The sequence below is a fragment of the Globicephala melas genome, chromosome 8 (assembly GCF_963455315.2).
Source record: "Globicephala melas chromosome 8, mGloMel1.2, whole genome shotgun sequence".
Lineage (NCBI taxonomy): Eukaryota > Metazoa > Chordata > Mammalia > Artiodactyla > Delphinidae > Globicephala > Globicephala melas.
In genome coordinates, this window is record NC_083321.1 from 78,133,974 (window position 1) to 78,206,062 (window position 72,089).

Sequence of the window (72,089 nt, forward strand, 5' to 3'; positions counted from 1 at the left end):
CAACTGCTTGGTGGAGGGCCTTAGAAAACTCCATAGGGTTTTTGAAGTCAAGTTCATTTAAATATCAAAGGATGAGTGATATCACCTGACCTATGGGTTATACTTATAAACCTTTAACATTGCTCTAATAGTCAACACAGGTTCCTTGGAAAACTGTTTTTAGATATTCCACTGGGTTGAAAATAGGATTATTCTTACAGTTGTATCAAATTTTTTCTTGAAAATCAAGGAGACAGTAACTGCCCATAAGCAAATCTGAGTGCAATTTCAGATGCTCTCCAAATATCACAGGTATTTATGCCACAGACTGAGAATAGATGTCAGGAAACAAAACAAGACTGATCAACATTTGAAAATCTACTTCATGTTAAGTACTAACTTGCACTACTTTTTCTAATAAGCAATGTTGAAGTAGAATTAATGTACAATAAAATTCACTAATTTTAGGTGTACAGTCTTAAAAAATATATATTCAGTAGTGTCACCACCACCATAATCATGATATTGAACATTTCCATCACACATGTTCCTTTGTAGTCAGTCCCTTCCTCCACTTCAGGCCCCTGGCAACCAGCCATCTGTTTTCTATCATTATAGTTTTGCCTTTATAATTTTTCATATAAATGAAATCATATGATATGTGGTCTTTTGTGTCTGTCTTCTTTCATTTAACATAATGCTTTTGAGATGCATGCATATTGTTGCATGTATTATTCATTTGTTACTTTTTATTGCTGAGTAGTTGTCCATGGGATGTACCACAGTTTCTCCATTCACTAATTCATAGACATTTGGGTTGTTTCCAGGTTTTATATATCATAAATAAAGCTATCATGAACATTTATGTGCAACCAGTTATGTGACTATGTTTTCATTTTTCTTGGATAAACGTTTAGGAGTGAGGTCATTGGGTCACATGACATGTATATGTTTAATTTCATAAGAAACAGCCAGACTATTTTCCCAAATGCCTGCATCATTTTTCATTCTCACCAATGCTCTAAGAGAGTTCCAGTTACTCTACTACATCTTGTCAACATTTGGTATTTTCAGTCTTTTAAATTTTAAACGTTCTGGTGGGTATGTAGTAGTATCCCATTGTGGTTTTAATTAGAATTTTCCTAATGGTTAAGATGTTGAATATCGTTTCATGTGTTTGTTTGCCACTCATATAGCAAATATTTTAGCCATTTAAAAAACTGAGCTGTTTGTCTTCTTATTTTCAAGTTAGAAGCATTCTTTATATATTCAGGATAGAAGTACTTTATCACATTTATATTTTTTGAAAATATTTACTCCCAAAGTGTGGCTTTTCCTTCTTTTTTGAAAAGCAAGGTTTTTTTGTGTGTGTGTGTGGTACGCGGGCCTCTCACCGTTGTGGCTTCTCCCGTTGCGGAGCACAGGCTCCAGTCGTGCAGGCTCAGCGGCCATGGCTCACGGGTGGAGCCGCTCCACGGCATGTGAGATATTCCCGGACTGGGGCACGAACCCGTGTCCCCTGCATCGGCAGGCGGACTCTCAACCACTGCACCACCAGGAAAGCCCTGAAAAGCAAGGCTTTTAAATGTTGATGAAGTTTAATTCATCAATTTTTTCTTTTATGGTTCACACTTTTTATGTCCTATCTAAAAATCTTTGCTTGATCCAAGATCACATTTAAAAAAATATTTTCTTCTAGAAGTTTTATAGTTTTAATTCTTCTATTTAGAGGTCTATGACTCATTTTTAGTTAGTTTTTGTGAACAGTGTGAGTTAAGAATTGAAATTTCCTTTTTTTTAACATGTTTGTATATTTGATTATTCCAGCAGTATTTTTTTTGAAAGATGCACCTACTATCTCCTACATGCTATGTATTAAGCTGCACTTCTTAAAATTTACTTTCTGCTTCAAAGATGAAATCACTCTTTTCTATATCCCTTTCTTTTTCTGTTTTTCATGTGACTCACTTTATTATGGTATTCACTTTTTTTTTTTTTAACATCTTTATTGGAGTATAACTGCTTTACAATGGTGTGTTAGTTTCTGCTTTATAACAAATTGAATCAGCTATACATATACATATATCCCCATATCTCTTCCCTCTCGTGTCTCCCTCCCTCCCACCCTCCCTATCCCACCCTTCTAGGTGGTCACAAAGCACCAAGCTGATCTCCCTGTGCTATGAGGCTGCTTCCCACTAGCTATCAGTTTTTGTTTTGTTTTTTTTAGCTATCAGTTTTACATTTGGTAGTGTATATATGTCCATGCCATGCTCTCACATCATCCCAGCTTACGCTTCCCCTTCCCTGCGTCCTCAAGTCCATTCTCTAAATCTGTGTCTTTATTGCTGTCTTGTGCCTAAGTTCTTCAGAACCATTTTTTTTTCTTTAGATTCCATATATATGTGTTAGCATATGGTATTTGTTTTTCTCTTTCTGACTTACTTCACTCTGTATGACAGACTCTAGGTCCATCCACCTCACAACAACTAGTTCAATTTCATTTCTTTTTATGGCTGAGTAATATTCCATTGTATACATGTGCCACATCTTCTTTATCCATTCATCTGTCGATGGACACTTAGGTTGCTTCCATGTCCTAGCTATTGTAAATAGTACTGCAATGAACATTATGCTACATGTCTTTTTTGAATTATGGTCTTCTCAGGGTATATGCCCAGTAATGGGATTGCTGGGTTGAATGGTAGTTCTATTTTTAGTTTTTTAAGGAACCTCCATACTGTTCTCCATAGTGGCTGTATCAATTTAAATTCCCAGAAACAGTGTAAGAGGGTTCCTTTTTCTTCACACCCTCTTCAGACTTTATTGTTTGAAGATTTTTTGATGATGGCCGTTCTGACCAGTATGAGGTGATATCACATTGTAGTTTTGATTTGCATTTCTCTAATGATTAATGATGTTGAGCATCCTTTCATGTGTTCATTGGCAATCTGTATATCTTCTTTGGAGAAATGTCTATTTAGGTCTTCTGCCCATTTTTGGATTGGGTTGTTTGTTTTTCTCATATTGAGCTGTATGAGCTGCTTGTATATTTTGGAGTTTAATCCTTTGTCAGTTGCTTCACTTGAAAATATTTTCTCCCATTCTAAGGGTTGTCTTTTCATCTTATTTATGGTTTCCTTTGCTGTGCAAAACCTTTTAAGTTTCATTAGGTCCCATTTGTCTGCTTTTGTTCTTATTTCCATTTGTCTAGGAGGTGGGTCAAAAAGGACCTTGCTGTGATTTATGTCATAGAGCTTTCTGCCTATGTTTTCCTCTAAGAGTTAGACAGTGTCTGGCCTTACGTTTAGGTCTTTAATCCATTTTCAGTTTATTTTTGTGTATGGTGTTAGGGAGTGTTCTAATTTCATTCTTTTACATGTAGCTGTCCAGGTTTCCCAACACCACTTATTGAAGAGGCTGTCTTTTCTCTGTTGTATTTTCTGGCCTCCTTTATCAAAAATAAGGTGACCATATGTACATGGGTTTATCTCTGGGCTGTCTATCCTGTTCCATTGATCTATATTTCTGTTTTTGTGCCAGTACCATACTGTCTTGATTACTGTAGCTTTGTAGTATAGTCTAAAGTCAGGGAGCCTAATTCCTCCAGCTCTGTTTATCTTTCTCAAGATTGCTTTTGCTATTCGGGTTCTTTTGTGTTTCCATGCAAATTGTGAAGTTTTTTGTTCTAGTTCTGTGAAAAATGCCATTGGTAGTTTGATAGGGATTGCATTGAATCTGTAGATTGCTTTTGGTAGTATAATCATTTTCACAATATTGATTCTTCCAATCAATGAACATGATGTATCTCTCCATCTGTTTTCTTTCATCAGTGTCTTATAGTTTTCTGCATAAAGGTCTTTTTTCCCCTTAGGTAGGTTTACTCCTAGGTATTTTATTCTTTTTGTTGCAATGGTAAATGGGAGTGTTTCCTTCATTTCACTTTCCGATTTTTCATCCTTAGTGTATAGGAATGCCAGAGATTACTGTGCATTAATTTTGTATCCAGCTACTTTACCAAATTCATTGATTAGCTCTAGTAGTTTACTGGTAACATCTGTAGGATTCTCTATGTATATTATCATGTCATCTGCAAACAGTGACAGTTTTATGTCTTCATTTCCAATTTGTGTTCCTTTTATTTCTTTTTCTTCTCTGATTGCTGTGGCTAAAACTTCCAAAACAATGTTGAATAATAGTGGTGAGAGTGGGCAACCTTGTCTTTTTCCTGATCTTAGTGGAAATGGTTTCAGCTTTTCACAATTGAGGAGGATGTTGGCTGTGGGTTTGTCATATACGGCCTTTATTATGTTGAGGTCAGTTACCTCTATGCCTACTTACTGGAGGGTTTTATCATAATTGGGTGTTGAATTTTGTTAAAAAGTTTTTTCTACATCTATTGAGATGATCATATGGTTTTTATTCTTCAATTGTTTATATGGTGTATCACATTGATTTGCATATATTGAAGAATCCTTGCATTCCTGGGCTAAACCCCACTTGATCATGGTGTATGATCCTTTTAATGTGCTCTTGGATTCTGTTTGCAAGTATTTTGTTGAGAATTTTTGCATCTATGTTCATCAGTGATATTGGCCTGTAGTTTTCTTTCCTTGTGACATCTTTGTCTAATTTTGGTATCAGGGTGATGGTGGCCTCATAGAATGAGCTTGAGAGTGCTGCTCCTCTGCTACTTAGAAGAGTTAGAGAAGGATAGGTGTCAGCTCTTCTCTAAATGTTTGATAGGATTCACCTATGAAGGCATCTGGTCCTGGGCTTTTGTTTGTTGGAAGATTTTTAATCACAGTCTCAATTTCAGTGTCTGTGATTTGTCTGTTCATATGTTCTATTTCTTCCTGGTTCAGTCTCAGATGGTTGTGCTTTTCTAAGAATTTGTCCATTTCTTCCAGGTTGTCCATTTTATTGGCATAGAGTTGCCTGTAGTAATCTCTCATGATCTTTTGTATTTCTGCAGTGTCAGTTGTTACTCCTCCTTTCTCATTTCTAATTCTATTGATTTGAGTCTTCTCCCTTTTTTTCTAGATGAGTCTGGTTTATCAATTTTTTTTATCTTCTCAAAGAACCAACTTTTAGTTTTATTGATCTTTGTTAACGTTTCCTTCATTTCTTTTTCATTTATTTCTGACTGATATTTATGATTTCTTTTCTTCTGCTAACTTTGGGATATTTTTGTTCTTCTTTCTCTAATTGCTTTAGTTGTAAAGTTAGGTTGTTCATTTGAGATGTTTCTTGTATCTTAAGGTAGGATTGTATTGCTATAAACTTCCCTCTTAGAACTGCTTTTGCTGCATCCCATAGGTTTTTGGGTTGTGTTTTCACTGTCATTTGTTTCTAGGTATTTTTTGATTTCCTCTTTGATTTCTTCAATGATCTCTTGGTTATTAAGTAGTGTACTGTTTAACCTCCATGTGTTTGTATGTTTTACAGATTTTTTCCTGTAATGTATATCTAACCTCATAGCGTTGTGGTCAGAAAAGATACTTGATATGATTTCAATTTTCTGAAATTTACCAAGGCTTGATTTTTGACCCAAGATATGATTTATCCTGGAGAATGTTCCATGAGCACTTGAGAAGAAAGTGTATTCTTTTATTTTTGGATGGAATATTCTATAAATATCAATTAAATCTATCTTGTTTAATGTATCATTTAAAGCTTGTGTTTCCTTGTTTATTTCATTTTGGTTGATGTGTCCATTGGTGAAAACTGAGTGTTGAAATCCTCTACTATTTATTACTGTCAATTTCCCCTTTGAAGGCTGTTAGCATTTACCTTATGCATTGAGTTGCTCCTATACTGGATGCATAAATATTTACAATTGTTATATCTTCTTCTTGGATTGATCCCTTGATCATTATGTAGTGTCCTTTTTCTCTGTAATAGACTTTGTTTTAAAGTCTATTTTGTCTAATATGAGAGTTGCTGTTCCAGCTTTATTCTGATTTCCATTTGCATGCAATATCTTTTTCCATCCCCTCAATTTCAGTCTGTATGTGTCCCTGGGTCTGAAGTGGGTCTTTTGTAGACAGCATATATACAGGTCTTGTTTTTGTATCCATTCAACCAATCTTTATCTTTTAGTTGGAGCATCTAATCCATTTACATTTAAGGTAAGTTTCTATATGTATGTTCCTATTACCATCTTTGTAATTGTTTTGGGTTTGTTATTGTAGGTCTTTTCCTTCTCTGTGTTTCCTGCCTGGAGAAATTCCTTTAGCATTTGTTGTAAAGCTGGTTTGGTGGTGCTGAATTCTCTTAGCTTTTGCTTGTTTGTAAAGGTTTTAGTTTCTCCGTCAAATCTGAATGAGATCCTTGCTGGGTAAAGTAGTCTTGGTTGTAGGTTTTTCTCTTTCATCACTTTAAATATGTCCTGCCATTCCCTTCTGGCTTGCAGAGTTTCTGCTGAAAGATCAGCTGTTAACCTTATGGGGATTCCCTTGTATGTTATTTTCTGTTTTTCCCTTGCTGCTTTTAATTTTTTTTCTTTGTATTTTATTTTGATTGTTTGATTAATATGTGTCCTGGTGTGTTTCTCCTTGGATTTATCCTGTGTGGGACTCTGCACTTCTTGGACTTCATTGACTATTTCCTTTCCCATGTTAGGGAAATTTTAAACTATAATCTCTTCAAATATTTTCTCAGTCCCTTCTTTCTCTCTTCTTCTTCTGGGACCCCTATAATTCGAATGTTGGTGCTTCTGTCTCAGTTATTCTGCTACTGATTTCTTCTAGAGAATTTTTAATTTCATTTATTGTGTTGTTCCTCATTTTTTTTTTTTTTTTTTGCTCTTTAGTTCTTCTAGATCCTTGTTAAACGTTTCTTGTATTTTCTCCATTCTATTTCCTAGATTTTGTATAATCTGTACCATTATTGCTCTGAATTCTTTTTCAGGTAGACAGCCTATTTCATCTTCATTTGTTTGGTCTGGTGTGTTTTTACCTTGCTCCTTCATCTGCTGTGTGTTTCTCTGTCTTCTCATTTTGCTTAACTTACTGGGTTTGGTGTCTCCTTTTTTCAGGCTGCAGGTTTGTAGTTCCCGTTGTTTTTGGTGTCTGCCCCCAGTGGCTAAGGTTGTTTCAGTGGGTTGTGTAGGCTTCCTGGTTGAAGGGAATAGTGCTGATGTTCTGCTGGATGAGGCTGGATCTTGTCTTTCTGGTGGGCAGGTCTGCATCTGGTGGTGTGTTTTGGGTTGTCTGTGACCTTACTTTAGGCAGCCTTTCTGCTTGTGGGTGGGGTTGTGTTCCTGTCTTGCTTGTTGTTTGGCATAGGGTGTCCAGCAATGTAGCTTGCTGGTCTTTGAGTGGAGCTGGGTCTTAACGTTGAGATGGAGATCTCTGGGAGATTTTCGCCATTTGATATTACTTGGAGCTGGGAGGTCTCTGGTGAACCAATGTCCTGAACTCAGCTCTCCACCTCAGAGGCACAGGCCTGACACCTGGCTGGAGCACCATGACCCTGTCATCCACATGGCTCAGAATGAAAGGGAGAAAGAAAGAAAGAAAGAGAGAAAAAATAAAATAAAATGAAGTTATTAAAATAAAAAATAAAATATAATTCTTAAAAATTGAAAAAAATTAAAAGTAATAAAAAAAGAAAGAAAGAAGAGAGCAACCAATCCAAAAGCCAAATCCACTAATGATAACAAGCACTAAAAACTATAATGAAACAAACAAACAACAACAATAACAAAAATAAATACAAAACAAAAAAACGGACAGACAGAACCCTAGGACAGATGGTAAAAGCTAAGCTATACAGACAAAGCACACACAGAAGCATACACATACACACTCACTGATAGAAAAAAAGGAAAACATATATATATATATATATATATATATATATATCGTTGCTCCCAAAGTCCACCACCTCATTTTGGGATGATTCATTGTTGATTCAGGTATTCCACAGATGCAGGGTACATCAAGTTGATTGTGGAGATTTAATCCACTACTCCTGAGGCTGCTGGGAGAAATTTCCCTTTCTCTTCTTTGTTCACACAGCTCCTGGTGTTCAGCTTTGGATTTGGCCTCACCTCTGCATGTAGGTCGCCTGAGGACATCTGTTCCCACTCAGACAGGATGGGGTTATAGTAGCAGTTGATTAGGGTGCTCTGGCTCACTCAAGCTGGGGGGATGGAGGGGTACGTAATGTGGGGTGAGCCTGCAGTGGCAGAGGCCAGTGTGAAGTTGCAACAGCCTGAGGTGTGCTGTTTGTTCTCCAGGGGAAGTTGTACCTGGATTATGGGACCCTGGACGTGGCGTGCTGCCTAGCCTCCCAGGAGGGGACGTGTGGATAGTGATCTGTACTTGCTCACATGTTTCTTGGTGGTGCAGCAGCAGCCTTAGCATCTCATGCCCGTCTCTGGGGTCTGCGCTGATAGCCGCGGCTCACACCCATCTCTGGAGCTCGTTTAGATGACTCTTTTAATACCCTCTCCTTGCACACCGTGAAACAAAGAGGCAAGAAAAAGTCTTGCCTCTCAGGCAGTTCCAGACTTTTTCCTGGACTCCCTCCCGTCTAGCTGTGGCGCACTAGCCCCTTTCAAGCTGTGTTCACGCAGCCAACCCCAATTCTCTCCCTGGGATCTGACCTCCGAAACCGGATCCTCAGCTCCCAGCCCCCACCTGCCCTGGTGCGTGAGCAGACAAGCCTCTGGGGCTGGTGAGCGCTGGTCAACAGCGATCCTCTGTGCAGGAATCTCACTGCTTTGCCCTCTGCAGCCCTGTTGCTGCACTCTCCTCTGTGGCTCTGAAGCTTCCCCCCACTTCATCTCCAACAATGAAGGGGTTTCCTAGTGTGTGGAAACATTTCCTCTTTCACAGCTCCCTCCCACTGATGCCACTCCCATCCCTAGTCTTTTGTCTCTGTTTTTTCTTTTACCCTACCCAGATACGTGAGGAGTTTCTTGCCTTTTGGGAGGTCTGAGTTCTTCTGCCAGGATTCAGTAGGTGTTCTGTAGGAATTGTTCCACATATAGATGTATTTCTGATATATTTGTGGGGAGGAAGGTGATGTCCACTTCTTACTCTTCCTCCTCTTATATCCCTTTCTTTTAGGAATCTGGTAATACTTAACCCAAGGAAAAAAATGTGTGATTTGGAGGACTAGCTGTAGGAATTCCTGAGATATTCTGTGCTTATTTTCTATCAGTTGACACTACTCAATCCATCACCTAATCAGAATCAAGTTCAACTGACAACCTCCCATCTTTTGGGTCAGAAAATTAATGTAGAGCTTTGCTAAGCATTTAGCTTTGAGGGTGTAAAGGTAAAACTTAACCAACAGGTACATGGTTGGGTTTCTAAACATACAACAGATACATATAAAGATGACAGGAAATTTCTACCAATAGGTTTAAGCCCAGTTGACCCATATACACAGGAAACACAAGAAATCTCTACATTTCTTTTATATGAGATCAGTGTGCACACCACTTGCTTTTAAACTTTCTAAGGAATGGTTCATTGTATTGGTCTATGCTTGGGGTGGGATTGGGAGGGTTGGAAGGAACACTACTTTCCTACTCCTGCTAGTTTCTTAATTCTTGGGGGATCATCTTTAGTGTAACACTTCCTTCATCTCTCTAGGCTCTCACTCCTCTCTTTGGTAGGTGGAATAACTTATTTGAATGGTGAATTTGGGAGCAGAAACTAGGCACATGTAGCTCCATCCTTGTTTCTTTCTCTTTGGGCTCCATGTAGTCCGTAGGCAGCTCACTTTTTCTTGGGGAGGCATGGTGCTTCCCATGACTTGTAAGTATAGCTCACTCTAGAATTTGATATTAGGAAGCTTTCTTGTCCACAGATATATTCTCCAATATAAGCCTTTCATTAATAAAGGTGGTATTTTACTCTCCCAACTGTATGTTATTTCTCAGTGGGTTCAGAACATGGGTAGGGATGAGGGATGCAGTTTATCAAGCTTCTCCAACTCCAAAGGTCCAGACAAAATAGAATGCTAAAGATTGGTTTAATAAATGTCTTCAGTATTTTGTTATTATAACAAACGTCTTACTTCTTCAAGTCTACAAAGCACAAAATATGTTTGAAGTCCAGTGAGAGTTGTGTTTACACATAACTTCCTGTAAAAAGAATCAGGAAGCTCAAAAAGCTGTTTGACTCTTAACTAGATAGATATTTAGAACTAGGACTGGCAACTTGATGTTAAAGAATAGTTCTATTCTCCTTTGAAGCAGAGTTCAGATTAAAAGACCCCTTGAGGTTTATTTTAGGTCTATGAATTTATTGATAACTGTAGTTTTTCAGCACATGAACAATACTGAAAATAAGCAAGTTTAAATTCTTATGATAAAACATCTCCACTCTTCCTGAATGTACATTTTCCTCACTGAGAGTAAAATCAGATGATGAATTTAATGGTTCTCTGCATTGAAACCAAGTATTGGTTTTCATTATTCGGGTAACGTTCTTTGCCTTAGGGTCATATTCAAATTGCTTTGATCTACGGAAGAAATAGAAGAATCCTAGAGAGAGAGAATCATGATTAGTTACTTTGCACCACTATACAATGATTCCACACTTTAAAATTTTATGAATATAGAATAACTGAACATTATATGGAGAGAAAAGAAATGTGTAACTATATAGATACATATATAGATACATTTTACTCTGCTCAGTCACATGAGAAATATTATTTTTATTTCCCTGAAAAAAAAGCCAAGGTATGAAACATGAGTTTCAAGGGCTTACTACCTTTCTAGTCAGACTGTGGTTTATGCCAGAGGTTCTCAAACTAGGTTTCAAAAATGTGTCTCAGAGAGGGGGAGAAATGTGAGTATGGCCTTGGTCCCTACCTCCGCATTTTCCTAGTGTTGCTCTGGTTAATCTGTTTTAGTTTTTGAGGTTCCATGTTAGATTTCACAAGAATAACAGATGGTGTTACTCAAAAACATGTTTAGACTCCTGCTTACTGCATGGTCTGGTTTGTTGTCTCTGAAGATATAGTAGCTGAACTGATGCATTAAATTGTTTGAGGTTCTTTTAAGACTATAGATTCCTGGATCTTACCCACAATCCTACTGCCTCAGAAACTCTAAGGGACTTGTAGTTTCATAACCCCAAGCTGTGTATATTAAACTATGTACATTAAGATTGAGAATCACTGTTCACTTCACGTGCTTAGTCATTTTTCACACTTAAACCTCTTCGGGGGTATCTTTATAAGGTATCTTGGATCAGTGATAGTTAATTTTGGTACTTTTTGCAGTTTTGAAATAGTATGACAGAGAATATAATTCAGAACTTACTATTCAGTTTTTGATAAGGCCTTCAGATTAAAGTTTATTATTATTTACATGTACTCTAGAGTAATAAAATGACATTAAAATTGAAACATTTAAGATTTCATGCTGTCTTATTTCACAGTCAGCAAAGTCTTCCAAGTATCCTTATAGTCAGGCACTTACCTTTATGTTGGAAAGCAGCATCCACTTGGAGACCAATTCCTGGAAAGTATTTTACCACCCTGTGTGGATACCCTTTGTCCATGGTTTGGGTAACTTCGTCATACCTGGAGACATGGATTTGAAAGGTTTTCAGGGGATCTTAGTTTTGGAGGGGGAGGGCTTAATTTTTTACTGCCTCCTTGGAGTCAAGCAAAGATGTAGAAAAAAAAAGTAGTCCTACTGGAAGAAAACGAGTTGGATGAATAATAAAATAAAAATGGCAAAGATTATGTTTGGTTAAATCACTTATAATGTCTTGAAAGCAAGGAATTATGAGGGGGAAAAGCCACATAATTTGCCGGATTGATGCTATTCTGTGGAACTGTTAAATCAAAATAAGAGCTCATCCTGGAGTTTCAAAGATTTTGACTAGATATGTTTGTCATTGGTGGTTTGGTTGGCATCACCAGCTTTATGATTTTATCTTTATTTTTTTAGCTTGGAGAAAGATCTTTGAACTGATTGAAACATTCTTTTGTTTGGCGAATGCCATCCACCTGAGATTGCCTTCAAGATAACACTTTAGGAACACTGTAGGTTAATTTTATTTTTGCCCATGTTAAAGTGAAGTTATCTGGATATTTTTTTCCAGAGTAAAACAAAGGGTCAATTGTCTGTAGACTTGCCTCCAGCACCAAATGCCCACAAAGAAGTAGGTTTTTCTTGTGTTTCGATCACAGACAGCTGCATCAATTTTCTTCACACGTCTTGGAAAGCCAAGTATATGGATGGATTTGGGATAATCTGGCAAGACCGCATATCCTCTGATCATCCAGAAGTTTTCACCTAGGAAGAGAGAAAGTGATTATCTTCTGATTTATTTCCTAAAGGGAGAAATAGCTGTCTTAAGAAGTTTGAAAATAATTAGATGCTTAGTTCCTTTCAGGTTCAATGCTTAGAGATTTAGTAATCTTATGTCTCCATTTATTCTTACTGCTTTCTTTAGCTACTTATGTCATTAACATTACACAAGTAATATATACCTATAGTTAGTAGTGTGCATACCCATGTCAATTGAATTCATTGTATTAATTCTTTCCAACTCTGACAAAACAGTCAAGTATATTTGGACATGTTCTCCTAAATTTCAGTACCCAAGTGTTCTCAAAGGCAAGTAATCTGGTGAAACCCATGTAAAAAGTAGGGTTGCTAATTTGAATATTAGATACCAATTGAATCTGAATTTCAAATAAACAATGACTAATTTTTGGTATAAGTGTATCCAAAATATTGCAAAGGACATACTTATACTAAAAAATTATTTTGTTGTTTGTCCAAAATTCAAAGCATCTTTTATTTTTATTTGCCACATCTAACAACCCTAGTAAAAAGGGAGCACAGAAGAGAAATGGGTTACCTTTATTTTTCAGAAAAAAACACTTTTTAGTTTTTGTTATACAGTTTTCTTTTCTCCTGTGCTGTTGGGATGGTGTTTATCTTCACAACCACTGAGAATCCTTGGATAGTTATTCTTTACGATAGGAACCTCAGGTCAGGGCAGAAGCCCTGTCTATTTTGCTCATTCATGAAGATTATATTCCTTGCACTAAAATACCCACTGAACAGTTCAGGCATCCAGAGGGAGAAGAGGAATAATGATGGGTAAAATTACCTTTAAAAACCAGAATCTTGTCTTTGGGGTTCTCATATGCAGCTTGAATATCAGCTGGCAGAGATGGCCAGAATGAAGAGATCAATTCAAATTCAACATCAGTGATATCATAGTAGATCCTCCATAGATGCCTGTGTTAGACAGAAAACCATACTTTATACACAGTGTATATATATCTATTTCAATGAAAATGCTGCAAACTGACACTTGTCCCTTATCTAATTGGTTGATATTTTCCTCAAACAATTTATGGCATTAATACAAATTTCCACAGCAAATTTAGATGGTTATGAGTTCAATTCTACCCTTTGGACTACCAAGGTCAGGACATGACTTTGTGCCCACTCTTTTGGGAACTTAGGGTAGCAAAATACCCATGGAAATCTCATAAATAGTTCTCAGTGTGCTCAATCACCTCATTTTTGCCAAAGCAGCAATTCCCAACATTCTAAACCAATACCAAGCCATCTAAGAAGAATTTTTTGGTGCTGATGTTTGCTAGAATAAAGAAATGTTATTATTTTTGCATAGCTAAATATTTCCTCAGATTTCCCTTCTGGCTGTAAAGTTCTGAGCCTATGAGGAGGACTTGAAAAGTCCATATAGTCCATTTTCCTTCCCATGCTGTCTACCCATCCCTGACAAGTGGTCTCTCAGCCTCGACTATTAAGAGCATGGTAGTGACAGCATGTAATTACAGTGCTACATAGTTGTGCGTGGCAGGAGTCTGATTTCAGATATTCTTTTCTTTTGCCCCTATATCCTTGTCAGTTGGTGTATGTCTTGATACTCTGTTCTGAAAATATGGTCATGGTATACATAATTGACACACCATGTTGCAAGTTAAGTGCAGTAAATTATACATAGTGAGAGAAGAGATTTCCTACCACAGCTAACACTGTTGATTCAGCTTCAGGGAAAGGTCTGTCGATGCGTATTTAACAATTGGCTCTCCAGGTAGGAAAAAAACCTAATTTTTATCATTTGATGATTTCCAGGGTGTAAATACTCCAACCATGGCCAGTTTCAAGCTACCAAAGTGATGTGAACCAGTTTACAAAATTCTTGAAAATTTCACAATTGGATCCTGAAATGGTATAAGCCACCTCCAACACACCATCAGGAGTGGTGTGTTATTTTAGCTAAGAAGTCACTGAAAGTAGACTCTGTTTCAATGGCAATTTAAAAATTTGCTTAAAAACATTTAAAAATTAATTTATCAAACAAGTAAGAGATATGTGCACAGAATAAAACATTCAAACAATATGGGCAGTTATAAAACGAAAAGTAAAGGCACATATTCTCACTACCCCCACAGCTCTCTTATCCCCAAATCTCTTGAAAAGAAAAATCTTCATAGGAAGTTGAGGTGTTTAAGGGAATGGGTTTACCTGCCTTTAAAGAACATTACTTCTCTGCGGAAAGTGGTGATAGCATCAAAAGTCAAATCGGGGTCACAGGCATGGGGTACAGTGGGTCCCTTTGGCTTAGCAGTTGTCTTAGGTGGACTTCCTTTGATGAGAAAAGAAATACCTTAGTGAATTAAGAAGGCATGTAGAAATACCTACAGAAGGATCTTACCCAAGAGAATATTTCTTCATGATAATATTTCAAGAAGTGATTTTTCTCAACTTCCTTCCTGTAAGGCTGTCAATTCAGTTCACATATATTCAGATTCGTTGCTCACCATAGATGGATTGTATTCCATTGATATCATCCTGAGAAAGTGGGTATTTGCTAGGATCCAGGGAGACATAATTTGGGAACATCAAAGCTGTTTGATCATTGGTGTGAGAGAGCCCCAGTGAATGACCAAATTCATGAGCAGCCACAAGAAACAAGCTGAATCCTTAACAAAAACAGGGAAAACATGAGTACATTAGTCATTCAGAAGGAGAATGATTGCATCTGAGATTAGGAAGTAACTGAGGGGAATGAAGAAAAGGCTTGCCAAACAGCAGATAATTCTTATAACATATTCACCATCATTTATCTGGGAAATATTTCAAGACTGATAATTGGTATTAGTCACATCATGGAGAAATATAACCCAGAGTTAACAGATGGCAGGAAACAGGTGTCTCAGAAATGGATAGTAGTAAAAAAAAAGAGAGAGAGAGAGAGAGAGAGAGAGAGAGAGAAGCCGCCAGTCTTTGGTTGTTTTTAGGCTGCTGAATGTGATCATATTTCTCCTACCTATATTATTCAGAGGTTCTCCATTGGCTGTAGGATCAAGTCCAAATACCTAAACATGGCCTTCCATGAACGAGTCCCTGCTTTTTTTCCCAGCCTCATATTTTATTTTCACATTCCATGAGCTAGCCATATTGAATCATTTGCATTTCTCGTCTATGCCATGTTCTTTCTAATCTCTGTGTCTCCATATCTCCATCCCTTCTGCCCAGCGTATTACTTTCTCACCCCCCTTTCTCCCCGCTATCCTATGTATTCCTCAGGATTCCCCCTAGAGCCATCTCCCTCATGAGGCTTCTCTTATTCCCCAGCTCCTATCCAGGTTGACTTAATTGCACCTCTCTCGGCTTCTGTAGACTCAGTGCTTAATTCTGTCTTTGCAGATAAGTACTGCATTGTCTATTTCTTTCACCAAGCTGTGTACCCTTTCGGTACAGGGACCATGTCTTAATCATCTTTTATTCCTGGTGACTGAGAAACTGCTTAGTGATGGTTGCTGGATATCCAGGTTTTTATGTGGATGATCGAATGGTTAGCTGTGCCTCCTATACAAGACCATAGTACTCTGTACTTTACCACACCAGAAGTTATACCATGCATGGTTGGACTTGCCTTTTTATTTCTCTGTCTCTCCCACAGTCTGTAAGTTTCTAAGTATATAAAAGACTGTCCTTGGAGTTGCAACTAAGCCTATGGACATGAAGGAAAAGGCTGAGCCTTTTGTTATGGCGCTTTGTCCAGTGATGTTTGCACAAAACGAACATGGAATGGCAAAAAATTATTTCATGGACGTTCATGCTTTTCTGCTCTGGCTTTTGCTGCTGGCAATATCACTGCATGTGCTTTTGGACGGGGATGGGACAAGTGACTCTTTAAAAAAGTAATTCAAACTCAGATCATCTGAATGAAGTCCAAACATTTATCGTGGCTTTCAAGACCTTCTATAAAGGATTCTAATCTGAATCCTATTCACCATTTTAGCCTTCTGTTCCACCACAATTCTAATACTTGGGTTGGTTGGGTTATTCTGTCTAGAACTGTTTACTCCACTTTGTCTTCAGAGTTCCTGCAGAGCCTTCAGGTCTCAGGTTTGGCATCACTTCCTCCCTGACCTCTGTAAATGGATTGGAGTTTATCTTATGTGCTCCTATTACATTGCCATAGTTCCCTTTATCCCACGGTTGATCATACTAATTTTAATTGCCATTTGGTAGAGTGTGTCCTCTAGACTGTAAACCCCTGGAGGGCAGGGTCTATGTCTTGTACACTATTGTATATTCCATTTCTATTGCAGAGCGTGAGTCAGAGTAGATGTTGAGTAAAGATTTGTCGCGTGACTTCATTTATCAAATATTTGTAGAGTGTCTCTCATGTGCTGACAATATTATAGGCTGTATGATACTGTAGAAAAAAAGACAACATTGCTGCCTTCTTGGAGATGTGACTAAATGGATACATTGATACATAATACATGAGTACCTTTGTGAATAGTTTTTCCTTCTCCTAGAAATCACTCTATCTAATCATCATCATTATCATTAATACTAATAATCACCAACATAATCATCAGTGTCAAACACTTTCTGAATGTTTGCTAAAGGCAAGTGCTTTGCAAGGTGTTTTCACCTTTATTACAGATAACATGTGTCATCTTCCTGCAGGTAAGGTCTGCCAAGCCACAGACCACTGCTCTTCTCCATCCCAACACTGCATCTGTAGCGGTCTCTGAGGTCTGTTTCAGTTGTTTAGTACATATGTGTGCGTAGAACATTTACATTCATACAGGCTTGACACTGACCTCACTTTGGGAGATTCTCAGGAAAGCCTCTCTATGTGCACAAATTCCTCTGACATCACCACGCAGTGACTGTCCTTCCCTTAGGAAACAGTGGGATTAGCAGATGACGGTTGTCTATTGCTTTTAAGGAAGTTACACTAAGACTTTTGTGCCCTTTCCATAGAGAGAGCTTACATATACGTAAAGAAGGTAATCATATATTATACATTATTGCCAAATTTTCTATTTAAAAAATCTGATTGGAGGTCACATATGCTTGAGATTTTATGTTTTTATTAGAGAACAGGAAGGCATTTTCCCTTCTACATCAGTGAGGTAAGAGTTATATGATTGGGCATCCCCCAGGGCCAAAAATTTCAAAGCTGAGGGAATGTAGCAAAGTAGTTAGAAGATAACCCATTTTAGTATTGTTGCCTGGCTATCCACCCATAACTTGGTGGAGGGCTATATTTATCCTCTGCTTTGCTCAAGCAAGTTTTGCCAACTTGAGGCCCAGATCAAATTGGACTTTTTTGTAATCGACCCCACACATCCCCTTTGGCTAGGGGCCTGTTGCAGTATGCGTAATAGTAATTTTACTACTAAGTATTGGAATTAATAGGGATAAAATGACAGTGAAACTTTCATATCTACCTCTAGATATGAAAGTAAATCCTGGCTGACAAAGTGGAGTCATTCTGACTTTGGTGAGCACTAAGATATTTCCTATAACTGCCTGATTGGACATATCCACACTGCCTTTAGGCCAAATCCAGAGAAATATTGGGACATGTTTCAGCAGGAGATACAGACATGGTCCATTCAACTATTCTGTTGTTTGGGTCATGGTGTCACCCCACCCCTTTCATTTTCTTGTCTTTGATGTAACTCACGTGGCAGTGGCAGCAACCAATCTCAGACTTCCCCGGTACCTGAAGTTCAGCCAGCACTGAGTTCTTTACCCTCTTTGTTTCCTAGCTCTTGGAAAAACAATTACATCACATGATCAGACTTAGCAAGGAGTGGCCACGCATCATTTTGAGTCACTGGCTTTCAGTTTTGCAGAAACTGTAAAACTGACCCACAGACTGTCTGGAGTTACTTGGTCAGGACTGAATTGTGGCCTTGCGTACCATCCACCAGAGAGACACAGCCTCCACTTTCCTGGGACCTGGGAAACCAGATGCCAGACCCAAGATGACTGTAGTCAATGATAGAAAAAAAGAGTGGGAGAACCCGAGAGTCTACTCAACCTGCTCCTTCATTTGAGGCACATATTTTTACTATTGTAAAGTTTTGTTTTTTGTTTGAAAAGTAATAAAATATCTCTTATTTTAGTGCCAGGGAGGCCCATGAAAAGAAATAAAATCAACCCACTTAGTCTGAAGAAGTAAGTCAAATATAAAGACCAGGGTCTAATACCTTGGCAGACAGGCAAGAGCTAGAAGAGGTTCATGCATATAAACAGACTTCCTATGGGCCATGAACCCACACAGCATCCTTCAATCACTAACTTAGAATCACCACCTCCCCAGAGTCTTCTTTCAGTCCTCAAGCCAGAGATGACTTCTGCCATGGGTATAACAGACAGCACAGTCTGCCTTGTATGGTGGTGAGTGGGTCTAGGCTTTATACATCACACAAGATCATGAACCTCTGAAGAGCTGGAACTTTTCGAGTACAACTTTGTGGTCTGTACAACACCTTGCACAGTTCCAGGCACATAGTGGCCCTTCAGGCATTGTGGGTATATGAATGAACATCTGAGTAAAGGAAGAATGTTCTGATCATAACAGGATTAGCAACCTTATGAAGATGTTGTGTGGATAAGGCTCTGAACTGGACAAGCACAATGGTTTGAACAGACATTGGACACTTTCATCAATGTCATCTGGAATATGAAAAATCGTAGGGAAATTAGGAAGTAAAAAGCAACTAGTTGCAAAACTATTCCTTTAGGAATTTGTATGAATAACAAAATTTTGTTCATAAAGAAAATTGGGCTCACCTGCTCCATCCTTGGTCCAGTTTTCATCCTCATCAAAGTGAGTGTCTCCACCCAGACCCAGACCAGGAGGAAAGGCATGGCCAAGGACTCCCAAGGGGCCATCAAAATAACGAGGACACCAACCATGGACTGAGATACAATTCATGGGGGGAAAAAGGATCAGCATCTTCAAAGCTCCTGGGATGAAAATAGCCATATAGCTTTCTCTGCTGAAAACCTTACCTCGGGTCCTAAAGGCAATCATGATGTCTGCAATCCCTTTGGAAATCTTGGTGAATATTAGTGGAGTAACTTTGCTCCACACTTCTAAACCTTTTTGGATAGCCTCATCCACATCAGCTCGTGCCATATCTGGAGTGTAGTTTATGATTCTTAGAAATTAACAAAAATATATCAATTCGTGGTTATACATACATGTAAACACATACTATGGAAAGAAAATAATTTCTATGTCATCAATTATATGCGGCAGTAACTTTTGGTACGGTGCTATTGCTACATTTGTACACTACTTTACTATTTAAATAAGGTACTTTTACGTATGCTATATAATTCAATCTTTCATTTGCCCTATTCATCAGGTTGTATTATCACACTTTAACAAATGAGGCTCAAAGAGGTTAAATGATTTCCCTAAGATCACATCTTAAGTGGGAGATCATTAATCTCATGTATGTGTTTGCTGTGTATATGACTGTATTATAAATATCTTCTAAAAAGAATTGAGATTTATTTTCTCAAACGGCTTGTAGAAATCAGTCTTATGCATGTGTCATATATTAAGAGTTTCACTTGAAAGCCACAAAGAGTTTGTTACTCAAGAAAATATCTCCCTTAATTTATATTCCCTATCTTGATAAACGTATTTTTATCTCAATCCCTAAGGCTCAGTAAGATGAAGGAAGAACTATCAGAAAGACTCTTTAGGGCCAGCCAGGAAGGCTCTAGAGCAGTGGTCAAAGTCACTGACTCTATCTCAGGTCACAGGTGCACTTCATCTTCTTTCTGCCAATAAGCCAGCTCCCTGTCCTTGAGATGTCTGGGGTCCACCTTAGATTTGACAATCTGACTCACACACCTCTGACATGAACTGGTTGTGCTCCAGGGTCTTCCCATTTTCCCTTGAGCACACTTCATTTGTACCTTTAAGCATCTGCAATCAGAAGGCAGATCCTGGTCCTGAGCTTTTATAGAGGTGGCAGAGGCTAGAGATTAGAGCATATCTGCCAGAGCCAGTCTGATGAGTCTGTAAAATGGCCTATGGTAAATAAGCTTTTGTTTCTCTGTGTTTAAGGTGGTAATAGCAGTGATGCCTATGTCACAAATTTCTTGGGAGGATGGAATAAATAAAATCTATCAAGTGCTGTGCACACAGGAAGTGCTCGGTAAAATAAACTATTATTATTTTTGTTCCTTGGAGATTATTTTCATGTTCCTTTAGATTAGGGGCAGTAGCATTACCTGTATGTGAGATTGTATTTCTTCCACCCAGGGAGAGTGTAGCCATACTGACCCACATCAGGCACCCCACACCTGGGTGTCTTCATGATCTCAAGAGTATTTGAGTCCAGTTTTCCAGTCACTGTCAATCCGAAAAATGCTTGCATTTCACGAATTTTGCTGTCTATGACACTTCTGTTCTTGCTTTGAACAAGATGACTCCCTTCTATTTCAAGAGAGTAGAACTGGTTGAGATATGCCTGACCAAAAAGACAAAAAAAGGCACAGACTACAGGAGAGCAGATCTCCATCTCAGGAGAAAACAAAATTTTCTGCAATCCTTTTTGGCAGTAGGAGGGAAAAAGGAAATAAGTAACAAGGGAAAGGAAGGAGTGAGAGAAGAAAGAAGAGAGGAAGAAAACAAAGAAGAAAGCAAAGAGTCACCCTGTGTTTTCAGTTTTCAAGAACTCATTGAGCTATGTGTGACCAGAACTGGCTAAACCCATACAGCCCACGAGACTCCAAACTTCCACAGAAGAGAAGCAAGCTTCTTCTGTGTGTTAAATTATCTTGTGTCTTACATATTGTTGCTGTTACTTTCATTTTGGTGTTTCCTTGAATCAAATTCTAGAGGAGATGTGATTATCCATTTTTCAAATGTAAATAATTTCACCAAATATGGCAAATTGGACTGATTTTTACAGGGAATCTCCAAAACAATGTGTTTTTCATACATACAGGGATAAGTGGCTCCAAAATATAGTTGGGTTCTCCTGGTTGGTCTTCAAATGCTTTTATGGAGACCTCCATTCTTTCAGGGCTGACCCTTTCTACTCTCACTGTCTCTTCACTTGTAACTATTGCTTAAAGTTGTAGCAAATCCTTCCTGTCCTCCACCCGACCCCTACTCTCCACCCCTCAAATTTCCTTGATGTCCTTAGAGCCAAGGAAAGGAAAAGCAGCTCCTCACAAGAAAGTTCAGGACTCTTTGGTAGGAACTAGCTGTCTTTTTAAGTCCCAATACAATCAATAAAGTAAAAGTTTTATTGATAGTCATTAATAACATTTATTGAGACAGTACCTGAGCCAGTTGCATATTTTCTTCATATTCCATCTTTCGGTCTGTGGGAAATGCAGAAGAAAATGTTACAAGGACCAAAACTAAAAGAAGCCTCTTCATTCTTGTCTCTCTTCAGTTGAAGCCTTGTCCTGTTTGCATAGAATTTAGAAAATAATAGTGAGACGTGGCGTGAGTTGACTTGTATCATCCTTTGATTAAAAACAGAAAAGGACATTTGCCATGGGGTGTGTCATGATATGCTTTTTTTTTTCTTAGGGTAACTTGATTTTGCAATCATGATCTACAATTGTTTGGTAAACACAGTCATTGTTCATTATTGAATTCAAAATAATATAAAGTCAGCCTCCAAGTTACTTTTGTCCTTGCAAAGTTGAAGGTTTTCTTATCCATAAATTCTTGAGAGTTTATGAAATAATCTTCCTTTGAATGAAAGCCCAAAATATTTGTATAAAAAGATAATTTTCTTTGTAAAAAAATTTTATCTTTTTTGAAATCACCTGTTATGTTTGCAAAATTGTAATTTGTTGCTTTTTCTGAGAAATACAATTTCATCTGTTGTCTTGCTCTTGATACAGATACTTTCTGCATTCTAATAAACAAGCCATGTCTGTTTCTCAAAAAAAAAAAGTATGGTGTCATGAAAAGACAATTGATTCAGGAATCAGAGTATCCTAATTAACTGGGTAAACTTCAGATGTTTACCAAGCACTTTCTATTTTCCTGTCACACTAAGATACTGTTCCAATCTTGTTGGAGAATTCAGACATATACAGAGACTAATGCCGGATAAAATGACAAAAGTAGCAAAATGCATGTGAAGATTCTAGAGACTGAGAAGGGTCAAAAGGTAAAGAGATCACTGCAGATGTGTGTGGCCTAAAGGCTTCAAGCAAGTGGAGCTTGCACTGGCTCTTGAAGAACGTGTAGGAGATTTGGTTTTCACAGCCGAAAGGAGAAGGCATATGAGTGGAGGGAGACCACAGGAAACAGGTACCATGGCGGAAATGAGCTGTAGGAAATCTGTCCTGACTGGAGCAAATATATGTGTAGATAGCCATGGGAAATAGGGATGGAGGGTCTAAGAAAGTGTGCAAGGAAAATGCATGTTTCTAATCTTTTCGTATCTAGAATGCCATTCATTCCATCCTCACACTTGACTGAGAGTGTTTCTGGTTATGGAATATCAGGCTGAAATAAATCTCCCTTAGAATTTTGAAGTTACTGTTCCATTGTTTTCTAGAATCTAGTATTGTTGTTGAAAAGACTTTGATTCTTGATATTTTTCTTTTTTCTTCTGAAAACTTTTGAAAGTCTCTTTAACCAGATATTCTGAAGTTTTATAATGATGTCTCTTAATGTGAGTCTTTTTGCATTAACATTGTTTGTCAGTAAGAGAGCTCTTTCATTATGAAAATTTTAATTCAAGGAAGCTTTCCTCTATTATTTCTTTGATAATTTCTTTCCACCCAGTTTCCTCTTTCTCTTTCTGGAATACATATCTACTGGAACTCTTGGATTAAATCTCTGTGTTTTCAATATATCCTTTACTATTTTCCATCAACTTTATTTCCAGCTCACCTACTGAGTTTCTTATTTCAGTTATATTTTTAATTTCCAAGAGCTCTTTCTAGTTCTCTGAGTATACTTTTTTGTATTTTGTTAATGTTTTTTGGATGTAAAATATGTCTTATTTTTAAAGAATGTTAAGGTTTTTTTGTTGTTGTTTATTTTGACATTCTCTTTTGCTCCCAGGACTGTCTCTATTTCTTCAAAGTTTCTTTTTTGGCGTCTGTTTTTGACATCAGAAGCTTTTAAAAAAATGTTTGGATATGTTGTACTCTGCAATCTGTTTAAGATTGAGAGACAGGAAAGCTGACTGGAAACTATGTGTGCACTGACAGGGCTTGCCAGTTAATGGCCTTTACTGCAGGGAGGTGGGGCGGGTTCCAGACACTTCATGTGATGTATTAGCTGGAATGAGATTTGGTCAAAATGTAAGAGAAAAAACCCAAATAATAGATGATTAATAAACATTGATTTCTTCCTCACGTAAGAGAAGGCCAGATGTGGCAGTCCATGGCTTGTATGACAACACCACATCATCAGGGATGTAGGCAACAGACACCTAGCTACACCACTCTCTCAGTGCCAGTGCCTTATGGTCCAGCTTCTGCAATTGTATCTGCATTACAGGCAGCAAGAAGGAGGAACGTAGAGAAAGTAAGTACCCAGTCTCTTTCTAGAAGCCCACAGAGTATTCTGCTTACACTTTTTGGCAAGAAATTAAACACATGGCCACATTTAGCTGTAAGCAAGGCTACAAAATGTAGTCTCTTAGCTGGATGCATTGCTACCTCAAATGAAATTGGATTCTTACTACAGCAAAGGAAGGGGGGAATCATGTTAACATAGGTAACTAGCAGTCCCTGTCCCATTGAGATTTCTATAGTGTTGGTATCTGTAAGTCTTTTTTCTTGGGTGAGTAAGTTTCTCCAAAGATGTCACCTCCAATTTCCCATAATTTTAATATCCCAACAACAAAGTTATAGGAGGTGCCTCTGGTGCCCCGTGTCAGAATCCCCTCAGTGTACCTCTGATTTTAGTTGTATGGTGGTGGACAGGCTTGTGTAACTCACCTTACTCTGACAAAGTCCAACCTTAACCACAGATTGGATGTCTTTCTGCTTTCTACCCAGGGCGTTGAGCTGCCATGGAGCCTACAGGCCAATTCCTTAGAGCTACCCAGTGGGGGAGGGAATTGAAGGATTAATGTTGAAGGAGGGAATTGAAGGAGGGATTGGAGGCTGGATCGGATCCAGCCTCCGATCCACTGGAGATATGAACAATTGAAAGGTGTTCTGTAAGCTTCTCAGGAGGTCCTGATGGAATTGAGCCCCGGCTGCCCATAGTAGAAACCTCAGTAACACATACTTGTATTGACTTTCCCTCTTTCTGCTTCACTCTGCCTGCTACCTCACTCTTGCTTCCTGGGACCATGTCCTGAATAAAGTAACTGCACCGAAGTTTTGTCTTAGTCTTTGCTTTTTAGGAAACTCAACCTAAGATAAAAGTAATATCATTCTTAAAGTTTTAAGCTTAGAGTCTTAAATCTCTTATCCTCACATAAAACTTCAATGTAACATCCAAAAAATACCACATGTTGTCAAGAAGAAAACCAAAAAAAGGGCTAATTTTAAAAATTCTTTACTATACTTTGTATTGCTGTTCACTTCCTATGACTGTGAAATATGGTTAAAGAAATAACATGAACTCAGTTCTTATCTTGAAAATGTACGGATGAAGCTTGGGCCAAGAATCTATCATAACTAACTGGCACAACTAGCAGCTGTTCTGAGATGAATCTCCCATCTTCGTGCTTCTAAAAACTGATTTCATAAGAAGTTTTAGAAAATGCCATAGTCTGGAATTGACTCTTAAGGAAATATCCAGTTCTTACAGGTCCTTTTGCCCTTTGACATTGATACAATGAATTGCTTATATGTCTCTCTCACTTTCCCTAGCACAGCATCTGGAACAGGTAGGTGATTAATTGTTGAATAAATGAATAAATGAAATTATAGTATATACTAGTTTCTATTTTCTTATCTTGTAAAATAAGTTGAGAATAATGTATTGACATAATTGAGGGAATCTTTGAGGACATAGAATATTGATAAAATATTTCATAAACCTGTGAAGTAATATCTAAAAGTTTAATATCAATGTTGTAATATTTCTGATAAAGGAAAATGGTTGCAAATATATTGAAATTTCCTTTTTATACTTTAGATGAACTATGTGGTAGTATCTTAAGAAATTATAGTAGATCACAAGTTGGTCATTTAAAATATTTATTTTGAAATCATTTAATAGATAAATTTTGAACCAGAAAAAAGTATCAAAGTATACTAAATCAATCATCTGTGGGGTTTAAAAACTTTAACAGGAAAAGAAAAAAGGATGTGCTAGTGATAAATATATTTTACAATTCACATATTTTATTGTGTAATAAGCTGCACTGCATTACATTCTAACAACTGCAGATACGACATTATAATGATTTTAATGTCTAGACTAGTCATTTTGATACCACAAATCTTAAAGTTCTTAACGGAAAAGAGCCATTAGCAAATTTATGCATCTAAGCTCAGTTTAACTCAATTAAATGAGATTTATTGAATTTTGTGCCGAACACTATTTTGTTTGTGCAGCAAACCCTGGTTATCTGTAGAGGGTGTCCTCCTGAGGATCCCAGGAATAAGGAACAACAGATTTAACTGGCCCATTTTCTTGAACTCTAGAAGCCAGGAGGCGGGAGAGGAAGTGGTACCCCTCCTTTTTGTTGCTCCCCTGGGAAGATGCCAGTAATCTTTACTGGGGTTGCAAGTCTGTATTTCTGTACTGATTCATTTCCATAAGTTCAGGTGTACTGTATCAGCTTTCTAGAGCTGCCTTAACAAAGTATCACAAACTTCATAGCTTAAAACAACAGAAATTTTTAAAATCACAATTTGGAAGTTACAAATTCAAAATCAAGGTGTCAGGAGGGCCATGTTCTTCTCTCTGAAGGCTCTAGGGAGGATCCTTCCTTGCCTCTTCCAGTTTCTGGTGGTTGCCAGCAATCCTTGGCATGTAGATGCGTCATTCCAATCCTGTCTCTATCTTTACATGGCCTTCTCCACTGTGTGTCTATGTCTCTCCTCTTATAAGAACATCAGTTTTTAGGCATACTCTGACCCAGTATAACCTCATGTTAACTAATTACATCCTCAAAGATGCTAGTTCCAAATTAGGTACATCTGTAGGTACCTGGAGTCAGGGCTTCAACATACTTTTCTGGGGGGACACAATTCAATCCACAACAAGTATCAACAACATTTCTTTCCAAGAGTGGAAAATGGCATCACATTTTTGGCAAAAGGCAATGTGTACTATTTATGTTGTTCATAATCCTTACCTATAACCAAAAACAGTGCTAAATTACATGTAGCAGTTACACTTAAGACATATTTAAAAGACTTAAGAATAAATGGGCATTTTAGAAGTCAAATAAGTCAAATAGCAAGTGATGAAATAATGAATATTGAGGTGGCAAAGAAGGCTTAATTTCCTTCTCCTTGTGATGGATTCACTAACCTGAGATGGAACATAGGACAAAATCAGCCTCTGCAAACAGTGGAATACTCCAAACGTATTTTCAGTGAGGATCAGTCCAATGAATACAGTGAGACCAAACCATATTACTTATTGTTGAGAAAAGTATAAATAGAACACAATGTAATAGATATGCAGATTAGATCTCCCTTCCATATTCAGAAAACGGACACAAACACACTTGATTTTGCTTCGGCTTTATCTACAGTTAAGCCATCTATTGCTTCTTTCAACTCTAGTAATCCTACGAGCACTAAGATCAAATGCATAATATCTTGGTCCACTGAAGAAAAGGAAGAAGGCTATAAGAAAAAGAAAAAAGATATAATGTATTGAATTAGCTTGTAGCAGATCTTGGATGTTTTCAATTAAAAAGACCCCACTCCTGTCCTAATATAACTTTGCAATGCAAATGAGCTACTTAAATTATTTTTTAATTTATTAGGTTATTTTTTTTTCTACTTACAATTCTTCTGGAAAACGGCATCAACTCTACTTTCTATTCCTTGAAAGCTACTTGCTATGCTTTTGGGATAACCTGGTTCCATGGATTGACTTTGGTCATCATATCTGATGAGAAAAAAATAATTGTCCCACATTTAAGACCAATACAGTGTACAGTGATTAATAGTTTTATTTAAATTGTATGTACTTTACATAATGCCTTCACACATATTTTCTCATTTGTTCTTCACAATGTCCTATTTACTGGGAAACTAACAGTGGTTAACTTCTCTACCTAAGGGTACATACATATTTATAAAATATATGGGTATCACTAATATGAAAACAGGCTTCTGATTGTTGGGGCAGTGTTATTTTAAAAAAGGAGAGCTTATATGCTCTAAGGCTTTTACTTAATTAGTTCATAGTCTCTCTATCTGAATAAATATAAATAATAATTTCAAGTTGGGAATCAAGTTCTGTATAACATTTGCTTGAGTGTAGTAGAATTTAACTCTTAGAATTTAATGAATAAATGAGAATTAGCCTAACTCTTTCTTTGCATCCCATTTTAGTGTTTTATTAAAGTTTGCTCTGTTTCAGGATATAGAATCCTCAATACCATTGTGCAGGAATCTTAACTTTGTAAAATTTTCAAAAGCCAGAGCGACATCAATCATCTTGTGAAAAAGAATGCCTATCAGAGACCACCTAGATATTTTTAACCTTCAGTTGCCTAATCAATGATGGTTTGTAAAGAGGGTAAAGAAACACAAATTTCAATTTCTAATGGAAAAAATAGTTTATCTTACCTCCAGAATTGGTTGTTTACAAAGAAGTATGTCTTTCCCTTGTAGGAAACAGCTGCATCTATTGCTTGGACACTGCTTGGGAAGCCATAGTTTGCTATATTCTTGGGATAACCTTGCTGAATATCATAGCCACTTACAGCCCAGTACTGATTGCCTGCCAATGATTCAGGTTATATATTAGATAAAGTTTTTCCATTCCTACAAAATGTATACCAATTCTTAATCTTTGCATAAATTCATCATAGAAATGAAAATGGAAAAAATAGTCTTGAAAAGATAGAGGTGGTAAAGTCAAGACCATTGGGCTATGATAACTCTAGTGATTTCCTGGAACCTGTAAAGCATTTCCAACTTCTTAGCCTGACACTCAGGGCCCCACACTTGAACGTCTTATCTCATGTGACTTCTATACAGAGAACTAGAGCCTTGGGGAATCTTAGAAATTTATATCTGGGATGAGGGTGGAGGAAGGCTAAAGGTGGTCTAATAAAGTGTTCTCATTTTGTAGATGAGAAAACTGATGCCTGAAGAAGGTACAACATGCTCAATTTCATACAGCATTTAGTGGTGGAGAAGCGACCCAACCCAGGTCTCGTGACAAAAGCCCAGCTAGCCTAACACTCTCTCCTTGACTCACCTCCTTGAAACTGGAAGGGACCACAAAGAAGTCCTGCCCTTCCCTTCAGGAGGAACTAAAATAAGATGAAAACTTTAGGCAGTTACCTTTGAATATGAAAATTAGGTCCTTGTCAAAATCCTCATAAGCAGCCTGTATACCATTTACCAGGGATGGCCAGAAGAGAGAAATGAAATTGAGTTCGACTCTTCGTAGGTGAGGATGCTTTCTCCAGAAGTACCTAATGGAACACAAGGGAGAAAACCACATACAACAGTCTAAGCAGGCAGCTTCTGTGAGTCTTGGGCTGGTATTGATCCTATAAGATTGCTGGGAGGATATAATATACAGTGAAGGCAATGCTTCCAGCACAGTGACCAGCATATGGCCAGCACTTTATGGTGATACTGTCCATCTGGTGAGTATTTTACAGTTTTCAGATGAGCTGATAGGAGTGACCTCATTTGATTACATTTTACATTGCCCGCCTCCTCACACATTGACAAGTTTTATTTTGTTAGTCTCTTTCATTATTGTTGCTACAATATGAAGAGAATATTTAGACTATTCTAGCAAAAGCAATACAAGTACACTCAGCCTGTGAGTGCACAATCACAGAATGCCAATGGAAAATTGAAAAATTCAGTCAGATGATTTTCCCTGCAGCTTATTAAGTGACAGTTTCCATTCACTTGAATGAATTTGGGTGGAATTGAATGCTATTTTGGTGTTGGGTAAACCCAGCTATAGAGTTCCCATCAGCTAGAGTCCATGTCTGTTTACATCATCACAAACATCTAAATGCTTACAGATGTTTTAGCTTTTATTTTTCTTTTCCTGGATGTTTTGATTTACCCAGAAAGCACTATCAATTCCAACGAGATTCATATGCATAGAATTCAAAGGAAAAGCTGGGTAATGTGTAATATGTGACTTAATTAGAATCCAGTTTTAAGTTATGCCAGTAAAAGAAGTCAAAGGAAGGAATAGTTCATTCTTATACTTGTCTTTAAAGAAAAGTATTTCTCCGCGGAGTGTAGTGATAGCATCAAATGTCAGTCTGGGGTCACAGGCTGTGGGTGTGGTTGGTCCAGTAGGTTGCACAGGGTTGCTCGAAGGTCCTGAAAGTAAAAAGACTTTTTATAAGCATGAGTCCAGGGTGAATTTTGGTGTATTTCAGTTACTTCTCAGGTTGGTGAAGGGTCTTCATATGAAAAGAAATGCTAGCTGACTATCCTATAAGACATTAATCACACATTAGGCCCTCTTAAAAGTTTTATTTTTTAAAATTAAAAAATAAAAGAGGGGGTAAGATGAATTGGGAGATTGGGATTGACATATATACACTAATATGTATAAAATAGATAACTCATAAGAACCTGAGGTATAGCACAGGTAACTCCACTTCGCTGTACAGTAGAAACTAACACAACATTGCAAAACAACTATTCCCCAATTAAAAAAAAAATGAAACAAAAATAAAAGAGTAATGGTAGCATTAGGGAGAGTTCCAAGCTAAGTTGTGAAATAAAGAAATTTGAATTCTTCCCCCTCCCCTCTGGCAGTTTAAAATTAGAATCCCATGCTTCTTTCCCTTCTTGCCTCCTCTTTCTGCATTTTTAGTCACTCAGTATCTACTTTCTCCTTTCTCACTAAAATCCACCTTCTGGAAAGAGGCCCTCACAGCATAAATCTAAATCAAAATGTAGCAATATTTTTTTCTATAAGTATTTAAATTTTAATGTATTTTCCCATTGTAGAATGAAAGGCTGCTAACAGTTCAAATATGGGCGAGTGAGAAAGGGAGGTGTTTTCAGGGGAAAAGGAATTGGGGAGTAGAGGCAGTTAGACTAGGTCTCATCATCCCTGAAAATTCTACTGTCATGAATAAAATTTGTAGTTGTGGGACCCTGGCATGCTTCGTTTTGTACTGCTGTCCAACCAGAGAGGGAGAATGTTTTACACAATTCGACTCCACGACACTCCCTTCCAATCAACAAAACATTTTTTAAATTTTTTTATTTTTAGAGAGCTACAAACCTCTTCTCTGGTTTATTGTTATTACAGCCACTAGGGGGCAGGAGGGCAAGAGGAAAGAGAGAGGCAATGGTCTTATCAGACAATACTTAGAGGCAAAGGCCTCTATATCTCTCCCTGAAAAGTATCAGTACTGTCTTTAAAAGATGTTTCTTTCTCTCCATACTGCATCCCCACTCCCCTCTTTCCCCCACAGAAAACAATCTTGATATGTTCAATATATATGTATACATGTTTGTTAGCATGTTTCTTGAAAATGCCTTGCTTTGTCTATATACATATTTAATTTGTGTAGATTCATGTATTATGTAATTTATACACTGAGTAACATGTATCATTCTCTTTCTTTTCCAGGAAGCACAATGTTTTAAAGACTCATCTATGTACATCTGATTCAGTGCTTCTCAGTGCTGTACATTACTCTATGGCAGGCATTCACCACATTTTACCCATATATTCTCCTCCTGATGGACTCCCAGGTGCCCTCTAACTTCGATCACCATAGCCAAGACTGCAATGAACGTCCCTGACATGGCCAGGTCTCACCAGGTACTGCTGCTCTTCAGATGACCTTACCATAGATGGCCTGAATGCCACTGATGTCATCTTGAGGGAGCGAGTAGGTGCTGGGCTCACTGAAAGCGTAGTTGGGATACATCAAGGCACCAGGGTCAGAGGAATGAGCCAGCCCCAAGGAATGGCCAAATTCATGGGCAGCAACAAGAAACAAGTTGTAATCTGAAATGCAAGCATGTGTGGTGAATGGCTCCAAGTAGACTGAAGGGTGGTGGAAATAGGATCTCAAGGAATGCAGCTTCTGAGCCAAAACTCCCTGGAGAAACAGCCTTTCCCATGCCTACCTTTTTCCTTTTCTCTTCAGGTACCTGAAGAAATGGAGATTGGAAGGAATCAAGGTAGGGGCTATAGGTTAAGATTAGGTGAGTATGAGGTCCTCACCAAATCTTAGAACCAAGAAAGACTGCTGCTTTTATTCCAGTTCCCATATCTCATGGGCCTGGGGCTCAGGCAAGTGATGGCAGGGCCATCACAGGTCTCATAACTCTCAAAAGCCCTCTCCTCCCATGCACCCACCCCTACCCCTCTCCAGTCTCCCAGGCCCACAGCCCCACGAGGAGAGTCTCAGTCTGCCAGGCAGCAAGAGTGGCCTCAGATGCAGAGCTGACTCACTTTGGCTCCCTGACCACTCAGCACCAGCTCTTCCTTGATTCTGAGCTCTCCAGGAAGCTTCAGGAATTTTCCACCAGAAAGAGACAAACGCTGCTTCTTATTGCTTCCTACCCTTATCTTTTAACTTCCATGAGCATAGTGCCTTTCATAACTGGGAGCTTAAAAACTTTCAAGGCTTGCACTTCCTGTCAAATAAAGCCTGAGCTCCTTTGCCAAGTTCAAGACTACTCCATTTGGCTCCAGCAGACATTTGAGGACTAGATTTCTGATGTGAATCCTTCACTCCAGCTAGTCTATGTGCCATTTCACAAACACACTGTGCATTTTCTTACATGTCTACTTAAAAAACAATCATAGTTGTACAGCACTTTATTATATGCTAGGAATTGTAATAATATTTAATCTTAACAATATTTTTATGAAGAATTGTTAGATTACTTTTACGATAAAGGAACTGAAGCCCAGAGATTTTTGAATACCTTGTTATATTGGCCTTGCAACTAATAAGTGGTAGAGCTGGGGTTGAACCCAGGTATGATGGCAAGACCTGTGTTCTTATCACCATGTTCAACTTCCTGATGATAATTACCCTTGTAATATTCTACTCATGCTCCAAGACTTTCTTTCTTGATCATCACATCCTTCCATTTTGCATTCATAAATGCTATAAAAAACATCTTTGAGTGTCTGGAGTACTGGGCAAGGGGCTCTGGGAGATTTGTGATGATGCATAGACTAAAAGGGGAGATGTGTGCAAACAAACAGAATGCACAGAATAATAAGGAGGGCAGTTAGAGAAGAAAAAATCAAGGCTGTTGTTATTCTGAGAGGAAGGCTTCATTTCCAGCTGAAAGACAGGATGGGGGTGGCATTTGACGTAGCATGGAAAAGAGGGATTTTGAAAGGTGGGGCTTAGGGTGTGGGGAAAGGCGTTTCAGGAAGAGGAAGCAATGTGAGCAAATGTAGGGCAGTTGGAAAGCACATGGTGTGATCTAGAAACAGTGAATGTGCCATGTGACTGCTGTGTGTGAAATATGAAGACAAGCCATGAAAGATGAGTTTGGAAGATCTCCAAGAGCTTTCAGTGTCAAGTGAAGGTATGTGGACATATTTGGCCTGGAAAATGTAAACACTGGGCTTTCCAAATGTAAAGATGGGCTTTCCAAGGACAAAACTTCTTACAGTGCTGGGGAAAATTAGAGGAAGCTGAGATCGGAGGTGAACAGTCCAGGTGGGAACTGGACCAGTTAATTCAGGTAAGAGGTAATGACTGTCTGAACTAGTGGGGAGGGCAATAAGAATGCAAAGTCGTGGGGAGTGTTTATTATCTTTGGGTACTCACAGCTCCTAGCACAGGGACTTAGGTAGAATAAACACTCAGAACATTTATGTTGAGAAAATGGTGGGAGGAACAGGTCCCAAGCAATGGTAAAATGCTCCTTTCCTATTATTTTCTAAAAAGTGTTCTTTGGCTTCTTGTTACCCTGTAGCCTTGTAAAGTACCATATGGTCTGAATATACCTCTCATTATTCTCAGTTCTTCCCTTCAGGTGGTCTTCTTCTTACTCTGAGTTTTCTCCTGAAAGGGGTAGTTTGCTATATGGAAACGTATCATTGAAAAAGAGCTCCACGAAGATGAAATCACCAGATGAACGAGAATAACTAGATGGCTGCTCTTTCCTAAATAGGTCAGTTTTCTAAATAAACCAATTATTTCTGAATTTCCAAAAATAGGAATCTTTTTCAAACATCATTAAATTTCACAATATTAAAATACATACCCTAAGGCAGTGGTAAGCGAACTTTTTCTATAAGAGTTCAGATAGTAAATATTTTAGATTTTTATGAGCCGTATGGTCTCTGTGTCAACCACTCAGCTTTGTTATTGTGGTATGAAAGCGGCCATAGATGATACATAAACAAAAGAGTATGTGGCCCTGTTCCAATAAAACTTTATTTATACAAATAGGACCAGGAAGGACTTAGCCATGACCTGTTGTTTTCTGATTCCTGCCTTAGGAAACAAGGTCAGAATTTAGCTTCAGGATTTTTTCTAAACCTAAATTAACTTAGTATCTTGAGGTAGCAAGAATTTTAAATGATCAGTTTGTGTGAGTGTGAAATGTTACAATAACTTGGCTGTGTGTGTATGTAGGAGGGCAAATTCTAATGTGGAAAAGTTCATTTAGAAGCTGCATGTGGACATAACCTTGGTTAACTTACTTCTGGAGGTTTTGGTCCATGTTTCTTCTGCATCAAAATGAACATCTCCTCCAATACCTGGGCCTGGCTGAAAGGCATGAGCAAGGATCCCATTGGGTCCATCAAATGGAGAATTGTCCCCATGATCTGAAATAAAACGATTTGTATTAGGTATTTGCCAAGTCTCAGTTTAGCCAGGGAAAGCAAAATCGAGCATGACTGCTTTGAGCCTACCTCCTTGGAGAAAGGCAATCTTGATATCTGCTTCTTCCTGTGAGGTCTTGGTGAAGTTCAGGGGTGACACGTGACTCCAGAGTTTAAAGGCTTTCTCAAGAGCTGTTTCCACTTCAGCCTCTGACAAGTCTGGGGTATAGTTAATAATCCTTCAAAATGAGAAGGTGTGTGAAGCGTTCATTATTGTTTAGAACAGCAGTCCATCAGTAGATTGAATTGCTCTAGTTTGGAGTTTGTGCATATGTGATGTGCTACCACTGAAGAGGGTGCAAGGAGGGATGCGGGACTTAGGGTTGAAGACAGACGTAGGTTCTGGACCAGTTACTACATGTCTTTAAACTCAGTTTCCTTATTCATAAAATGAGGATAATAAAATAGTACCCCTCTCATAAGGTTGTTGTGGGATTAAATGTATGTAAAGCATTTAGTTCACTACTTGGCAAATAGTAGTATTCAACAAACATTGGGTATCATTATTATTGTTATTATCATCAAGATGCATGAATGGTGGGGCTAGATTCTCTCCAGCAATGATTAAGCCTTTTTTGGGTCCTAAAGTGAATTCTTAGAGAGACAGCCTAACATTGCCATAGTCCTCTTTAGATTGATAGAGAAAGAAGACAAAAATGGCAGGCTTTGGATTGAAAAGAACCCATGGGATCTTTACCCTTTCATTCTCATACTCAGTCACTAGAATCTAAACTCTATAAGAGCAGGGATATTTATTCATTTGTTTGTCTCTAGTGTATTCCGAATCCTAGAACAGTGCCTGACACATCATAAGTGTTCAGTGAACATGGGCTGAATGAGTGAATTCTCAAACTCTAGAAATATTACCTGTAGGTCAGATTAGTTTGTTTCCACTTGGGGTTTCCTGGAGTTATCATAAAATTGCCAGTATCGGGCACTCCACAGCGAGGCTTTCCCATGATCTCCAAGGTTTCCTCATTTGGCTTCCCTGTTATGTTCAGCCCAAAGAATTGCTGCATTTCTTTAAGCTTCTCAACAATCACACTAGCGCTGTTCTTCCTTTCAGACTGATATTTGTACCTTGGTAATTGGTAGAACTTTTCTAGGTAATTCTGGAGAAAGTCAAACACGTAACAGATTTGCTGTGAAATTTCCTTCAGTTCTCTGTGCATTTTGCATTCCTTTTTAAGTTATTGCAGAGGTCAAACCAAAACTAATAACCTGATAGTCACAAAGATAAAAGCACAAATTTTCTGGTTGACTTGGAGAGAACATTGCCTACTGGAAAGAACAGTCCATCCATTCAGTGCTACAGTTAATATTTATGCATAAAAATAGGTATTTCATAAGGGATGAGTTCCACATCCTCAAGCAAAATGCTAGTACACAGTCAGGAGACTGCCTTCTTATTTTTAATAAAAAAACGAAAAACAAAACAGCATCAGCATTTATTGACTCCTTGAAGCATTAGTTGCAGCAATGCAGATTCTCTTTTTTAATCCTCTTTTCACTACTGTAGAGAAGGTTTAATCATACATATTAAGACATGAAGATGCAGAGAAATAAGGAACTTGCCAAGAAGATAATCAGGTCCCAATTCACCATGTTGCTTCTCAAATGAGAATTAACGTCTTCAAAAGAAGAATTCCAAACATGTTTTGGGGCAACAGCAGCATCACTGTCATTAGCATTTTATCCACCACAGTAACTCTTTGGGAGGGGCCAAAACTCATTAAGAAGGTTCTGAGGGGTGTTAACAAGCTAATCATGAAACTTCTTTCTCTCACCTTAAGCATCCTTAAGTGGCACTTTGCAAGTGACACAGGACAGAGCAATTTTGTGCTCACACAGGTTTTGAGATCAGACAGATTTGGGTTCAAATCTTAGCTCTGCCACAGATTAATTTTGTGTCCTTGGACACATCCCTTAGATGACTTCAGATTCACATTTGTCTCTAAATTGGAAATAATAATCCGCTGCCCTCATAGGATTGTTGTAGGATGATATGAGACAATGTTTGTGAAATGCTGAGCAGGGGCGCTTTGTACAGAGTAAGCACTTAATCACTTCTATTAGCCCATGGGTTACTGTTATCATTGTAAGAAATATATTTTTTTAAGTGAAAGAAAAATAACAAGAAGAAATGCTTTTCTAAAACTGTAATGCTAAGAAAATTGTGCATGACAAATTTCTGACAGCATTCCCTTGTGTTCCTTTAAAAATTTGGCCTTTCATACTGTGAAACAATGGAGAAAAGTTATCAGTTTTGCTTTTACAGTGCTTTCAAGAGTTTATAAACAGCCCCATAATCTGGTTTTAGGAAATATGATTACACTATGAACTGATTTCTAGTTCCTTAGAGTTTCCCATCCTCGCGCTCTATGTACACCTGAGATTTTTGGCTGCAAAACAAGTCCATGTAGAAAGCACCAGTCATGTAGTAACTGTGTTGCAGATACACCAGAAGGGAAAATCTTAGGTAAGTGAGAAAGAAAATCATTTTATAATTAAAACCATTCCTTCTAAAAGTTTTCTCCAGCTGCAGCAGCTCGGCAGCAGTATTTTCTGAGGGTTTGAAGAGCCCAGCTTGTTTGCATGCCTGGCTTTCAGAGGGCCCAGCTTGGAACTCTCCAAATCATTGAAACCAGACGTTTAACCTCAAACAAATCATTCACATAATTCTTTCAGGCTGCTTTAACTAAAAAGAGAAGAGAACCCAAACAATTTCCTCATCACCAGCAAATCAACTGCCCACCTAATTGATAGTTGAGTTACCTGCACAATTTTTGTAGTTTTCTCTTCTAGGAATTCAGAATGTACTAGAAAGGCCTTGGAAAGCTGCACGTGGAGTAACAGCAGAAGTGGAAGCATCTTCAGACTGAACATGGCCTCGTCTTCAAAAACTACCTCTCCTGGCCTTCCTTCTGCCCCTTCTCCTGATGGGTACCCTGAAGTTCAGAGCATCCCATGTCACTCACTGCTTTCATTTGGTCCTTTATAAAGCCCTGTCTTAAACAATTGCCACATCAGGAATGTGAAGCAACACGGGTTAATTACACTCTGACAGTTTTGCAATGTTATAATGTGATCTAGTACCCCCAAATAGGGGAGTCTTTCAATGGAAAAAAAAGTACAATTTGCTGCTCTGTTTTGGGGGTTTTTAGATATTTACTTTTGCAAAATTGTCTGGTCAAGGAAAAGGAATAAGAGACTAATTCTGAAGTTAATGAACAGCAGTTACATTTTCTGGGCATGTCAGATGCTGAGGCTGTATTAATTTATGCAGTAGAATATTGTTTGATTAGTGGTAGGTATCTTGGGGCTAAGGAGCCTAACTAGAGAAGCTCTGCACTTACCCACCCTTGTTGTAGGTGAGGAACATGTGTGCTTGTGTGCGTCGTGACAAAGCTGGGTGTATATGGGGGTCCTAAAGCAGTTTCTGGAGGATGTGGTTTTAGCGTCAATGCGTTTTCTGCAAGCTGGATTTTGCATGGGAAAGACAAAGAAACCAATACTGATGGTAATGATAATAATGATCATTTGCTAAATATTTATTATGTCCCAGACTTACATGCTGTATGTATATGACCTCAGTCCATCCTCACAAGACCTTGGGAGGTAGATGCTATTATTATCTGCATTTTGCAGATATAAAGAAAATCCAGAGAAGTGAGATGGCTTATATAAATCACATGCTAACCTTATGGAGGAGCCAGGATTCAATGGTAGGGGGTATGTTTAGAGGCTGAGCTGGCAGCTACCACATCAGGCCCTGTTTTCTAGTCTTCCACTCCAGCACCCGGCTGGCCCACGGTGGAGCAGTAGCTCCAGGGCTGTAACAACTGGGAGGCCTTGGCTTGTGTTCATGGAGAAGACAGGGAGAGTGAGCATGAGATGCCTTGTACACTCCCAAGGGAAAAGACCCTGAGAGGACTTTCAGGCAACATGGCTATGTAGCGGCTGTATTGATCAGAGGCCCTTGGGCTTGCTTTCAAATTGTGTCACCTGGTCTCACTTATTCTGACTCTATGTGCATGTAGATTGTTACCATACACAGTCTTTGTATACATTCATTTACATATATTTATATATACAGTTGACCCTTAACAAGGGGGAGGGTTAGGGGTGCTGACCCTCTGTGCAACTGAAAATTTGCATATAGTTTATAGTCAGCCCTGTGTATACTCAGTTCCTCTGTATCCATGATTCCACATCAGCAGATTCAACAGTGCTGATCATGTAGTACTGTAGTATTTATTATTGCAAAAAATCCAGGTATAAGTAGACCCATGAAGTTCAAACCTATGTTGTTCAAGGGCCAACTGTATTCTGTAAGGGCAGGTATTCCTGTGCATAAATGTATATGTCAACATGTATGATGTATAACATGTGTTAATATATTATTTGAGATGCTATGGTAGATGGTTCAGTTCCCTCCTGGAGTCTCCTAGGAGCCTTTTAGACAATCCAAAGAAATATGTCTTGGGTTAGAACCTATCCGGATAGCAGACGAATGTTTATGAGGTAGATTCTTACATTCACTCAAGAAATATTTCCTGACACCTATTGTATGCCAGGTGCTGTGATGGGTACTAGATTACTGGAGATAAGTTAATAGTGGTTCAGATGAAATACTGTGGGAGTCTGGAGGAAAGTGCAATGATTGGGTTAGGTAGAATCAGGGAATTCTTCATGAAGGATGTAGCATGTGAACTTGTCCTCAAAGAAAAAGTAGAATGTGGATGTGCAGAGATTTGGGGATCTATTCCTTGTCCTCATGTGCTAGTTTTTTCCAATTTGTTCAAGCAGTTCCAAGGTCATGATCATGTTAACCTTCCCTGGGTACACAACTTAGTCATGATGTGGCTTCCTCTGCATTAGATCTTTAGTGAAAAAACCTTTTCTTCCTAAATGAGAATGCCTTAACATTGGTCTACCCTATGTTGAGTTATTTGGATTCACTACCTTGTTTATAAGGTTTATAAATGCACTTTCTCCTGAACATAATGGGACACAATTTAGACAAGAATCCCAAACTTTGGTAAACTCAGTTTTCTAGTGTTTGTGTAAATGTTGTGTTACAGAACACACCTGGTGGAGAAAGACACCCTGTTTTCAGGGCCTCCGCCTTCCGCTTTCTGAATTCTTTCTCTACACCTGACCTCCCCTCACCTCCACAGTGTCTGCACCTCCCTTCTTCTGGTGCCTGGAACCCAGAGTTCTCTCAGGCTCTCTCTCCTCTGAAAACCTGCTTCTGGGAAAAGACCAGCTATCAGTCATTTCCATTTTAGTGTGCACTTAGGGGCCATTTAAGCCAATTTCTTACTAGAAAAAAAAAAGACAAACGAGCTAACTTTTTTTTTTAATGAAGTCTTTGTTCCCCATAATATGAATTTCAGAGCAAGTAAAAAAGACAGTGGAAATTTAGTTTTGGACAGAGACAATGAATGACAATGGAGGACCATTCTGTCTCCATAATGCCACCCCCTGTAGATAGCAACCTTGTCTGATCACCCGATGTGCTGTTCCATAGCAGAGGTAGCAACTTGTAATTTTACAGCTTAGTTTTGCTTTTTCAGCCCAACAAGAAGGAACTGATTGCATAGATATAGTTTGTTTTCTCTTTAGTTTAAAAGAGAGAAAAAAGGAGAAGAATGTGTCTAGCTAGCTGGAGTGGGCATAGGCAGCAGGGAAAGCTACCTGGAGGTGATCCTGTGTGCTGAATCTTGAAAGCTGAGTGGGAGTTTGCCAATGGGGAATGTGAGCGGTAGAGGAAACAGCACACACTAAGTACAGAAGTTTACCCAGTGACGCAGGTGGACCTTTGATTCATTCACAGGCAAAATGTCTTCTGCATCAAGCAGTTTTGAACTGTGATGATCAGGATGGACGTCTCTACCCCCTGATCAAATGAACAGATAATTGTTGGGGTCAGTTGTGGTGAAGGTAAAGAACATCAGATGTGAAATTACACTAACTGGGTTCGAATTGTAGTTCTGCCACTTCCTACTTATGTAACTTTTAGCAAATCATCTGTTCTTCTGAGCCTTGACTTCCACATCTATAAAACTGGGACATTAACATCTCCCTCGTATGGCCTCAGGAGGATTGGATGAGAGAGTGTATGTGGGAGCTCCATGTAAACCCTCCTGTGCCCTCTTCCCTGTATTGTGAGTGTGATGAAGTTATGGCCATCATCGTTCTTATGTCCATGCTACAAGTGGAGTTAGCAATGTTGAAAAGCTCCTCTTTTCCAGAAAGAGAAGTGCTTCAAGGTTAAGCCACTGAGTGATGAAGTAACTTCCATACAGCTTCCTTCAGCATCCAGAGCTCAGGGCAGCCAGGGAACATATGTGTGTAAGTTACACACCCTTCACACAGAGTATAAATGGTTAAGTTAAAAATCACACAAGCCATCATGTACTAAACACTGCACTAAGCTGGCAGTCTTTACTGTCAAGTGAGGGAATGTGTGTGGTGTCTTCACTCTTAGGACTCAGCCTTAGATGTTGGCTATATATTATCTCCCTTTAGGTTCATAATAATGCAAGGAAGAAGGGGTTATTATCCCTATTTTAAAGATAAGGAAAGTGAGGTCTAGAGATCTGATTCCAACATACCTTTCCATTTATCTTTCCTGGTAATCTCTCCTTTGTTCTCTCAGTGAGGAAAAATTCAAAATAAGGCAGTAGTTCTCAGTCTTGGCTCTACATCAGAGTCTGTATTAAAAATACAGATAAGTGTGGGACTTCCCTGGTGGTCCAGTGGCTAAGACTCTGAGCTCCCAATGCAGGGGTCCTTGGTTCAATCCCTGGTTTGGAAACTTGATCCCACATGCATGCTTGCAACTAAATATCCTGCATGTGGCAAGGAATAACCTGTGTGCTGCAACTAAGACTGGGCTTAGCCAAATAAATAAATAAATATAAAAAAAATACAGATAAGTGGGCTCCACTCCAGCCCCCAAGTCCGAATCTCTGGGGTAGGGCACAGGCATACATAATTTTAGGGAGCATCCCAAGTGATTCTGAGAATGAGTTAAGAACCCCTTTGTAAGAGAGTATAGAGAACATACACAAGAACGTGAACATCCACACCTTAAGGGTTCAAGAGAAGGAACAATCACACTCATTGAAGAGATCAGCAGAGACTTCATGGAGGGAGTGGCCTTGAGATAAATTTCAAACAATGGACTGAATTTTGGCATTGATATTCAGGTAATGAGGGTGGAATTAGAAGAAACAAAGAGCAAAGGCAGAGATATGAGAGACTTGGTATTCTGAGATGCAATTTCAATGTGTGTGTGTGTGTGTGTGTGTGTGTGTGTGTGTGTTTTCGGAGTGGGGGTGGGGTCACCACAAATCCGACAAGGTATTCTTGGACACCAGCAGGGTTTCTGAGAATTCAACTCAGTCCTGACACTACCTGGAGAGAATATCTGATTCCACAGGTTATGGGTTCAGTTCTACAAGACTCTCCCCGACCCCACCACTTCAGACGCCAGTCAGAAGCCCAAGTTATCACCTGTACTTCTGACCAACTGGCGATAAATCAGGAGTTCCCACGGCCTTCTCCTTGGGTTTGATTAATTTTCTAGAACAGCTCATGAACTCAGCAAAACATTTTAGTTAGTAAACCACTCATTTATTATAAAAGGATATAACTCACAATTAGCCCAATGGAAGAGATGCATAGGGCAAGGTGTGTGGGGAGGGGCACTCATTTCCACATGGCCACCAACCTGGAAGCTCGCCAAACTCTGTCCTTTTGGGTTTTTATGGAGGCTTCATTGCATAGGCACGATTGATTAAATCATTGGCCATTGGCAGCTTACTCAACCTCCTCCCCTGCCCAGCTCTTACTCAACCTCCTCCCCTGCCCCTCTCCCCAGAGATCAGTGGGTCGTGCTGAGAGTTCCAACATTTAATCATATGGTTGTATCTTTCAGTGACCAGCCTCCATTCTTAGGCATTTTCCAAAAGTCACCTCATTAACAAAAGACACCTTTATCATTCTCAACACTTGGGAAATCCCATGGGTTTTGTGAGCTGTGACTCAGAAACTGTGGTTCTGAATGACCAAATATATATTTCTTATAAATCACAATATCACAGAAACCTTGGTTTATATGTGGAGACTAACAAGGTACTGGGGTTGTAAGGATAGAATTTATAAAGGGAAACACGTTGGAAAGGTAGGTTGGAACCAGATGGTGGAATGGCAGGGACTGAACATCAAAAAGGTCAATAAAAAGCAGTCATTTTTGGTTTCTGGGCCTAGTAGTGATCTGAGATGAGTTAATAAAGCTAACATGGTCACAGTGCCTAGGACAGACTAGGGTGGGGAGGAGAACAATTGAAGGATGGTATAAAAGTTGTAGTGAAAGGACCTGGCCCTGGGGATGGCCATGGGTCTTCCTACAAGAAGAGGAGAGATATCTCTCTTTGTTCGAGGATGGGTGGTGAATAAATGAGGTTGAGGAAGACAGGCGGGAGCCTGGGTCACCACACAACTCATCTCCGGGGCAACCATTCACAACACAGACATACACTGGGGAATCTACACTGGATAATATCTATTGTCTGGATAACATAAGAGCTGTTGTCTTGAGGTTGGCAGGTGGGAGCCAGGTCAGGGCTTGAGCCTGAAGGAATTGGAGGTGACTTACAAAAGCTGTGGTAATAAATTCAACTGGCAGCTGAGGCCAGTAAAGCCTGGCTGAGCAGCAGTGATGGCCCAGGCCTATGAGACGGCTACTGTTGGCAACAAGGATCCAATCCCTACCTTGTTTATTAGCTTCAAACATTTCCATTTACCAAACATTTCCATTTACCAAACATTTCCTTTTCAACTCCCCTCCCAACTGGAGGGTGTTGAGGATAAGACAAAAAGGAGAAAAAAAATGACCCAGCGATAGTCAGTAACTGTACACATACCCGTTTGACAGAGACCCATGAGAACAGACCACAACATGATAGGCATTTCCATTCCAAGCTGCTCTGTTTCTGGTGGGAGGCAACTGCTGACTGAATTTGCCCAAATTCTCTTCCCTCCTCAAGCAGTCCAGCTCTATGGCTGGGATGTCTTGTTTTTCGTTTCTCCTGAGGTGTGTGTTTTCTGAATCTTCTCCACTCCCGGTTATTCAGTCTCATGCCCACCTTGCTATACCAAGAGATACTACCTCCTACCATAGGCAAATTACCTCAGTTTCTGTCACAAAAATCTGATTTCCCTCATCCCAGACTCCTGATAACTGCCCTTCCTTGTGTCCACGGATCTCTCTTTGTATTTCTACACCAGAGTCTGTTCTCTTTAAACCTTCTCCCCACTCTTTTTCTTTTCCCTCATTGACGCCTTCCCCCTCTGTCTGCAAATGCCGTCAGAGCAAAACAAAACAAAACACACCAATGGCCTTCTCATCACCACCGTCCTCGCACACTTCCCCTCACACTCAGATTCTTGGAGGCCTCATCCAGTGCTTCCTCACGTTGCACCTCTGCCCTTGTCCCCTCCTGGCCCAGCCTCCCCCTTGCCTGGCACCACTGGAGTCGAGAGCTCATCTGAATAAACTCTGTCTCACATCTTTAGGGACCCCACTTGATACTGTTCTCCCTTGTCTTGATCAATGGTTCTCAACTCTTTAAACCTGGAATATCAGAAAGACACCACATAGGCCTTTTGGTGACTGGCTATCTACATACTGCTGTGTATTAGTTTCCTATGGGTGCTGTAACAAATTACCATAAGTTTAGTGGCTTAAAACAAGGCAGATGTATTCTCTTACAGTTGTATAGTCTGAAGTCTGATATGGGTCTCACTGGGCTAAAATCTAGGTGTCAGCATGGTTTTTTTTCCTTCTGGAGGCTCCAGGGGAGAACTGGATTCCTTGCTGCTTTCAGTCCCTAAAGGCTGCCTGTGTGCCTCAGCTGTGGCCTCCTTCCTCCGTCTTCAAAGCCAGAATGAGTGCTTCTCTTTAACCCTTCTTCTGACATCACATCTTTCCCTGACCACAGCTGGGAAAGGTTCTCTGGTAATTAGATTGGGCCCACATGGATACTCTCCCCAGTTCAAGGTCTTTAACCTTAGTAACACTTGTAAAGTCTCATTTGCCATGTAAATTAGCATATTCACAGATGTCCAGGGATTTGAGTGTGGACATCTTTGGGGCAATAATTTTCAATGGGAAGAGATGGGGGTGGCCAGTAAATGTGTGGAGTGACTGCACAGAGAAGGGCACCTGAGAATCTGTGGGTCTGCATGTGGTTCGAAAGTCCTTTAGGAGATCATGCCCTATAATCCCAGGATGACCTACACCCAACCTGGTACCCATTTGAGTACTTACTAAACACCCATTATAAATCAGGGGCTGTAGTAAGTGCCTTTGCAAGATCACTTTCATGTAAATCTCTTAAGTATGGGTTTTTAAAGCAATACAGAAATCGAGGATCAGAGAGGCTAAGTGAATTACCCAAGGTCACATGGCTAGCAGGTGTGTAATGTAAGTGGATTTGGGAATTCAGTTTTTGTTTCATAACTTCGATCCAAACTCGTTCCATTAAAGCTCAACAAAGTCATACCCTGGAGGTCACCTTTTACCTTAGTAGCTTCTTTAGTTCAAATGTTACACTAAGGTCCCCATAGGAATATTCCGACTCTTCCTTCCTCCAAATTCTTCAAGTGTGGTTGCCTTGCACATGAGGACAGAACTTCAGAGGAGCCTGAGCCGAAGTCCCAGGGCCCTCACAGGCAGCTAGTTTATCTTTTGTATGTGGAGTGGAAGTCTGGAGACCTGGGTTTGACCCCTTTCTACCGTTTACTTGACCATGGACAAGTTCCTTTATCTCTGTGCCTCAATTTCACATCTCTGATTGGCCACTTACAGCTGTGGAACCTTGAACAATTCACTTCACATCCATAAGCCTCAGTTTCCTCCTGCAAAATGGTGGCAATATCAGCTACACAGTATGATTGTCATGATGATTAAATATAGATTTGCATGGAAAGTGTCTGCACATAGTGCAAAATAATAGATAAGAGTTCTCTGACAACTGATTAGGAAAGTATCTCACAGGATAGCCATGGGTTCTAAAGAGGTAATAGATGAAAAGCAGACTATAAACTACAAAGGGCTATTCAAAAGATTTATTTTATTTTAAAAGTATTCTAGTAATACAGGAATATGCTGTTAAAAAAAAGAAAACAATTTCAAACACGCAGAAGTATGAAAAGTAAATGTGAAGTTCCCCAAACCCCCCACCTCACTCCACTCCCATCCTCTGGAGATGACCACTGTTAGCGTTTTGATATGTCTCCGTCCAGACATTTTTCTATGTCTTAATGCTAAAGATTAAAGATTGTTATTAGATATAGAAGAAGTTTCCAGGACTACAGTGTGTCCCGAGTGTAAAATGTCAGATTCTCCAAGGCTAGGCTGCTGTAGAGTAGTAAACAAGACCTAAATCAAGTCATGGAAGAGACCTGTCATCCTTAGCCAAGCTAGTGGTGGTCATGCCCATGTAAAACTACTAGAGGGTGCCCAGAATCCGTCTGGGCAGTGAGCTGTTTGATCAGGTCAGTAGTCTGAAACAGAAACGTGAACACAGATGGCCGTTATCTCACTTAGCAAGGGTTTGAACGAGGCAGGTTACTTGGAGAACTGAGCATTGGAGACTCAGCCAAGGCCCATTAAAATGCATAGTTGGCTGCAGGTGAGAAAACAGAATGAGAACTCCACAGAGTGTCCACACACTCCCTAAGCACACAATTTTGTACTCCATTAACAGAAGAAAATCTTAATGTCATGTTGTAGGTAGCAGTTTTAGAAGGTCACTGATAGGGCCATCTATGGTCACACAGTGGCTGTCATACATGTCACAATTTGCTTTGGACAATTTGCACAATTTGCTGGTAGAAGAAAATATTTTAAGTCTGTCAAATAACGGTTGAAGACTTGATGACTACCTACCATCAACAGAAATGAGGTACAGAAGAACCTGCAAGAAAATTGATATCCGTGCAGAGAAGAGAAGGAAGCATGGAAATGATTTCTTTCATGTTTCTGCTCCACTGCTACCTTGGTCTGAACTACCATCATTTCTTGCCAGGACAATAGGCCTTCTTGTTTCTGTTCTGGCTACTCTACAATGTATGCTCAACACAGCAGTCAGCATACATTACTTTGCTCAAAATGCTGCAAGAGGTCCCAATTTTGATTTTACCCAGAGTGAAAATGAAAGTCCTTCAATGGATTACAAGGGCCTTTCTGATCTGGCCCATCTCTTACCTCAATTCCTATTCTTGGCTTCCCTTGCTCTGCCGGAGCCTCATAAGCTACTTGCTTTTCCTTGACTCCATCATGCATATTCTATCTTAGGGTCCTTGCCTTGACTATTCCCTCTACTTGAACACTCTTCCTCGGGCTTTCACACGCCTAGGTCCTGCTCTTCTTTAAGTCTGCTCTTAAAGGACAACTTGCCAATAAATCCTAACCTGACTATTCTAATTAATCAGTGACTCAGTTGACACGCCCTCCCCAGCACCCTTCATTCTCCTCTTCCTGTGAACTTTTTCTTATTCCCCCATGACATGTGTCATCTTCCTATATACTTAAAAAAATTATATTGACTACTTAGTATCTGTTTTCCTTGAACCCCACAAAAACAGCTCTCATTGTTTTGTTTACTGAGGTATCCAAAATGCCTAAAATAGAGCATCCACATAGTATGTGATCAGTAAGTACTTTTTCAGTTAATACATACATAGGGACTACTTAATATCATGATATTTACTATGTGAAGAATTCAGGCTGTAAAAAAGTAGGCACAATATATTTTCATATTTATAAAGAAAAGCATAAGCATTAAAAATACCAGAAGTTAATAGCCCAAAGTATTAACAGTGCTTATCATTGGGTGGTAAGATTACAGATGATTCGTGTTCTATTTTTGAAATATTTAGTATTTTTCAAGTTTTCTTTCCTTTTCCTTTCTCCCATTTCCTTTCCTTCCCTTTCTTTCTCTTCCCTTCTCCTTCCTTTTCCATTTCCCTTCTTTTTTCTTTCTTTTTTTTAACTCAAATTTTGTTACACACAGCCCTCAGTTCATGACACATTATCCTTATTAGTCTATATAGACACCTTTTATTATTTTTCTCACCGTTCTTCTCTTTACCATCCACAGCACAAATACCCTCTGCTGCCTCAAAATATTTAATATATTTCCTTCTAGTTTTCCTTCCAAATGTTCATTTAACTCTGCATATATTGCTGAAAAATATATAGTGTTGTTTTGTATGCGGATCTTATTATTTTTTTTAAATGGCACTGTTCTTTATATTTCATCCTGTTTCTTACATTTTCAATAAACACTTCATCTTTGAGGTCAGTCCTTGCTGCTCTGAAGTTACTTTAGTGTACTGCTTCTCACTGCTGCGTAGTATTCTGGTAATACAAATAGACAGATAGATAGATAGATAGATGATAGGTAGATAGATATAGATAGCTCACATCCTATTTGTCAGTCACTAAACAAAGGCCACCCAGGCTGCTACTACCTCCCTGCTGTCAAATAGTTCTTTAATAGTCATCCACCTATAAGTCTCCTATGGACCATGGTTAGAATTTATACCCAGGAGTGGAATTGCTGGGGTTAGGGCTTAGGCATTCTTACAATACTAGAAGATATTGCTTCACAATGGTTGTACCAATGAACACTCATACCAACTGTAAATGAATGTTTATATTCTCCATCTTTTTCTCAGCAATTAATTTTATCAGAATTTCTAATTTCTGCCATTTTAATGGATATACCTTTGTATCTTGTTTACATCCGTATTTCCATGATTAAAAAGTAGGACTGAGAGATATCTTGGGTCACAAATCAAGCCTTGGTAAATTTAAGAAAATTGAAATTGTATCAAGTATCTTTTCTGACCACAATGCTATGAGACTAGATATCAATTACAGGAAAAAAATTGTAAAAAATACAAACACATGGAGGCTAATCAATACACTACTTAATAACAAAGAGTTCACTGAAGAAATCAAAGAGGAAATAAAAAAAATACCTAGACACAAATGACAATGAAAACACAATGACCCAAAACCTATGGGATGCAGCAAAAGCAGTTCTTAGAGGGAAGGTTATAGCAGTACAATCCTCCCTCAAGAAACAGGAAACATCTCAAATAAACAACCTAACCTTACACCTAAAGCAATTAGAGAAAGAAGGACAAAAATACCAGAAAGTCAGCAGAAAGAAAGCAATAAATCATAAAGATCAGATCAGAAAAAAAATGAAAAAGAAGTGAAGGAAACAATAGCAAAGACCAATAAAACTAAAAGCTGGTTCTTTGAAAGATAAACAAATTTGATAACCAATAGCCAGACTCATCAAGAAAAAAAGGGAGAAGACTCAAATCAATAGAATTAGAAATGAAAACAGAGAAGTAACAACTGACACTGCAGAAATACAAAGGGTCATGAGAGATTACTACAAACAACTATATGCCAATAAAATGGACAACCTGGAAGAAATGGACAAATTCTTAGAAGAGCACAACCTTCTGAGACTGAGCCAGGAAGAAGTAGAAAATATAAACAGACCAATCACAAGCACTTAAATTGAGACAGTGATTAAAAATCTTCCAACAAACAAAAGCCCAGGACCAGATGGCTTCATAGGTGAATCCTATCAAACATTTAGAGAAGAGCTAACACCTATCCTTCTCAAACTTTTCCAAAATATAACAGAGGGAGGAACACTACCAAACTCATTCTATGAGGCCACCATCACCCTGATACCAAAACCAGACTAAGATGTCACAAAGAAAGAAAACTGCAGACCAATATCACTGATGAACATAGATGCAAAAATCGCCAGCAAAATACTAGCAAACAGAATCCAGCAGCCCATTAAAAGGACCATACACCATGATCAAGTGGAGTTTATCCCAGGAATGCAAGGATTCTTCAATACACACATATCAATTAATGTGATACACCATATTAGCAAACTGAAGAATAAAAACCATATGATCATCTCAATAGATGCAAAAAAGCTTTCAACAAAGTTCAACACTCATCTATGATAAAAACCCTCCAGAAAGTAGGTATAGAGGTAACTTAACATAATAAAGGCCATATATGACAAACCCATAGCCAACATCATTTTCAATAGTGAAAAACTGAAACTATTTCCACTAAGATCAGGAACAAGAGAAGGTTGTCCACTCTCACCACTACTATTCAGCATAGTTTTGGAAGTTTTAGCCACAGCAATCAGAGAAGAAAAAGAAATAAAAAGAATCCATATCAGAAAAAAAGTAAAATTGTCACTGTTTGCAGATGACATGGTACTATACATAGAGAATCCTAAAGCTGCTACCAGAAAACTACTAGAGCTAATCAATGAATCTGGTAAAGTAGCAGGATACAAAATCAATGCACAGAAATCTGTTGCATCCCTATACACTAAGGAAGAAAAATCTGAAAGAGAAATTAAGGAAACACTCCCATTTACCATTGCAACAAAAACAAGAAAATACCTAGGAATAAATGTACCTAAGGAGACAAAAGACCTGTATGCAGAAAACTATAAGAAACTGATGAAAGAAATTAAAAATGATACAAACAGATGGAGAGATATACCATGTTCACAGATTGGAAGAATCAACATTGTGAAAATGATTATACTACCCAAAGCAATCTACAGATTCACTGCAATCCCTATCAAACTACCAATGGCATTTTTCAGAACAAGAACAAAAAATTTCACAATTTGTATGGAAACAAAAAAGACCCTGAATAGCCAAAGCTATCTTGAGAAAGAAAAACGGAGCTAGAGGAATCAGGCTCCCTGATTTCAGACTACACTACAAAGCTACAGTAATCAAGACAGTATGGTACTGGCACAAAAACAGAAATATAGATTAATGGAGCAGGATAGAAAGCCCAGAGATAAACCCACGCACCTATAGTCAACTTATCTTTGATATAGGAGGCAAGAATATACAATGGAGAAAAGACAGCCTCTTCAATAAGTGGTGCTGGGAAAACTGGACAGCTACATGTAAAAGAATGAAATTAGAACACTCCTTCACACCATACACAAAAATAAACTCGAAATGGATTAAAGACCTAAATTTAAGGCCAGACACTATCAAACTCTTAGAGGAAAACATAGGCAGAACACTCTATGATGTACATCACAGCAAGATCCTTTGTGACCCACCTCCTAGAGAAATGGAAATAAAAACAAAAATAAACAATGGGACCTAATGAAACTTCAAAGCTTTTGCATAGCAAAGGAAACCATAAACAAGATGAAAAGACCACCTTCAGAATGGGAGAAAATATTTGCAAATGAAGCAACTGACAAAGGATTACTCTCCAAAATTTATAAGCAACTCATGCAGCTCAATATCAAAAAACAAGCAACCCAGTCCAAAAATGGGCAGAAGATATAAACAGACATTTCTCCAAAGAAGATATACAGATTGCCAACAAACACATGAAAGGATGCTCAACATCACTAATCATTAGAGAAATGAAAATCAAAACTACAATGACTTATCACTTCACACCAGTCAGAATGGCCATCATCAAAATATCTACAAACAATAAATGCTGGAGAGGGTGTGGAGAAAAGGGAACCCTCGTGCACTGTTGATGGGAATGTAAATTGATACAGCCACTATGGAGAACAGCATAGAGGTTCCTTAAAAAACTAAAAATAGAACTACCATATGACCGAGCAATCCCACTACTGGTCATATACCCTGGGAAAACAATAATTCAAAAAGAGTCATGTACCAAAATGTTCATTGCAGTTCTATTTACAATAGCCAGGACATGGAAGCAACCTAAGATGAATGGATAAAGAAGATGTGGCACATATACACAATGGAATATTACTCAGCCATAAAAAGAAATGAAATTGAGTTATTTATTGTGAGGAGTATGGGCCTAGAGTCTATCATACAGAGTGAAGTAAGTCAGAAAGGGTAAAATAAATACCATATGCTACCACATATATAGGGAATCCAAAAAAAAAAATGGTTCTGGAAAACCTAGGGCCTGGACAGGAATAAAGATGCAGATGAGAATGGACTTGAGGACATGGGGAGGGGGAAGGGTAAGCTGGGTTGAAGTGAGAGAATGGCATGGACATATATACACTACCAAATGTAAAATAGATAGCTAGTAGGAAGCAGCCACATAGCACAGGACGATCAGCTTGGTGCTTAGTGGCCACCTAGAGGGGTGGGATAGGGAGGTTGGTAAGGAGATGCAAGAGGGAGGAGTAATGGGAATGTATGTATATGTATAACTGATTTACTTTGTTATAAAGCAGAAACTAAAACACCAATGTAAAGCAATTATACTCCAATAAAAATGTTAATATAAAAGAAAAAGAAAAGTTGCATTGAATATCTCTTCAGATGCTCTTGGTTCCCTAAGTTTCTTCTCCTGTTAATTGCTAGCTTATTTCCTTCACTTGTATTTCTATTGAATTACTTATCTTTTTCATGTTGAATTGGAGGAATTTCCTGTATGGACCTCATATTAATCCTTCTTTAGTTTCATATGTTGCAAATATCTTCTCTATCTTTCAATTTTTCCTTGCCTTGTTTTTGATGTCCCTCATTTAATATAATTTTTGAATTTTGATGTAGTCAAACTTATCAATTTACCTCTTATAGTTTATGCTTTTTTTGGTGTTGTTTGAGATATTCTTCTCCATCTTAAGGTAACAAAAATATTCTATTGATTTTTTCACTTATTTTTTATAGTTTTTAACTTTGAGATCTTAAATCCATTCAAAGTTTAATTTTGTATGTGGTTTATACCAAAGAGGATAGGTTAAATTATTCTGTGGTTATAAGCTCTGAATTCTTCAATGTTTCTTAAAGCAATAAAAGTTTACTTCTTGCTCATGCTATGCATCCATCCTGGTTGGACAGAGGGGCTCTTCTCATGGTAGTAACCTTGTTTCCCAGATTTCCGGAGGAGCCATAGTTTTGAATTCTATCAGTTGTTATGTTGGATGGAAAAAGACGTCTGAAGGGTTCTGTGCAGGCAATTAAATGTTCCAGCCCAGAGGAGCCGCATGCCACCACCACTCACAATTCACTCTCGAGCTAGTCATGTGGCCCCACCCACTGCCAGTAAGCCAGGCAGTGTAATACTTCCATGTGTCCAGTAGGTGGAGAGCTGGAAATATTGTGTTGACCAAAACGTTTGGGAAACCTTAATGAACATTTTGGTCAACCCAATACATGGTGAAGAGTATTAATCATGAACACCAAACGGGAGAAAGAATCCACCTTTATTTTTTCCATATAGTATACCAATTTTCTCCAAACATTATTTACTATTTATTCTTTACCTTCTAACTTGTGATGCCTCCTCTATCATGCCAAAGATATGTTTCTTGACTCATATTTGGTTCCGTTAGCTTCTATCTGTGCTCCTGTATTAGTTTTATAATGGTTTTGTGAGAACGTCAGTGTCTGGTGGGACTCTTTCTTTCTTTATGCTTTGTCAAAATTCTTAGCTCTTTGTGTGTATTTATTCCTTCATAAAAACTTCACAATCAGTGTTTTTGTTTTCCAAATAATACTGTTTGGATAGAATTGAAGTTTCATTACATTTATAAATTAATTTTGGGAAAAGATCATCTTTAAATTATTTCATCTCTTTAGGTCATTTATTCATGAATATGGTATTCAGTTTTTCTTATATATCTCTAATAGCTCTTAAAATTTTAGTTATTAAGGTTAAGGTCTATTTTTGCTAGATTATTTCCTAGGTAGATTGTAGATTTTACTGTAGCCATTAGTGTTTTATTTTCTATATTTTACCGACTTTTTATTGTGAGTATATAGGAATATAAATGATTATGATATGTTAATGTTATATTTGGAAATACTAAAATTTCTCTTCTGTCTAAAGGGTTTTGATTCTTTTGGGTTTCTCTACGTAAATGACCTAATTATCTGAAAATAATGGTAATTTGGACTCTTCCCTTTTAATCTCTATATCCATTATTATTTTTCTTGTCAGTTTTTGACCAGAGTTCCAGGACTATGTTGAACAAATATCAGTGATAGTAGGCATCCTTCCCTTATTCCCAGTATTAATAGGAAAGTGACTAAAGTTTCGCCACATGTGCCATATGGTGATAGTAGAATAAAGAAGTTTTGCTTTCTTATCATTTTTGTGTTCACTGGAGTAGCACTTTTACTCTCCTTCAAGAGCTTTTCTTTTGCGTTCACAACTTGGCTAAACTTTTGGCACAAAATGTCTAGCTTTTGGCCTAACTCAGCTTTTGATATGCCTTCGTCACTAAGCTGAATCATTTCTAGCTTTTTATTTGAAGTGAGAGATGTGCAACTTGAACACTTAGAGGCCATTGTAGGGTTATTAACTGGACTAATTTCAATATTGCTGTGTCTAAGGGAATAGAGAGGCCAGAGAAGATGGGGAGATGGGGAACATCTGGTCATTGGAGCAGTCAGAACACACACAACATTTATCAATTAAGCTTGCCATCTTATATGGGTGTGGTTTGTGGTGCTCCAAAACAATTACAATAGTAACACCAGAGATCACGATCACATAACGCATATAATAATACTTTAAAAGTTTGAAATATTATGAGAATTATGTTACACAGTGACACAAAGTTAGCAAATGCTGTTGGGAAAATGGTGGCAATAGACTTGCTTGATGCAGGGTTATAAGAAACCTTCCATTTGTAAAAAACACAATATCTGCAAAGTGCAATAAAATGAGGTATGCCAGTAGTAGAAGGTCATTCACTTTCCTTTCTATGTAATATTCATTTTTATGTAATATTCTATTGTATGAATATATCTCTGTTTCCAGACTTGGGCTATCATGAATAAAGCTGCTATGAACATTCTTGAACAAGGCTTTTGTGTATTATGTGCTCATTGAGCTTGGGAAAATATGTAGAAAAGGTCATAAGTTTAGTACATAATTAACTTTGTGAGCAATTTCCATATTGTATGAGGGCTGTAGATGTTTTGGCTTCTCATCAACATTTGGTGTTGTCAGTCTTACTAATATTAATTATTTTAGTGGTTTATAGTAGTACCTTATGAGAATTTTATTTTCTTGATAACTAATGATGGTAAGTATATTTTTCATGTGTTTATTGATCATTTATATGTCTTTCTTTGTGAAGAATCCAATTTAATACCTCTGTGCATTTTTAACTGGCCTATTTGTCATTTTATTAGCAGTTGGTAGGACCTTTTTACATATTCTGGATGAAATGGCATATATATGCATTCCAAGTTCATATTTCTCTTGTGATTTCAAATTTCCATGGGACTGTAGTTTCCCTGGCCTCTTTAGATGAGTTAAAACCTGGATCCTGGCTTGTTCTCTTTGACACTTTGGGGACTAGGATGGAATTGAAGCATCTCAGGACACGGTGTTTGGTGATAAAGTCTGCACCAAGTTACTCTCACCTCTCACTCTCATCAATGGATCCTCCCATGAGGGACCACACAGAAATTCTCTTTCAGCTTCTAAGCATTCTGGGGGCTGCTGCCATGTTTGTAATTCTCTACTGTCTTGCCTGGGAAGGACAGAAAGAAGAGTCCTTCAGGAGTTGGTCAAGCTGACTATATACTTTGTTATTGACTTCCCAGCTTTGCTGGCGTCCAGCATCAATTCGGCACACATTTATTAAAATGTTTTCTTGAGCACCTACTTAGTTCTTGAGTTATATCAGTGAAACAAACAAACATGCCAAAGCCAAATCAAACAAAACATTTTTTTGTTAACATAACAATGGCCCTTCCTCTTATGGAACTTCCATTATAGCAGGAAAAACAGGCAATAAACAGTAGATATAATAAGTGATTAAGTTATATAGTATGCTAGAAGGTGATAAGAGATATGGAAAATAAAATTGTAGGGCTGTATAGAACTATTGGGAATATGTGTATGTTTGTGTGGAGGGGTGGTGTAGGTTGTAATATTAAAAAGAGTAAACCAGCAAAGGCCTCACTGAGAAGGTTACATTTCAACAGAGTTGAGAAATAAGTGAGGGAGTCATCCATGAAGGTACCTGAGGGAAGAGAATTCCAGTGAAAAGGCACCGAGGTATGGATATACCTCACATGTTAAAAAATAGCAAGGAAGTCCATGCAGCTGGAATGGAGTAAACAAGGGGGAGAATATTAGAGAATAGGTGAAGGTGTGCATGTAATGGGGAAAGGGCATATAGGACCTTGTAGATCATAGTGGGGACTTGAGCTTTGTCTGTGAATGAAATTGGGTCACTGCCCTGACGTTATCCCCTTGTTACTTGCTTGTCCTGCTGCCTTCCAGGCCTGCCATACAGACACGGGACCTAGAGCAACATGTGAGAAGAAAGGACACAAGTAGAGTGTGCTTCCCAAAGCCTGTCCCCAGTTGGAGGCATTTCGGCCTCTCCCCTGTAGGATATTTCCTCCCCCATGCTGGTTGGGTCTATCTGCTCACTCACAGTTTTCTCACTGTTTGTGTCTGGTTCTAGTATTTCCTGTACTAGAAGTCCCCTGTACTTCTTGGCTTTGGTTCAGAGGAAGGAGCCACAGTGGAATTGGCAACTTGCTCAAAATTTCTGAGCATGTATTTATTATGTTGGTAAACAGAAAAAAATATTTGAAAATAAACATTGTACAAATAATTTGCTATAAAATTGAGGCACTGTTAATCACAGAGCACCACAGGAAACCTATGGTAAATAATCTGACTGAATGAGAAAAAAGACAATCTGTGTAGTACTGATATTTTTTCAGCAGCAGTAGTTAACTTCTGCAAATTTGCACCTGCAAAATGTAACGTGAAGTGCACTCAGAGCGTCCTGTAAGGAAAACTACCAGGGGAATAAGACCCAACAATAATATTTAGGGATAAGAGCTAACTTTATGAAGATAGCTAGGAGAATAGCTGAGAAATCTAAGCAGTTTACTCATAGTTATGCAGTAAAAGTGAGGGTGCAGAGTTGTGCTGGCATCAATCTCTGACTTTTCTCACTGAGAAATTGGAGATAACTCCCCAAAATGGAACTGAGGGAACACATAAAACTACCTAATCCAGTGCTCCCTCCAGAACCCCTAACCAAAGCTCAATAAATTCCTTCCTTTATTTGACTTAAGGCTTAATTTGAAGTTAAAATAAGTGAGGAGGATCAATAACTAGTCTTCCTTCCCTTATGTTCTGCATATTCCATGAGAAGGGTGAGTGCTTGAATTCTATACATCCTAAATATTTTCCCACACACTTGCATTGTGAGTATGCCTATCCTAGAGACAAAATATTTGAGAATGTGGTTACTAGGAGAAATGTAATTACTGAAAATATCATAGAATATTGGTAAAAAGCTTTTCTCTATGAAAACCTAAAGGTGAACTATGACCTTGACATCCTCAGCACTCACTTAAAACTAAATTGTGTAAGTTCATGAAGCAGTACAACATAGTTAACATACAATATGTCCAGACTGAGGTTAAATAAGGTTGTACTTATATGTCTGTGCCTTGTTATTACCTAGAGATTCAAATAAAATACTGAAATACCTGGTTTCTCAGAAAAACATCTTCTTTGGGCTGAGTAGAAATGTTTTCTCCAACTCCTTTGTGAGAGTCAACCATCAGTTATTTCTGCACTTGAACCTGCTGTTAGTATTCGGGAGGCCAAAATTTGCTTAGTTTTAGGATCAGATTTGTAGTGCCCTTTTCCATGAAAGAAATGGAAAAATCCTGGAAATAAAATGAAAGATAATGATCATGTTAGACAAATAGTGGTTTTTCCACATGAATACTTGAAAAAACATACAAGTTTCCATGAATGCAATTTACTTTCATATCTAAGTAACAGCACATATGCTATGTCAATGGTAACAAAATGGAGAAACTGGATAGCCTTTACCTCTATCTTGGAAAACAGCATCAACTTTTTTGCCAATTCCAGGGAAGTCATGAATTATCTCTTTGGGATAACCTGCATCTGTGGACTGCGTGTTTTCATCATACCTGGTTAAAAAAAATTATTGGAATGTGTGATAAATACAATAACAAAAAATAACACTTAGCATTCACAAAGAACTTTTCATGTGCCAGTCACTGTTCTAAGTGCTTTGAGTGTACTGATTCATTTAATCTTCACAACAAATCTGGGAGGTAGGTGCTATCTTTATCTCCACTTTGCTGAAATCCAAAGGCTGCTTAAAACAATTGTGGGTGGATGCATCATTGGTATAAATTAATAGGAACTTTTAACTGGAAAGGGTCCCGTTTCAATAGGGTTATGGGAGACTCAGACAGACTAGACCATCCCTAAAGAGGCATCAGCTCTAAAAATCTGATTCAAATTTTATCTCAGCCTCCATCCTTTTAAAAAATCTCCTTTTTGAACTCAATCCTACAAGTCCCTTGCCTTCCAAGGACAGGCACTGTGTGATGAAAACAGGCAGGGGACTAAGTGACACTCAGCCTGGCTGCATCCATTCACAGAAGGAGGATGGAGTTTCAGCACAATTTGAGAATAATTTTAAAAGGCAACTCTCCTTCCACTAAGGAGGGATCTGATGCCCTAAGAGCTCCAAGTGTCTGTCTTTACCTCCAATACTCACTGGGGACAAAGAAATACGTCTTTGCAGTTTCCTCCTCATGAATGGCAGCGTCGATGTTCTTTACCCTTCCAGGGAAGCCAAAGGAGCTGTAGATGTCCCTGGGGTATCTGGACAGTATCACACCCACATCAGCAACCCAGTATTTATTGCCTGTCAAACAAAAAAATGGCTATGAAACGATTCGCCTGGGACTCTGAAAGACACCAGGTAGGGTTTTCTCCAGATGTTCACTTCTTGAGAAGTGGCTGGGGGCACTTCTCTGGTGGCGCAGTGATTAAGAATCCGCCTGCCAATGCAGGGGACACGGGTTCGAGCCCTGATCTGGGAAGGTCCCACATGCCACGGAGCAACTAAGCCCATGTGCCACAACTACTGAGCCTGCGCTCTAGAGCCCGTGAGCCACAACTACTGAAGGCTGCATGCCTAGAGCCTGTACTCCGCAACCAGAAAGTCCACCGGAATGAGAAGCCCACGCACCGCAATGTAGAGTAACCCCAGCGCACAACAACGAAGACCCAATGCAGCCACAAATAAATAAATAAATTTATTTTAAAATAATAAGAAGGGGATGGAGTGTTTTGTTCCAAAGTGAGGTGCACCTGAGTCAGACATTTCTCTCTAGTGTGACTGGCTCACTTCTCCAGCTGCACAGGGAGTGTGGGTGGTCACAAGTGGTCCTGCAGGAGTGGGAGGACAATGCACACTTCTACATCTGACTGGAAGACACCTCCGAGCTCTTGGCTAGGCTGGGTCCTGGCAAAGGATTCTGCATTTGTTCATTTAGTTACCCCCAGAATATTAATTTATCTTACATCATGAAGGCAGAGTATCTCTGCACAAATACACATTACCACGTCACAAAAAGGCAGTTTGAAACTTCATATATATAAATCCTTATTTTCATGATACACACTTTAAACCGATCTTTTTCAAGATTCTTTACTTATTTAAACTATTTTAAATTATTCATGTTACTTTGGGTCAAATGTCTCATATTTTGTGTCTATAAAAGCCAAACTCCTGAATATTTTTCAAGAGCTGAATGTTTAGCATAAGGAACACAAAGCCAGTGTTGATTATTGGAATACGATTGGATATGGCAGAATCCAAGCATTTTGTCCATCAATTCACTGTAGCTCATCTATCCATGTGGACAGTGGGTGGGGGAGTCACTCTATACCTCCATTAAAGTGGTGATGTATATTTATGGACTCTCTCAGAATACCAAAAAACAAGTATTTGTGTTCTATTTCTTGTAAATGTGGCATCATATCTATATCTATATAGAGAAATCTGTATATAGATCTATAGATATATATGTGTGTATTGATCCAGGCCAAATTTCCATATATATATGTTCCACTTGTAAATGTGCCCTGAGTTGATACAGATATAGGTATATATAGACATTCATATAGATATGGAAACTTGGCCTGGGTTGGTAGATAGATACAGAAATAGAGGTATTGATACATACATATAGATATACTGACCCACTGACCCAGGCCAAGCATCCATCTAGATATATGTTCTACTTCTTGTAAATGTGTCCTGAGTTGGTATCACTCTCTCACACTCTCTTTTCCTCTCTCTCTCTCACTATATATATAGGCCGTTTACCTACATTATATCCTGTCTCACAAAAGTCCTACATGGAAGTGGATGAGAAATTGAGGTCAGGTTGATTTCAGGAGGCTAGAGGTGGTGTTCAAGGCTAGTAAGAGGCAAAGGCTGCTCAGAATAAGCTCTTTTTTTTTTATGATCTTTCAGCTGGGAGTTTTGTTGTGTTCTTTTCACAATCATAGATACTGGAATAAGAGCACAGCAGAGACTTCCACGTGGGCTGATGGAAGTGTTTCCAAAACTACAGAAACCAAATGCAAGCATCATAGCAAGCCAGCCTCAGGCAATAATAAAGGATTCTACAAAGAAGACTGATGCACGGAAAGAGCCATCCTTGTCAGTCTCTGTAGCAGACACCATTGATGTTCAAATCCCTGGACCCACCACCAAAGTTACAGGCAGCTTCAGCAATGGTCCCCATAAATCCCTCTCAGCCTTGAGCTTTCCCCCGCCCCAGGAGCAGGCTGGACCAGTGCAGCACCAGCCAAGGTGCTGACTAGTTGACACTTTCAGGAACATTCTCAAACAGAGAGGGAAAATGTTGGTGAAAACACCTCAGGTCCCTTGCCCTTTGGTGGGACAGTTCTGAAGTATGCCCTGTGAGGACTTCAAAGGTTCTGAAGTGGGACTGGGCCCCTGCTGGCCACAGTGGTAACCCACTCATGGGCACACCCCTGTTGTCTCTGCTCCCTTATCTGTCTCAATTCCTTACGCTTTGACTATGCCTCAGGGATCACCTCCAGACCAACGACGTGCTCCCAAATCTTTGTGTCAGTACCTGCTTCAATCTTCCCCCAAATGGCTAAGGACCTTGTGCAAATCTGTGACCATGTCCAGGTTTCAGTTCCCTCAAGGGTAAATGTCAAGGTCACAGGGAATGTTCTGAGGGGTCCCTTTCATTGCCGTATTCCAACTGTACCTGAACTCTTCCTGCCAAATGGAACTTTTCCTTCACACAATTGTTTAGAGAGGATTTTCATGACAAACTAAGACCTTGCTATTAAAACAGAAAATGAAGGAAGAAAGGAAAGAAGAAAGGAAGGGAGATAGGGAGGAAGGGTGAAAAAAAGGAAGGAGGGAAGATTAACATCTTCCAGTATTGATCCATGCATATCTATATTTACCAATACAAACGAAAAGGTATTATAGCAATATCTGTCATTATCCTGCATTTCTTTCTTGTGTAGGTACTGACACACAATAGTAAAAATCATCAAACATTTTATAGGATCAGGGAGACTTGCTGACTCCATTCAAATTCCTAGTAATTTTAATCTTTTGGAGGACCAAAATTATGAGAAAGCATAATTTGCTTCTCAATCCTTCAAGGTATCAGTTTGGTGGGAAGAGGAGGCCAGATCCACAGGTGTGAGGGGGAAGCTCAGCCTTTTTGAGTCCACACACTTCAGAAGGAGTCCCAGGATTTCTGTTCCTCTGGAGGAAAGCATGATATGTGACTGCCCATATCTGCCTGAGGGGGTGTCCTCATGAACTCAGGGGGATTCTCCTTGCAATGGCATCTTCCCTTCTCTGGGGACAGAGGCCTTTAGGATCACAGGCTTTGGGATAGTCATCTTTTCCAGGTTGGAAGGGGAGATACATAAATGGTGTCCTTCCTGTCTGGGCTCCAGGTTACATTGCCCTCAGCATATTGTAGAGAACTGATTTAAGTAGTGTTATTCAGAACAACCTATTTTCTTTTTTACATCGTTATTGGAGTATAATTGCTTTACAATGGTGTGTTAGTTTCTGCTTTATAACAAAGTGATTCAGTTATACATATATATATGTTCCCATATCTCCTCCCTTTTGCATATCCCTCCCTCCCACTCTCCCTATCCCACCCCTCTAGGTGGTCACAAAGCACTGAGCTGATTTCCCTGTGCTATGCGGCTGCTTCCCACTAGCTAGCTATTTTACGTTTGGTAGTGTATATATGTCTATGCCACTCTCTCGCTTTGTCACAGCTTACCCTTCCCCCTCGCTATATCCTCAAGTCCATTCTCTAGTAGGTCTGTGTCTTTATTCCTGTCTTACCCCTAGGTTCTTCATGACATTTTTTTCCCTTAAACTCCATATATATGTGTTAGCATACGGTATTTGTCTTTCTCTTTCTGACTTACTTCACTCTGTATGACAGACTCTAGGTCCATCCACCTCATTACAAATAGATCAATTTCGTTTCTTTTTATGGCTAATATTCCATTGTATATATGTGCCACACCTTCTTTATCCATTCATCTGATGATGGACACTTAGGTTGTTTCCATCTCTGGGCTATTGTAAATAGAGCTGCAGTGAACATTTTGGTACATGACTCTTTCTGAATTATGGTTTTCTCAGGGTATATGCCCAGTAGTGGGATTGCATGGTCATATGGTAGTTCTGTTTGTAGATTTTTAAGGAACCTCCATACTGTTCTCCATAGTGGCTGTACCAATTCACATTCCCACCAGCAGTGCAAGAGTGTTCCCTTTCCTCCAAACCATCTCCAGCATTTATTTTTTCTAGATTTTTTGATGGTGGCCATTCTGACTGGTGTGAGATGATATCTCATTGTAGTTTTGGTTTGCATTTCTCTAATGATTAATGATGTTGAGCAGTCTTTCATGTGTTTGTTGGCAGTCTGTATATCTTCTATGGAGAAATGTCTATTTAGGTCTTCTGCCCATTTTTGGATTGGGTTGTTTGTTTTTTTGTTATTGAGCTGCATGAGCTGCTTAAAATTTTGGAGATTGATCCTTTGTCAGTTGCTTCATTTGCAAATATTTTCTCCCATTCTGAGGGTTGTCTTTTGGTCTTATTTATGGTTTCCTTTGTGTGCAAAAGCTTTGAAGTTTCATTAGGTCCAAGTTGTTTATTTTTGTTTTTATTTCCATTTCTCTAGGAGGTGGGTCAAAAAGGATCTTGCTGTGATTTATGTCATAGAGTGTTCTGCCTATGTTTTCCTCTAAGAGTTTGCTAGTTTCTGACCTTACATTTAGGTCTTTAATCCATTTTGAGCTTATTTTTGTGTATGGTGTTGGGGAGTCATCTAATCTCATACTTTTACATGTACCTGTCCAGTTTTCCCAGCACCACTTATTGAAGAGGCTGTCCTTTCTCCACTGTATATTCCTGCCTCCTTTATCAAAGATAAGGTAACCATATGTGGGAGGGTTTATCTCTGTGCTTTCTATTCTGTTCCATTGATCTATCTTTCTGTTTTTGTGCCAGTACCATACTGTCTTGATTACTGTAGCTCTGTAGTATAGTCTGAAGTCAGGGAGCCTGATTCGTCCAGCTCCATTTTTCTTTCTCAAGATTGCTTTGGCTATTCGGGGTCTTTTGTGTTTCCATACATATTGTGAAATTTTTTGTTCTAGTTCTGTGAAAAATGCCAGTGGTAGTTTGATAGGGATTGCATTGAATCTGTAGATTGCTTTGGGTAGTAGAGTCATTTTCACAATGTTGATTCTTCCAATCAACGAACATGGTATATCTCTCCATCTATTTGTGTCATCTTTAATTTCTTTCATCAGTGTCTTATAATTTTCTGCAAACAGGTCTGTTGTCTCCTTAAGGTAGGTTTATTCCTAGATATTTTATTCTTTTTGTTGCAATGGTAAATGGGAGTGTTTTCTTGATTTCTCTTTCAGATTTTTCTTTATTAGAGTATAGGAATGCCAGAGATTTCTGTGCATTAATTTTGTATCCTGCTACTTTATGAGATTCATTGATTAGGTCTAGTAGTTTTCTGCTAGCAGCTTTAGGATTCTCTGTGTATAGTATCATGTCATCTGCAAACAGTGACAGTTTCACTTCTTCTTTTCCGATTTGGATTCTTTTATTTCCTTTTCTTCTCTGATTGCTGTGGCTAAAACTTCCAAACTATGTTGAATAAGAGTGATGAGAGTGGGCAATCTTGTCTTGTTCCTGATCTTAGTGGAAATGCTTTCAGTTTTTCACCATTGAGGATGATGTTGGCTGTGGGTTTGTCATATATGGCCTTTATTATGTTGAGGAAAGTTCCCTCTATGCCTACTTTCTGCAGGGTTTTTATCATAAATCAGTGTTGAATTTTGTCAAAAGCTTTTTCCGCATCTATTGAGATGATCATATGGTTTTTCTCCTTCAATTCATTAATATGGTGTATCACATTGATTGATTTGCGTACATTGAAGAATCCTTGCATTCCGGGAATAAACCCCACTTGATCATGGTATATGATCCTTTTAATGTGTTGTTGGATTCTGTTTGCTAGTATTTTGTTGAGGATTTTTGCATCTATGTTCATCAGTGATATTGGCCTGTAGTTTTCTTTCTTTGTGACATCCTTGTCTGGTTTTGGTATCAAGGTGATGATGGCCTCATAGAATGAGTTTGGGAGTGTTCCTCCCTCTGCTATATTTTGGAAGAGTTTGAGAAGGATAGGTGTTAGCTCTTCTCTAAATGTTTGATAGAATTCGCCTGTGAAGCCATCTGGTCCTGGGGTTTTGTTTGTTGGAAGATTTTTAATCACAGTTTCAATTTCAGTGCTTGTGATTGGTCTGATCATATTTTCTATTTCTTTCTGATTCAGTCTTGGCAGATTGTGCATTTCTAATAATTTGTGCATTTTTCCAGGTTGTCCATTTTATTGGCATAGAGTTGCTTGTAGTAATCTCTCATGATCTTTTGTATTTCTGCAGTGTCAGTTGTTACTTCTCCTTTTTCATTTCTAATTATATTGATTTGAGTCTTCTCCCTTTTTTTCTTTTACGAGTCTGGCTAATGGTTTATCAATTTTTTGTATCTTCTCAAAGAATCAGCTTTTGGTTTTACTGATCTTTGCTAACGTTTCCTTCATTCTTTTTCATTTATTTCTGATCTGATTTTTATGATTTCTTTCCTTCTGCTAACTTTGGGGTTTATTTTTTCTTCTTTCTCTAATTGCTTTAGGTGCAAGGTTAGGTTGTTTATTCGAGATGTTTCCTGTCTTAAGGTAGGATTGTATCACTATAAACTTCCCTCTTAGAACTGCTTTTGCTGCATCCCATAGGTTTTGGGTCATCGTGTCTCCATTGTCATTTGTTTCTAGGTATTTTTTAATTTCCTTTTTGATTTCTTCAGTGATCACTTCATTATTAAGTAGTGTATTGTTTAGCCTCCATGTGTTTGTATTTTTTACAGATTTTTTCCTGTAATTGATATCTAGTCTCATAGCATTGTGGTCGGAAAAGATACTTGATACAATTTCAAGTTTTTTAAATTTACTGAGGCTTGATTTGTGACCCAAGATATGATATATCCTGGAGAGTGTTCCATGAGCACTTGAGAAAAATTTGTATTCTGTTGTTTTTGGAGGGGATGTCTAATAAATATCAATTAAGTCTATCTTGTTTAGTGTATCCTTTAAGGCCTTTGTTTATTTATTTATTTTCATTTTGGATGTTCTGTGCAATGGTGAAAGTACGATATTAAAGTCCCTTACTATGAATGTGTTACTGTCGATTTCCCCTTTTATGGCTGTTAGTATTTGCCTTATGTATTGAGGTGCTCCTATGTTGGGTACATAAATATTTACAATTGTTATATCTTCTTCTTGGATCGATCCCTTGATCATTATGTAGTGTCCTTCTTTGTTTCTTCTAATAGTCTTTATTTTAAAGTCTATTTTGTCTGATATGAGAATTGCTACTCCAGCTTCTTTTTGGTTTCCATTTGCATGGAATATCTTTTTCCATCCCCTTACTTTCAGTCTGTATGTGTCTCTAGGTCTGAAGTGGGTCTCTTGTAGACAGCATATATATGGGTCTTGTTTTTGTATCCATTCAGCCAATCTGTGTCTTTTGGTGGGAGCATTTAATCCATTTCCATTTAAGGTAATTATCGATATGTATGTTCCTATTCCCATTTTCTTAATTGTTTTGGGTTCGTTATTGTAGACCTTTTCCTTCTCTTGTGTTTTTTGCCTAGAGAAGTTCCTTTAGGATTTGTTGTAAAGCTGGTTTGGTGGTGCTGAACTCTCTCAGCTTTTGCTTGTCTGTAAAGGTTTTAATTTCTCCATCAAATCTGAATGAGATCCTTTCTGGGTAGAGTAATCTTGGTTGCAGGTTTTTCTCCTTCATCACTTTAAATATGTCCTGCCAGTCCCTTCTAGCTTGCAGAGTTTGTGCTGAAAGATCAGCTGTTAACCTTATGGGGATTCCTTTGTGTGTTATTTGTTGTTTTTCCCTTGCTGCTTTTAATATGTTTTCTTTGTATTTAATTTTTGACTGTTTGATTAATATGTGTCTTGGCGTATTTCTCCTTGGATTTATCCTGTATGAGAATCTCTGTGCTTCCTGGACTTGATTAACTATTTCCTTTCCCATATTAGGGAAGTTTTCAACTATAATTTGTTCAAATATTTTCTCAGTCCCTTTCTTTTTCTCTTCTTATTCTGCAACCCCTATATTTCGAATGTTGGTGCATTTAATGTTGTCCCAGAGGTCTCTGAGAATCTCCTCAGTTCTTTTCATTCTTCTCTCTTTATTCTGCTCTGCAGTAGTTATTTCCACTATTTTATCTTCCAGGTCACTTATCCATTCTTCTGCCTCAGTTATTCTGCTATTGATCCCATCTAGAGTATTTTTAATTTCATTTATTGTGTTGTTCATGGTTGTTTGTTTCATCTTTACTTCTTTTAAGTCCTTGTTAAATGTTTCTTGCATTTTGTCTGTTCTATTTCCAAGATTTTGGATCATCTTTACTACCATTATTCTGAATTCTTTTTCAGGTAGACTGCCTATTTCCTCTTCATTTTTTAGGTCTGGTGCATTTTTATCTTGCTCCTTCATCTGCTGTGTGTTTTCCTGTCTTCTCGTTTTGCTTATCTTTCTGTGTTTGGGGTCTTCTTTTTGCAGGCCGCAGGTTCTTAGTTCCCGTTGTTTTTGGTGTCTGCCTCCAGTGGGTAAGGTTGGTTCAGTGGGTTGTGTAGGCTTCCTGGTGGAGGGGACTAGTGCCTGTGTTCTGGTGGATGAGGCTGGATCTTGTCTTTCTGGTGGGCAGGTCCACGCCTGGTGGTATGTTTTGGGGTGTCTGTGGACTTATTATGATTTTAGGCAGCCTCTCTGCTAATGGGTGGGATTGTGTTCTTGTCTTGCTAGTTGTTTAGCATAGGGTGTCCAGCACTGTAGCTTGCTGGTCGTTGAGTGAAGCTGGGTGCTGGTGTTGAGATGGAGATCTCTGGGAGACTTTCACCATTTGATATTATGTGGAGCTGGGAGGTCTCTTGTGAACCAGTGTCCTGAAGTTGGCTCTCCCACCTCAGAGGCACTGCACTGACTCCTGGCTGCAGCGCCTAGAGCCTTTCATCCACACAGCTCAGAATAAAATGGAGAAAAAGTAGAAGTAAAGAAAGAAAGAAAGAAAGAAAGAAAGGAAGGAAAGAAAGAAAGAAAGAAAGAAAGAAAGAAAGAAAGAAAGAAAGAAAGAAAGAAAAGAAAGATGATAAAATAAAATAAAGTAAGATAAAATAAAGTTATTAAATAAAAAATAATTATTAAGAAAAAAAATTTTTTTAAAAGAAAAAACAAACAAACACACACACAAAAAACGGACGGATAGAACCCTAGGACAAATGGTGGAAGCAAAGCTATACAGACAAAATCTCACACAGAAGCATACACATACACACTCACAAAAAGAGGAAAAGGGGAAAAAATCATAAATCTTACTCTCAAAGTCCACCTCCTCAATTTGGGATGATTCATTGTCTATTCAGGTATTCCACAGATGCAGGGTACATCAAGTTGATTGTGGAGCTTTAATCCACTGCTTCTGAGGCTGCTGGGAAGGATTTCCCTTTCTCTTTGTTCTCACAGCTCAGGGGGCTCAGCTTTGGATTTGGCCCCGCCTCTCCTTGTAGGTCGCCAGAGGGCGTTCGTTCTTGCTCAGACAGGACGGGGTTAAAGGAGCAGCTGCTTCGGGGACTCTGGCTCACTCAGGCTGGGGGAGGGAGGGGTACGGAGTGCTGGATGAACCTGTGGCAGCAGAGGCCGGAGTGACGTTGCACCAGCCTGAGGCGCGCCGTGCGTTCTCCCGGGGAAGTTGTCCCTGGATCCCGGGACCCTGGCAGTGGCGGGCTGCACAGGCTCCCCGGAAGCGGGTGTGGATAGTGACCTGTGCTCGCACACAGGCTTCTTGGTGGCGGCAGCAGCAGCCTTAGCGTCTCATGCCCGTCTCTGGGGTCCGCGCTTTTAGCCGCGGCTCGTGCGCGTCTCTGGAGCTCCTTTAAGCAGCGCTCTTTATCCCCTCTCCTCGTGCACCAGGAAACAAAGAGGGAAGAAGAAATCTCTTGCCTCTTCAGCAGGTCCAGATTTTTCCCCGGACTCCTTCCCAGCTAGCCGTGGTGCACTAACCCCTTGCAGGCTGTTTTCACGCCGCCAACCAGAGCAACCTATTTTCTCTAACTCACTAACATGTTTATCATCCTAGAGAGGGAAGTAGTGAAAGGAATTGCACAAAATAATTGCAAAATCATTTGCAAAAATTAGTAACAGTAGAAAATCTGACAACCCTGCTGCACATGAACTGGGCCATTCCCTTGTACCTTGTATTCCTTCACACTGATGAGCTTGGTTCTTTTTTTTTTTTTTTTTTTGTGGTACGCGCGCCTCTCACTGTTGTGCCCTCTCCTGTTGTGGAACACAGGCTCCGGACGCGCAGGCTCAGCGGCCATGGCTCACGGGCCTAGCCGCTCCGCGGCATGTGGGATCTTCCCAGACCGAGGCACGAACCCATGTCCGCTGCATCGGCAGGCGGACTCTCAACCACTGCGCCACCAGGGAAGCCCTGTTACTACTTTTAACAACATTTTCCCCATAGGCTTGAACATATTTGATCCACAGGGATAGATTGCATTTAATTATCCATTCACATATGCATTCATCTATTCAACAGATATTTACTTAATATCTTCAGTATTCCAGTCATCTAAGGTGGAGACAGGAGAAATGGGTCAGTACATTTTCCATGGTACCTTGAATTTGTGCTATAAGAGATTTGTACAAAGGGCTACAATTGCACAGAAGACAGACATTAGTTCCCCTGGAAGACTCGGGCAAGGGGAGACAGTAGAGTTGGCCTGGCTCTGTGGTTCCTGACCTGCATTAACCTTCATTCCTCCTCTTGGAGGTTTGTCAGATCTACATATCCATATCCTTTTTTAATCTTTTTTTTTTAATTCAATTGCTTCAAAAATAACCTCATTCTAAGCAATAATATCCATGGAAACATGATTACTATTTTGATTTCACATTCAATATTATCCCTGTACTACATACAATCATCTGTGCCTACAGTGGTTTGCTTTCCACCCTTTGGGAAAAACCTGAGGGTTTCTCCTCCCTTCTCATCAATCCAGCCTCCTTTTCTGAGAGCATGAACTCGACAGGCAAAGTAGAGGGAGTGTTCATGCTGTATTCTTCCTCTTCCTCCTCTTTCCTTCTGAGCCCATTTAATTTCACAGAATTCCACGGGCTTTACAAATCTCTGCCCTCAAACTGGTGACCCCAACATTACCTTGTACACAGTAAGTACAAGGTAATGGACTCGTGTGGACTTCCAATGTATGATGGGTAAGAATTTAGTTTGCTCCCTGTCAATTTAGTGTTTAACCACAACTTCCTCATCTCAATGGAGTATTACATGAGTACAAGCAGAAAAGGGGAAGTGAATGAATTTCTCAGGAGAAATTAAATCTTTTTTTTTACAGAGTACTTCTGATGCCTGCAAAGGCAAGGGATGTCAGGAAAGGAGGTATTTTCTAGGACAGGTGGCACACAAGCCATTTTTCCCAGCCAAGGTGAGGGAGTATGCGCACTGAGTGGAGGGGCTGTCACCTCAGTTCTTCTGGTGCTTCCAGCCAGGGATTTCCAGTCTCACTCAGTAGCCATGGTGATAGGAAAGGGGACCCCTGGTGAACTCAGGGAACCATGACTGTGGTTTAATAAAGACTCATACAACAATAAATCTAGGGGTTATTCAATATAGTGCTTGGTAACTAGTTTTTTTAATTGCTATACACTTTGCCCAAGCAAAATCCTTTGTATGTATCCTCCACATAGATGAAATTAAAGCAGTTTTACTCTGATTGAGGTGGAGTGGAGGTTGGTGTACTTAGTCCTCCACTTCTAACCTCTGGTCCCTCACTCCCCTGCTGCCACAATCTTTGGGATAATTGCTCATGCTAGAGAGCTCTAATGTGTAAGGGCATGTGCTGACTGCTGACTTTTCCCTTAAATAGTTAAATAATCTCCAGTCCATTCTTATTCTTGGTGTTCTTCACTGCTGACAGTGTGGAAGCCCTCATGCTACATTCCTTCCTATACCATACGTTCCATCTTAATATCAACTATAGAATGTTCTTTAATGCTCAGAAGTCCAACTTAATTTGGTTCTGTTTCAAATTTTCAACTCATTTTGAGGTTGAGTTTCTTTTCTAACTCTTTTAAGCAAATCTTGCCAATGGTCTTTGATCAGAAGCATTCATCATTTGATGTGTCATGTTGAGGAAGCTCCACCCCATACCATCTCATCATATTTTATTTACTCCTTAGTCAATCATTTTCACATGATAATTGACAGTTAGTGAATACCTACTGTGTGCTGGGTGCACTCTCTGAGACTTTGTATACTTTGTGCATTTAATCCTTACAAGACTCAGGTGGTAGAAAATGGGATTTGATCCCATTTAAAAAATAGTAGGAAGTTGATGCTCAAAAAGGTTAAGTAAGTAACCCAAGATCACAGCACAGGTGAGATGTGGAAAAGTCTGCTGAACCCTCATCAGTCTGACCCTAGAGTTCTGGTAGTCTTCATTCATTATGCTCCAGTGTCCCCAGGCCTGAACACATTCACACATTCTAGAAGTTCTCACTCCTAAGTGACAGAAAATATCACAAGGAATAAGAATTGGTACAATTATCTCCCACATTCCCATGAGACTAGGGAAGAAGACTTCCCATGGCACCAAAGGTCTGATGCCACATGTTCTTACCCTACAGTCCTCACCAGGTCTTTACTTCACATGGTATCCTTTTAGATTTTACCATGGAAATCTCCAGCTGGAAGGAGATTAATTAAGAAATGAAATCACACTTGATATGTTATGACATGGTCCAGTGGAGGCAGGAGGGAAAACTGAAACTACTACATGGAATAATTTGTAACCAGATTGACTTTCGTTCAACTTTTGTTTCCACAGTTCACCAGCTCTGTGACCTTGGGGAAGTTACTTACTGGTAAAGTACAGATCATAAAGGTTAGAATGTGGAAGGTGTTCTGTTAAGTGGTAGACCCCTTCTCCTTGCCTTTGCTTGTGTAATGTGTGGCATTCCAGGCTTCCTAAGACTGTAAAAACACATGGGCACAGTTTAGATTTATTCTCCTAGTCTCAGTGCTCTTATCATCCTTCTGCTTGCCTGGAAAATTCACCCCTTACCTTAATACTAGATGCAGTATCGTTTGGGTATCCCATGGGTACAATATTTGCTCTATCTTGCTTTTTCTGCCTGAATTCAAAGGCCCAAGTATTGTTGTATAGTTTTCATTAGTGGAGCACTTTGCAAATATTTCATTTAATTATCTAAGATTCCTCTTCACTTTTTTTTCTTAAAGGACAGAATTCTTATTTCCATTTTATGATTTTCCCCTAAAGGAACTCCTCTGCAGTGGTCATTAAGACATTCACAGATATTACTATCTCACTGGGAGGGGTTTCATGAAGATGAAGGAGCTGAGAGAACCATCTCCCTCCTCACCCAGCTGCTCCAAAAAGATGCTGTCTGAGGTCAGAATTTGTCTCTCACTGCTAGTCTGCTGCCACCACCACCATTGCTGGTAAAATTGATTGTCACTGTTGGCTAAAATTGGGCAGACTGGAACAATGCTGTTGCAGCCTGGTACAAGGGAGCCATATTGCAATTCTTGAGAATCAAGGCAAATGTTCTGTCTACTGGCTGTGAAAGATGATAAAGGGCCCTCTTTGACCAACTCTAGTCAGACCCCACTAAGCCCTCTAGGCCTCAACCTTGGCGTCCATTCTTTTTGGGCCTGCCTTGTCCAGTTGTAACAAGAATCTTCTAAAAGTCAGGTTAGCAGAACACCCTACCCTCGATATCTCTAGGTATTTGATTGCCTTGGTCAGCCTTCAGCAAGAATCCTGTCAAGTCAATTTAACCAGAATCTCCCTCAACCTTAATGCTTCCTTTTAATAATTTTCTATCCACTGACGTCCACACTGCTCTTTGGCTATAAATCCCCCCTTGTCCATGCTGTATTCAGAATCAAGCCTAGTTCTATACCAATTCTCTCTCCCCCTATTGCAATAGCTGTTGAGCAAAATCTGATTTTACCATGTTGACTGCTGTCCAGATCTGTTTCTTTTTTTTAAGGAAGGAGAGATGCCATAAAATCACCCTTGGGCCCTCAAAGTGGGCTCTCACTCAAGCCTCACAGTCCCACAGGGAAGTGCGATGATTGAGCTACTTGCTTCTAGGATCCTGTAATCCCCAACGGTTGCTGTGGAAAGGTCCCTGATGGTTTAAAGTGCGTCACAGCCAAACTAGAG

At 39.0% G+C, this 72,089-nt stretch overlaps 2 protein-coding genes across 2 annotated transcripts; both read right to left on the minus strand.

Annotated features, from left to right (window-relative positions):
* Window positions 1-10,244: 10,244 nt before the first annotated feature.
* On the minus strand, window positions 10,245-21,680 carry MMP27 (matrix metallopeptidase 27). Its single transcript, XM_030835584.2, has 10 exons — window positions 21,582-21,680; window positions 20,522-20,760; window positions 19,283-19,431; window positions 19,061-19,189; window positions 14,770-14,931; window positions 14,474-14,594; window positions 13,083-13,213; window positions 12,097-12,256; window positions 11,432-11,535; window positions 10,245-10,486 (listed from the first exon to the last, which is right to left on the minus strand). Exons 1-10 carry the CDS (start codon window positions 21,678-21,680, stop codon window positions 10,245-10,247), a joined length of 1,536 nt encoding a protein of 511 aa, XP_030691444.1.
* Window positions 21,681-25,430: 3,750 nt separating this feature from the next.
* MMP8 (matrix metallopeptidase 8) lies at window positions 25,431-37,191 on the minus strand. Its single transcript, XM_030835606.3, has 10 exons — window positions 37,014-37,191; window positions 35,106-35,350; window positions 34,269-34,417; window positions 34,056-34,181; window positions 31,221-31,382; window positions 29,611-29,728; window positions 28,715-28,848; window positions 27,992-28,145; window positions 27,202-27,305; window positions 25,431-27,037 (listed from the first exon to the last, which is right to left on the minus strand). Exons 1-10 carry the CDS (start codon window positions 37,122-37,124, stop codon window positions 26,934-26,936), a joined length of 1,407 nt encoding a protein of 468 aa, XP_030691466.1. The 5' UTR covers window positions 37,125-37,191; the 3' UTR covers window positions 25,431-26,933.
* Between the last annotated feature and the right edge of the window lie 34,898 nt (window positions 37,192-72,089).

Excerpts from the sequence above, each read along its gene's own strand:
- MMP27 (XM_030835584.2), bottom strand. The coding sequence starts at position 21,680 with ATGAAGAGGCTTCTTTTAGTTTTGGTCCTTGTAACATTTTCTTCTGCA. Across the intron at positions 14,595-14,769 it reads TGGAATACAATCCATCTATG|GAAGTCCACCTAAGACAACT; the intron begins GTGAGCAACGAA and ends TTCTCATCAAAG. Across the intron at positions 13,214-14,473 it reads GTAATGTTCTTTAAAGGCAG|GCATCTATGGAGGATCTACT; the intron begins GTAAACCCATTC and ends TGTCTAACACAG.
- MMP8 (XM_030835606.3), bottom strand. The coding sequence starts at position 37,124 with ATGTTCAGTCTGAAGATGCTTCCACTTCTGCTGTTACTCCACGTGCAG. Across the intron at positions 34,182-34,268 it reads GATTGCCTTTCTCCAAGGAG|ATCATGGGGACAATTCTCCA; the intron begins GTAGGCTCAAAG and ends GTTTTATTTCAG. Across the intron at positions 27,306-27,991 it reads GTAAACAACCAATTCTGGAG|ATATGATGACCAAAGTCAAT; the intron begins GTAAGATAAACT and ends TTTTCTCATCAG.